General features: G+C 40.6%; 2 protein-coding genes across 3 annotated transcripts; one reads left to right on the plus strand and one right to left on the minus strand.

The window, feature by feature from the left end:
• Nucleotides 1–10,098: 10,098 nt before the first annotated feature.
• Nucleotides 10,099–59,344, minus strand: TRAM1 (translocation associated membrane protein 1). Of its 2 annotated transcripts, XR_008373787.1 has the most exons (12): nt 58,961–59,344; nt 46,849–46,912; nt 44,527–44,648; nt 44,286–44,402; nt 42,038–42,096; nt 39,151–39,235; nt 19,332–19,402; nt 19,120–19,224; nt 18,010–18,153; nt 17,511–17,671; nt 15,123–15,293; nt 10,099–11,657 (listed from the first exon to the last, which is right to left on the minus strand). XR_008373787.1 is itself a non-coding variant. In XM_053558713.1 (11 exons), the coding sequence occupies exons 1-11, from the start codon at nt 59,081–59,083 to the stop codon at nt 11,584–11,586; spliced, it is 1,125 nt and encodes a 374-aa protein (XP_053414688.1). In that variant the 5' UTR covers nt 59,084–59,344; the 3' UTR covers nt 10,099–11,583. The 2 variants fall into 2 exon arrangements, 1 of the variants encoding a protein (XP_053414688.1); XM_053558713.1 differs by lacking the exon at nt 15,123–15,293.
• LOC128563454 (cytochrome c oxidase subunit NDUFA4-like) lies at nt 40,194–40,666 on the plus strand. The gene has a single exon (XM_053558714.1). The coding sequence runs from the start codon at nt 40,246–40,248 to the stop codon at nt 40,492–40,494; it is 249 nt and encodes an 82-aa protein (XP_053414689.1). The 5' UTR covers nt 40,194–40,245; the 3' UTR covers nt 40,495–40,666.
• Nucleotides 59,345–72,089: the final 12,745 nt, after the last annotated feature.

The raw sequence follows: 72,089 nt of genomic DNA on the forward strand, positions 1-72,089 counted from the left end.
TTTCTACACATTAACAATGAACTATGTGAAAAAAAAAATCAAAAGAACAATTCCATTTACCATAGGTCCAAAAAAGTAAATAAATATAATCTTCACAGTAAGTTTAAACAAAGAGGTGAAAGACCTGTACACTAAAAACTACAAAACATTGACAAAAAAAAAAATTGAAAAAGATACAAATAAATGAAAAGATTTCCCACATTCACAGATTGGAAGAATTAATATATTTATTTATTTATTTTTTGGAGACAGAGTCTCACTTTATCGTCCTCAGTAGGGTGCTGTAGCGTCACTGCTCACAGCAACCTCCAACTCCTACACTTAGGAAATTCTCTTGCCTCAGCCTCCCAAGTAGGTAGAACAACATTCACCCGCCACAATGCCCGCCTATTTTTTTGTTGTTGCAGTTTGGCCAGGGCTGGGTTTGAACCTGCCACCCTCAGTACATGGGGCCAGTGCCTTACCCACTGAGCTGCAAGCGCTGTCTGAATTAATATTTTTAAATATCTGTACTCCCCAAAGCTATCTACGGATTCAGTGTAATTAATCCCTATGAAATTCCAATGTCATTTTTCATAGAAATAGAAATAACAATCTTATATTCATGTGGAACCACAAAAAGCTCTGAACAGCCAAGGCAATCATGAGCAAGAACAAAGCTGGAGAAATCATACTACTAGATTTCAAACTACTAAATCAAACTACACTACAAAGTTATAGCAATTAAAACAGCACAGTATGGCAAAAAAAAAAAAAGGAGGAGAAGGAGGACGAGGAAGAGGAGGAGGAGGAGGAGGAGGAGAAGAAGAAGAAGGAACACATGGAATAGAACAGAGAGCCCAGAAAGGAATCCTGGTTTACTGAGTCAATCATTTTTGTTTTGTGTGTGTGTGTGTTGTGTCTTTTTTGTTGTTGTTGTTGGAGATTCATTGAGAGTAAAAGAAACCAGGTTACACTGATTGCATTTGTTAGGTAAAGTCCCTCTTACAATCATGTCTTGCCCCCCAAAGGTGTGGCACACACCAAGACCCCACCCCCCTCGCTCCTTCCCTCTCTCTGCTCTTCCTTTCCCCACCCCTCCCTCCTTTTTTCTCTCTCTGCTCTCCCCTTCTTCCAAACCCACCATGTCATTAATTGTCCTCCTATCAAAACTGAGTACATAGGATTCATGCTTCTCCATTCTTGTGATGCTTTACTAACAATAATGTCTTCCACTTCCATCCAGGTTAATACGAAGGATGTAAAGTCTCCATTTTTTTTAATGGCTGAATAGTATTCCATGGTATACATATACCATAGCTTGTTAATCCATTCCTGGGTTGGTGGGCATTTAGGCTGTTTCCACATTTTGGCGATTGTAAATGGAGCTGCAATAGACAGTCTAGTACAAGTGTCCTTATGATAAAAGGATTTTTTTCCTTCTGGGTAGATGTCCAGTAATGGGATTGCAGGATCAAATGGGAGGTCTAGCTTGAGTGCTTTGAGGTTTCTCCATACTTCCTTCCAAAAAGATTGTTTGCAATCCCACCAGCAGTGTAAAAGTGTTCCCTTCTGTCCACATCTGCAGTTTTGAGATTTTGTGATGTGGGCCATTCTCGCTGGAGTTAGATGGTATCTCAGGGTGATTTTGATTTGCATTTCTCTAATAATTAGGGATGATGAGCAGTTTTTCATATGTTTGTTAGCCATTCGTCTGTCTTCTTTAGAGAAGGTTCTATTCATGTCTCTTGCCCATTGATACATGAGATTGTTGGCTTTTTTCATGTGGATTAATTTGAGTTCTCTATAGATCCTAGTATCAAGCTTTATCTGATTCAGAATATGCAAATATCCTTTTCCATTGTGTAGGTTGTCGATTTGCTTTGGTTGTTGTCTCCTTAGCTGTACAGAGCTTTTCAGTTTAATTAAGTCCCATTTGTTTATTTTTGTTGTTGCAATTGCCACAGCAGTCTTCTTCATGAAGTCTTTCCTCAGGCCAATGTCTTCCAGTGTTTTTCCTATGCTTTATTTGAGGATTTTTATTGTTTCATGCCTTAAATTTAAATCCTTTATCCATCTTGAATCAATTTTTTGTGAGTGGAGTAAGGTGTGGGTCCAATTTCAGTCTTTTACATGTGGATATCCAGTTCTCCTAGCATCATTTATTGAATAGGGAGTCTTTCACCCAAGGTATGTTCTTGTTTGGTTTGTTGAAAATTAGGTGGTTGTGGGCGGCGCCTGTGGCTCAGGGAGTAGGGCGCCGGCCCCATATGCCGAGGGTGGCGGGTTCAAACCCAGCCCCAGCCAAACTGCAACAAAAAAATAGCCGGGCGTTGTGGCGGGCGCCTGTGGTCCTAGCTGCTCGGGAGGCTGAGGCAAGAGAATCGCTTAAGCCCAAGAGTTAGAGGTTGCTGTGAGTGGTGTGATGCCATGGCACTCTACCGAGGGCAGTAAAGTGAGACTCTGTCTCTACAAAAAAGAAAAAAAAAGAAAGAAAATTAGGTGGTTGTAAGATCTTAGTTTTATTTCCTGATTTTCTATTCCATTCCAAATGTCTATGTCTCTATTTTTGTGCCAGTACCATGCTGTCTTGACCACTATGGCTTTGTGGTACAGCCTAAAATCTGGTGTGCTGATCCCCCAGCTTTGTTTTTATGACTAAGAACTGCCTTAGCTATACAGGGTTTCTTCCTGGTTCCATACAAAATGCAGAATCATTTTTTTCAAATCTTGAAAGTATGATATTGGTATTTTAATAGGGATGGCATTGAAAAGGTAGATTGCTTTGGGAAGTATAGAAATTTTAACAAGTGGGCGGTGCCTGTGGCTCAAGGAGTAGGGCGCCGGTCCCATATGCCAGAGGTGGTGGGTTCAAACCTAGCCCCGGCCAAAAGAAAAAAAAAAAAAAAAAGAATAAAAATAAGAAATTTTAACAAGTTGATTCTTCCCAGCCATGAGCATGATATGTTCTTCCATTTGTTAATATTCCCTGCTATTTCATTTCTTAGGATTACATAATTTTCTTTATAGAGGCCCTTCACCTCCTTTGTTAGGTATATTCCTAGGTATTTCATTTTCTTTGAAGCTGTGGTGAAGGGAGTTGTGTCCTTAATTAGCTTCTCATCTTGACTGTTATTGGTGTATACAAAGGCTACTGACTTGTGGACGTTGATTTTATATCCTGAAACATTACTGTATTTTTTGATGACTTCTAGGAGTCTTGTGGTTGAGTCTTTGGGGTTCTCTAAGTATAAGATCATGTCGTCAGCAAAGAGGGAGAGTTTGACCTCCTCTGCTCTGATTTGGATGCCCTTTATTTCCTTGTCTTGCCTAATTGTATTGGCTAGAACTTCCAGCACTATGTTGAATAGTAAAGGTGACAGAGGACAACCTTGTCTGGTTCCAGTTCTAAAAGGAAAAGCTTTCAGTTTTACTCCATTCAGTAAAATATTAGCTGTGGGTTTGTCATAGATAGCTTCAATCAGTTTCAGAAATGTACCACTATGCCTCTATTCTTCAGTGTTTTAATTAGAAAAGGATGTTGGATTTTATCAAATGCTTTTTCTGCATCTATTGAGAGGATCATATGGTCTTTGTTTTTGCTTCCATTAATATGGTGGATAACGTTTATTGACTTGCATATGTTAAACCAGCCTTGCATTCCTGAGATGAAGCCTACTTGATCATGATGAATGACTTTTTTGATGATAAGCTATAATCTATTGGCTAGGATTTTGTTGAGAATTTTTACATCTATATTCATGAGTGAAATTGGTCTGAAATTCTACTTTTTAGTTGAGTTTTTTCCTGGTTTTGGTATCAGGATGATGTTTGCTTCATAGAACGTGTTGGGGGAAGGTTCCTTCCTCCTCAATTTTTTGGAATAATTTCTGCAGTATGGGAATAAGCTCTTTCTTGAAGGTTGGATAGAATTTTGGTGTGAAGCCATCTGGACCAGGGCATTTTTTTGATGGAAGGTTTTTTATTGTTTCTTGAATCTCAGTGCTTAAAATTAGTCTGTTCAGGAGCTCTATTTCTTCCTGGCTAAGTCTAGGGAGAGGGTGTGATTTCAAATATTGATCCATTTCCTTCACATTGTCAAAATTCTGGGCCTAGAGTTTCTGGTAGTATTCAGAAATAATCTCTCGTATCTCTGTGGCATCCGTTGTTATTTCCTCTTTATCATTTCTGATTGAGGTTACTAGAGATTTTACTTTTCTATTTCTAGTTAGCCTGGCCAAAGGTTTGTCTATTTTATTTATTTATTTATTTATTTATTGTAGAGACAGAGTCTCACTTTATGGCCCTTGGTAGAGTGCTGTGGCCTCACACAGCTCACAGCAACCTCCAACTCCCGGGCCTAAGCGATTATCTTGCCTCAGCCTCCCGAGTAGCTGGGACTACAGGCCCCTGCCACAATGCCTGGCTATTTTTTGTTGCAGTTTGGCAGGGGCTGGGTTTGAACCCACCACCCTCCATATATGGTGCCAGCCCCCTACTCACGGAGCAACAGGCGCTGCCCTGTTCATCTTATTTTGTGAGAGTCCATTGCTTAGTTTTATCTTTTGCAACAGTGTGGAAGTTAGGTTCTGTCCTTTAATTGCTGAGTTGTTACTTTGCTGTTGATCCACTGTGATGGTCAGTGTGTAGAACAGGTTGAAGTATTTCCTGTAGAGCTGGTCTTGTTGTGACAAATTTCCTCAGTGTTTGTATATCCGTAAATGATTTGATTTCTCTGTCAGTTTTAAAGCTTAGCCTAGCAGGGTATAGAATTCTGGGCTGGAAATTGTTCTGTTTAAGTAGATTAAAGGGAAATGACATTGTCTTCTTGCTTGGAAAGTTTCATTAAAGAAGTCTGCACCACCATCACCCTGATGGATTTGCCCCTGTAGGTCAACTGGCGCTTACTCCTGGCAGCTTAAAGAATCTTTTCTTTTGTCTGGACTTTGGGACAGGTTTATCACAATGTGTCTTGGAGAAGCTCGGTTAGAGTTGAGGTGACCTGGCATCCGATATCCCTCTGAAAGGAGTGCATCAAAATCTTTTGTGATATTTGGGAAATTTTATTTATAATATTGTCTAGTATAGCTTCCATTCCCCTGGGGCATTCTTCTTCCCCTTCTGGGATTCCTATAACTCGTATGTTTGAACACATCATAAAGTCCCATAATTCTGTGAGTGATCGTTCTGCTTTCTCTCTCTTCTTTTCTGCCTCTTTAATTATCTGAGTTATCTCAAGAGCTTTGTCCTCTACCTCTGAGATTCTTTCTTCTGCCTGGTCTAATCTGTTGTTGATACTTTCTATTGCATCTTTGAATTCCCTAATTGACTGCTTCAGTTCCTTCAGCTCTGCTACATTCTTTCTATATTCTTCATATCATTCATCTCTTATTTGATTTTGTTTTTGGATTACCTTTTGGTTATTTTCCACTTTATCAGCAGTTTCCTTCATTGTTTTCATCATCTGTATTCTAAATTCCCTTTCTGTCTTTTTTTTTTTTTTTGCCAAGGCTGGGTTTGAACCCACCAACTCCAGTATATGGGGCCAGTGCCCTATTCCTTTGAGGCATAGGCACCGCCCCCATTTCTGTCATTTCCAATATTTCTTTATAGGTGGAATCCTCTTCAGTAGCTACTTCACAGTCCTTTGGGGGGGGTTGTTTTGGACTGGTTCTTCATGTTGCCAGGAGTTTTCTGCTGATTCTTACTCATGAGTGATTTCTTTTATCTGTATCTTTGTCCTAATTTTCCTTTCACTTCCTCTTGATCTTTAAGTTGCCATGCCTCTGCACTAGGGTTTCAATGAGTCCTTTTGGTACAGGACTAGAAGGATGAGAAGACTGAAGAGCAAGAAGGGAAAAAAGAAATACAAAAATGAAAAAAGAGATAGGAGAAGGGGTGAGTAAAAGGGAATATTGACAAAAAGAAGATAGGCACAGAAAGAGGGAGACAGGAGCAATATAGATGTACATTAGGGTACTCTGACCCAACCTTAAAACCCGCAACCACTGGGAGTGCCAGGTTGGATGGTTCCCTTGAGGTCAGCAGCTCTTTGCCAGCCTCTTTGGACACAGTACCCTACCTCCACCAAGTAGAGAGGAAAAGCAAAAGTGCTATAAATCAAACCAAAACAAGGAAACAGGAAACTTTATGGGATAAAATTTGGGGAAAAACCAAATGGGGTAGAAACACTAGCAAGAATGACGTTCTAATTGTTGAAAAAGGGAACAATGGAAAATTACATTTAAACTAGAAAAACAAAGAAAGAAAAGAAAGAGGAAAAACAAGGAAAAGAAAAATCTATAGGGAAAATGTTGAAATTAAAAAAACAAAAAACAAAACCAAAACAAAGCAGTTTATATATCTTGCTGGATAGTGTCTGGACAACGGGTGATCTCCTGGGGTATGAGATGTTAATCACAATGTTGATATGGCTGTGAGACGGAGACTGCAGGCCTCTGCTGATTTCTCAAACCCCTCAGGGTGGAGAGACTAAATCTCTCCTCAGCCCACTTAAAAGTTACTGTAAACTGCTAACCTTGGCTAAGCAGAAGCTTTCCCAGGAAAGCACTTGTTGCTGGGATCACTTCTGAAGGGGTTATCCACTAACCCAGTGCGCCAAAACCAGTCTCTATGCCTCTGAGGGCCAAGGCTGTAAGGCATCTCAGTCCCCGCCTTTAGGCTGCTTCAGTCACTAGATTACTCATTCCCGCCTGATCCTTGCTCTGTGACCCTGAGGGCGGAGCTTGCTGGGGCAGTTCTCCCACAATGGCTCAGCGCAGTCCACAGCTGAACACTAGTAGCTCCGTCTGGCTCAGCGGCTCAGTCTGGGGCCGTAGACAATGCTTAAAGTCCTCCGCACTCTTGCCCAAGTTCTCCCAAGGTAGTTCAACTGAGTGCCAAGTCCAAAGAAACCAAAACAGTTCACAGGTAAGGTCTTTCCAGTTTGCAATCTCACTGCTGCTGGAGAGATTAGACTGAACAAACACACACAAACATTTGCCAGTTCTCCACTGCTTTGTCCTCCTCATGGGGTCCAGAAGTCTCATGCTGACTCCTTATGTCCCCAAAGGGATGTTTCTGGGCAGATCTCACTAGCCAGAGATGCCTGATGTCTTCTCTCCCCAGACTCACTATGCCCAGTTGCAAGGAAGCTGTTACTCAGCAGCAATCTTGCTCCTCCTCCCCCCACCCACCCTTTTTTTAAGAGACAGGGACTCACTGATATCCAGGCTGGGGTGAAGTATCATAGCTCACTGTAGCTTTGAACTCCTGGACTCAAGTGATCCTCCTGCTTCATCCTTCTGAGTAGACAGGACTACAGGCATGTGCCACCACACCTGGCTATTTTTAAAACTTATTTTTGTAGAGACAGTGGGAAGTGGTATCTCACTATGCTGCCCAGGCTGGTTTTATTTATTATTATTATTATTATTATTTATTATTTTTTTGCAGTTTTTGGCTGGGGCCAGGTTTTAAACCACCACCTCCGGTATATGGGGCTGGCACCCTACTCCTTTGAGCCACAGGCACCACCCTGCCCAGGCTGGTTTTGAAGGCCCGGCCTCAAGAAATCCTCCTGCCTCAGTTTCTCAAAGTACTGGAATTACAGGTGTGAGCTACCAAGTAGCTTTTGACAAAGGTGCCAAGAATATGCAATTGGAAGGGCATTGTTTCTTCAATAAATGGTGCTGGGAAAACTGGGTATCAACATGTAGAAGAATGAAACTGGATCCTCATCTCATACCATATAAGAAAATACACTCAAAATAGATTAAAGATTTAAATGTAAGACCAAAACCTGTAAAACATAAGGGAAAAACTGAAAGCACAATGAGACATAATCTTGCACCTGTCAGAATGGCTATTGCAGAACAGAAAAGGTAACAAATGTTGGTAATATAAAGAAAAGGGAACTGTTCATAGGAATGTAAATTAGTACAGCCATCATGGAAAACTGCTGGAGGAGTCTCCAAAAACTAGGAGAATTACCATATGATCCAGCAATCCTACTTCTGTGTATTTACCCAAAATATTTGAAATCAGTTTTCTGAAGAGAGAACTGCCCTCCCATGCTCACTGCTGCACTACTCACAATAGCCCAGTTATGGAATCACTCCAAGTGTCCAGTGGCAGATGAATGGATAAAGAAAATGTGGCATATGTACACCATGGAGTACTATTCAGCCTTAGAAAGGACATTTTTCTGTCATATATGTGACAACCTGAATGTATTGGAAATACATTTCAGTAAGTGAAATCAGATAGGTACAAAAAAACAAATCCTGGCTCCATACCCGTAGGTCAGTGGCTAGGGTGCCAGCCACATACATTGGGGTTGGAGGGTTTGAACCCAGCCCGGGTCTGCTCAACGACAACTGCAACAACAAAAAAAACAGCTGGGCGCTGTGGTGGGCACCTATAGTACCAGCTACTTGGGAGGCTGAGACAAGACAATCGCTGAAGCCCAAGAGTTTGAGGTTGCTCTGAGCTCTGACGCCACAGCACTCTACTGAGGACAACATAGCTCAAAAAAAACAAAAGAAAGAAAAAGAAAAACAAATCCTGTACGTAGTCACTCATATGTGGAATCTAAAACAGTTGACAATCAGAATAGTTGTTACATAGGCTGAGAGGATAGGAGGGATGGGGAGATGGTGGTCAAAGGTCCAAAATACCTGACAGAGGAATTTTTTTTTAAGTTATATTGTACAGCATGGTGTATATAGTCAATACAAATACTACATTTTATAGCCGGGCGTTGTGGCGGGCGCCTGTAGTCCCAGCTACTCGGGAGGCTGAGGCAGGAGAATCGCCTAAGCCCAGGAGTTAGAGGTTGCTGTGAGCTGTGTGACACCACGGCACTCTACCGAGGGCCATAAAGTGAAACTCTGTCTCTACAAAAAAAAAAAAAAAAATACATTTTAAAACTAAGTAAATTTCTTTTTTTTTGTAGAGACAGAGTCTCACCCCATCACGCTTGGTAGTACCGTGGCATCACACAGCTCACAGCAACCTGCAACTCCTGGGCTTAAGCGATTCTCTTGCCTCAGCCTCCTGAGTAGCTGGTACTACAGGTGCCCAGCACAACACCTGGCTATTTTTTTGTTGTTTGGCCAGGGCCAGGTTTGAACCCGCCACCCTTGGTATAGGGATGGGGCCAGTGCCCTACCCACTGAGACACAGTCACCGCCCAATCTAAGTAAATTTCAAGAATTCTCATCACAAAAAAATGTTAAGTATTCAACATGATAGATATATTAACTAGCTTGATTCTATTATCCCGTGTTGTATTCATAAATCCCAGAAACTTATGTTAAGTTTCAATTCACATTAATTAAATGCTGGCAAGAAGGTATTTTTCAGAGGAAAGACTATCCCAGAATAGGAAGCAACTATGTCACTTGGAAAGTCTAAAATAGCAGCTGTCTTGGTCAAGGTCCTACATGCTTCCATCGGGCTTCAAAGTTAAACTTGAGTCCATGTGATAGTGGGATCAGTAGATTCTGTAGGATCTGGAAGCCAGTAAAGAAAGACTTTTTGGTTAGGATTACAGACGTGGCTCATGTCTGTAATCCTAGCACACTGGGAGGCTGGAGCTAGAGGACTGCTTGAGGTCAGGAATTTGAGACCAGCCTGAGAAAATCCCTCCCCACCCCACCCCCAAAATAGGAAAACTAGCCCAGCTTTGTAGGAATTGGCTGTTGTCCCAGCTACTCAGGAGATGGAAGCTGAAGGCTCACTGAGCCTAAGAGTTTGAGATTACAACGAGCTATGATGATGCCACTGCTCTCTAGCCTGGGCAACAGAGCAAGTCCCTGTCTGGGGAAAAAAAAAATAGAAGAAAAAAACCCCAAACTTCCCTCAGGATATTTGTGAGCAAGGTCTTCAGTTTGCAATTTATAATTTACAGTGTTACTTGTGTGTATATTTGTATCTTGTGAATTTTTTTTTTTTTTTGCGATTTTGGCTGGGGCCGGACTTGAACCCACCCCTGGTATATGGGGCCAGCACCCTACTCCTTGAGCCACAGGCACCGCCCTAAACATAGTACATTTTAATGAAGTTAAATACTCAATAGCATAATAGCTAACAAGAAGAAAACATCCAGGATGCAGCTTGTTAAAGTAAAAATTTTTATTTTGATTGATTTCTCAATATATAGTTCAAGATGCCAGTTTTTAATGGCAAAAATTTGGTTCCACTGAAAACTTCATAATGCTACGGAGAACTACTACTTTTTTTCAGGAAGTAGGGAAACAGCTGGAAATAAAAAGCACAACTTTCTAGCAGCATGGAAACTAAAACTGCAGACCTGACAGGTCTACAACTTTAACACTAAAAATGGCACAACCATTAGCTGATGACAGAACTGAGAAATGGGGAACAAGATGTGAACACCAACAAGAAGCAATATAGACTGTAAAGACAGGGAACAACCAAATGTAGCTATAAGGATTTTAAAGGCTAATTATAGAAAAGGGAACCAAATATTTTACTCAAATGCTTTTTAGAGCCTTTCTGTAAAGATACAAATATATATATATATTTATCCAAAAATATGTTTTGTACAGATAAATGTTTCTCAATTAAAGATGGGACCAAAGCTATAGTTATAACATAAAGCACACTGTCTTTTGTAAGACTATTTATCCACCTGAATTTTCAATTTTTTTAAAGTTAGTGCATTAAATATTTTCCAAATATATAATTACCTGACATTCTTGTTATAAATCAAGTAGGCATTATTTTTTAAAAGGGTTTCCAGGTTAAGCAATATTTTTCTAAGATGCTGTGCATATCAAACTTATGACAAGCCCCATTAAGAATCATTATTAATAAACATATCAAAAGGGGTATGTGAGATTTTCCTCTTCGTAGTAAATATTTTCTAATTTCCAGTTTACAAGTGTTGAAAATGCACAAGAAAGATTTTTATTTCACGTGTACTTTTATGTTAATTAGATATTTCCTCAATATATATGTCAATAAATCTCCCTGTTGTAACCATTAGTATTTTCTCTTTTAAATGGGATATAACACTAACAACTGCTACTTATAAAATAAAGCACACAATTATTTTCGTAATCTTACAAATCTTTTTTTCCAGGTGTAAAGGCTACAAAAATTCCTAAAAATTAGAGAACACTGAAAAGATAGTAAAGTTTGACATCCAACTTTATATTATTTCCATTTTACCCTGAAAGATAACTTAAAAAAATATGACCTTGTTGGAACAGGCTACCTTGCTAACATTATAAAAAACTGATGCAAGCAAGAAACTGTATCACTGATATATGGGATTTCTGTAAATAGTTTCTTCTTCAAATCATTACAAAAATGTTCAAAGATAAAAAAGAAAATAAACGATGGTGGTGGTCCCTAAACTATTTTGAAGGCAAGTAGCTCAGTCTAAGCTAAAATATTTTTTCAGTCATAGTAATCATCCTCCCCTCAAATGCCCTTTTAAAAAAATTTATGAAACAGTACAATAGGAAGAATCAAAGAGCACAAACTGTATTTTCAAGAACGGAAAAATCTCTAATGCCGAAAGACACAGTAAAAAGCAGATTTCTTTGGGGACATTAATCAGTTTATAATCCACTATGAAGATTTCTCTTTTCTATTACGCGGAGAGTCTGCTCCATTTGATGTTACTGTTCCATTTACACCATTTTCTGAAAAAGAAAACAACCAGTGTTACTCTTTTGTAAGTAAATGCAAGTAATATAATCTTTATACATAAAGGCTCCTTCAGAAAAGAAAATTTAAAATATAACATATATACTGGTGAAACATATTTACTAACTAATATCTGACCCAATGAGAAAACTTGGTAATGTGTTCAGCACAACAAACTGAAAGCAGCAAATTAAAAATAAAAGTAACTTCTATTGAAAGTAGAAAAAAGTGACAGAATAGAAGACTATTTAAAAAGTTACAGGAATTTAAAAATACTCAAGAGGCCAGGCACCACAGCTCACACCTCTACTCTTAACACTTCGGGATGTCAGGGTAGGAGAATTGCTTGAGGTCAAAGGAGTTGGAGACAAGCCTGAGCAACATAGTAAGACCTTGTCTCTACAAAAAAAAGAAAAAATTTTTAGTCATGTGTGGTTGTGTGTCCTTGTAGTCCTAGCTACTCGGGAGACTGAGGCAGGCCCACCTGTGCCCAGTGAGCTGATGATGCCACTGCACTCCAGCCTGAGCAACAGAGTGAGTGCCTATCTCCACCCCCTCAAAAGAAAACATCAAACCTCAAGAGCAGTCATTTGGTAGAAATACACTTTTCACATTTGACAGCAAAGTTCTTGGGGACATTTCTTTAGAACATACAGAAAAGTTGGTACTTAGGGTAACTCTTAAGTTTCAGAATGTACCATGGTTTTCTTCTTCAAGATAGGATGGAGAAACTGATGTCAGACTAACTCTCCCTCAAAATATAACAGTTGGATATAAAAATGGATGTTTGGAGGCTCTGGAAAATAATCAAGGCAGCTAGGACTTGTGTGTCCTGGAAAAAAAGGAAATGAACCGAGGTGAGTCTGCATTAACTGCTATTTTTCCTGGACCATGTGTAGGTTCGATGGAGCTGATGTAGAGAGTACAAGACAGTAACAACATACAGCTGAGATTAGGAAGACCAAGCAGCCAAGATTCCAGGCAAAGTTCTGGAGAAAAGAGAACTGCAGAGGAAAAAACCCTAACATTCTATATGAAGTTCTTCCTCAAGGCATTTCCAATATGAAACTGAGCATCGTACTAAAGCAACTCCTAAGGAACTGGAAAGTTAAACAGACAACTGGAAAACTCACACTGATAGGGAGACAAATTTTGATTTCAGGTTTTATCAGGGAAAGAAAGCCCTTACAAACACCTACTATGTTAATATCCTAGGAATGGGGGCAAACTGAAAATATATCAGTTTTAGTGAGATAGAGTGAGCTACCCATATTCAATTGAGAGACTATAAATTTTTATATAAAGCACATAGGAATCAATTAAAAATCACCAGGCATGCCAGACAATAAGACTGAATGACTGAGAATCAGGAGGAAAAAAAAAATCAGAAATAGAACATCAGGTGACGCAGATCTGAAGTTATTAGAAAGGGATATTAAAAGAACAAACACTCAAGAAAAGATGCAGGATTTCACCAGAGACTGAAACCATTAACCTTAGAACTAGAGGCTGAGGCAAGAGAATTGCTTGAGAGCTGGAGGTTGCTGTGAACTGTGACACCATAGCACTCTACCAAGGGCGACAAAGTGAGACTCTGTCTCAAAAAAAAAAACAAAACCAAAACAAAACCGAATGCTAGAAAAACCAACTCAGCAACAGGGACGTACAGCAGCGCATCAGTGCTGCCAGTGTAGGTGGCTCCTACTCCTTCCTTACCTGTTTTATTATAATCTTATTGCACCTAAATTATAAATTAAGCCTTATTATAGACAGGCATGTATAGGAAAAACATATATATGGTCATGTGTTGCCTAACGACAGGGATATATTCTAAGAAATGTCAGGCAATTTTGCTGTGCAGACGTGATGTACTTATACAAACTCAAACGGCACAGCCTACTACACACTTAGGCTGCGTGCATGGCCTACGGATCGTAGGCTAGAAAACTGTATAGCATGTTACTGGACTAAATATTGCACATTAATGTAATAGAAAGGTATTTAATCTATCTGAACAGAAAATGTACAGTAAAAACAGCTTACTATAATCTCAAGGGACCTCTGTTGTACACATGGCCTGCCTGTTACCATCTGGTGCATGACTGTATAGACTTTGGTACTACCTACAGTCTCAGGCATTCACTGGGTTTCTTAGCTAAGGGAGGGACTACTTGTGTTATCACCAACTTGGATGCATGCCAAGAATGCAGGATCAATTTTAATATCTGAAAATCAATGTAATTCACTACATTAGGAGAATGGGGAAAAACTACATGACTATCTTAAAATTCTATATCCAGTCATGACAAAAACAAAGTACAGAAGAGAACTAAATAAAGAGCATTTATAAAACATTATTAATGATGAAATATTAGAAGCTCTCCTCCTTATATGAGGAAGAAGATAAGGACGTCTATACTCTTTTCCTCTATTCAGTATTACAGTTTGGTCATAGCTTGTATAATACATCAAGGGAAAGGAAAGGTATTAATATTTGCAGATGTTATGACTGTATTTTAGTGTAAACTTTAAAATAAGTGAATTAGGAAGGTTTCAAAGGACGGTATCTTAAAGAAAACAAATAGCATTTCTTTATAACAAATAATTAAAACTGCTTGTAAAAAAGAGCTTGTATATTAGATTAAAAAATAAGATCTCTGAAAATAAATTAAATGAAAAATGTATGAGATCCCCATATTGAAACCTAGAAAACATTTCTTTAAGAATGCTTCTAAAGGGCGGCGCCTATGGCTCAGTCGGTAAGGTGCTGGCCCCATGTACCGAGGGTGGCGGGTTCAAACCCGGCCCCGGCCAAAACTGCAACCAAAAAATAGCTGGGCGTTGTGGCGGGCGCCTGTAGTCCCAGCTACTCGGGAGGCTGAGGCAAGAGAATTGCTTAAGCCCAGGAGTTGGAGGTTGCTGTGAGCTGTGTGAGGCCACGGTACTCTACCGAGGGCCATGGGGTGAGACTCTGTCTCTACAAAAAAAAAAGAATGCTTCTAAAAAACAAAAAAAGACTATTTCTCAAATCATCCTATGAGGCCACAATTACCCCAAAAGCAAAACTAGGCAAAGATGTTGCAAGAAAAGTATACACAATTTCCTGTATAAATATAGATATAAAAATACTCAACAAAATATTAGCAAACCAATTCTAGCAAGAGATAAAAAGGATTATATATCATGAACAAGTAAGATTTATCTCAGGAAGGTATCATTGGTTCAGCATCTGAAAATCAGTTAATGCAATCTGTAATATCAACAGAAAAAAGGACAAAAACCATAAGAACATCTCAATAGAGGTGAGAATAAAAAGCAATTGACAAAATCCAATAACCTTTCATAATAAAAACATAAACATACTAGGAATAGAGTGGAATTTCCTCAAGCTGTTAAAAACCATTCATGAAAATCCCATAGCTAACATCGTACTTATGGTAAAAGACTGGATGGATGCTTACCCCCTAAGATCAGGAACAAGACAAGGATGTCTGCTCTCGCCATTTCTATTCAACATTGTTGTGGAGGTTCTAGCCAGGGCAATTTGGCAAGAAAATGCAATAGAAAGCATCCAGATTGGACAGGAAGAAGTAAAAACTATCTTTATTTATAGACGACATGATCCTTGTATACTGAAAATCCAAAGGAATTCACAAAAAAAACCTATTAGAATAAATAAGTTTAGCAAGGTTGCAGGATACAAGATCAATATACAAAAACCAACTATATTTCTACACACCAGTAATGAATCTGAAAATGCAAAGAAGAAAACAATTCTATTTTACAATAGCATAAAAAAGAATTAAATATTTAGGAACAAATTTAATGAGAGATGTGTAAGACATATATATTGATAACTACAAAACTTAGCTGAAAGGAACTGAAGACCCAAATAAATATACATTCATATTCATATTCCCCAAAGCAACCTACAGATTAAAAGTAATCAGTATTAAAACCCCAGCTGGCTTTTCTGCAGAAATTGACAAGCTGATTCTAAAAGTCACGTGGAAACTCAAGAGACCCAGAAAAACCAAAACATGAAAAAGAACAAAATTGAGGAATTTATGTATTTCCTGATTTCAAAACTTACTACATCCTGATTTCAAAACTTACTACAGAAACTATAGTAATCAAGACAAATGGTACTGGCAAATGAATAGACATACTAATAAAAGCAACAAAATTCAGAGTCCAGAAATAAACTTTTATTTTCTGATTTTTGACAAGAGTATCAAGACAATTCAATAGAGATAAGAGTAATTTTTTCAACAAATGGCACAGGGACAACTGAATATCAACATGCAAAACTACGAGTGTAAAGTGGTGTAGCCTTCTTGGAAAAGAGTTTAGTAGTTCCCCCTAAAATGTTAAACAGACAATCACCATATGACCCAGCAATTCTACTCTTCAGAATAAAGCCAAGAGGATAAAAATAGGTATTCAAACAAAAACTTTACATGAATGTTCAATTACCATTCATAATAGCCAGAAAAGTGGAAACAACCCAAATATTCATCAACTGATGAGCGGATAAACATAATACAATATACATCCATACAATGGAATATTATTTGGCCATAAAAAGGAATGAAGAGTTGGTACCTGCTATTAACATGAACAAACCTAAAAAACATCATGCCAAGAGAAGGAAGCCAGTCCCCCCCAAAACACAGAAAATAGATTTTAGTTTAATTAGTTGCCAGGGGCAGGGAGAAGGGAAAAACCATGAGTGACTAATGAGCCTAGGGCTTCTTCTTGGGGAGGGAGGGGGTAATAAAAATGTCCTGGAATTAGTGGTTTACACAACTTTGTAAATACACAGTACTTAAAAATGATTGAAACGTATACTTTAAAGGGTGAACTTTATGGTATATAAATTATATCCTATTAAAGACGTTATTAAAAATATTAATGAGAGCCGGGCACAGTGGCTCATGCCTATAATCATAGCACCCTGGGAGGCCAAGGTGGGTGAACTGCCTGAGCTTACGAGTTCAAGACCAGTCTGAGCCAGAGTAAGACCTAGTTTCTAAAAATAGCTGGGCGTTGTGGCGGGCATCTGTAATCCCAGCTACTGTGGAGGCTGAGGCAAGAGAATAACTTGAGCCCAAGAGTTTGAGGCTGCTGTGAACTGTGACACCATGGCACTCTATTGGGGGCAACAATGTGAGACTCTCAACAACAAAAAAAAATTACTGAGAGAAGTTAAAGATAATGTTTAAATAAAATCACTGCTTATAATAAGAAGCAAACCAGAGTTGATTTATCTTAAAAACTGTAACTTCCTGTTTTGCAGTTCCAAGTACAATACCACCTACAAACTGAAAAAATTAACTGCAATGTCAATGCATTTTCCAATTTTTGCCAAGCCAGAGGAGAAAAGAAGTTAAATGCAGGTGGCTCAAAGACAAAAGCTCAAGCAATCAGAAGTTATTAAAAAAAGCTGCTCCACTTAGGATTAATAGACAGATGGGAAGAAGTTATTCAGGTTTTTAAAATGTGAAAAAGATGCTTGAAAACAAACTATCACACTTTAGTCAGTCACTAAAGCTGCCCAAATTATACACTGGTCTATAGTAGCTCTATGTAACCAAGACTGAAAAACCTGAGAGAGAGAAATTTAGTACATAGCTTTTAGGGGGAGCGACTGACTCCCCTCACCCAGGGTATCACCAACTGTGGAATGGGGTAAGATTACTTTGCTCTAATTGTGCTAAAAAGTAGAAAATTTTCTTTATAGCATCTGAGAAGAAATAAATAAGAAATAAGAAATAAAGAAATAAGATCGATAATTAAAAATAATTTTTTTTATCCCATGGCTTTTTCATTGCTTAGTTAATACAAACCTGTTCCTTTCCTAGAAGACCTGCTTTTGGTCACTATTGGTTTCTTCTTTATAGCTGGTGCCTGGAAAGTAGAATGTTCCCTCCATCTACGAAGCTGAAAATTAATGAACTTCCACATCATGAACGCTTGGGTAATGCAAATTGATGCCAGAACAGCGATTCTGAGAAATATTAATAAACAAAAAATTAGTGTATGAAAATAATGCTATTGAATAAAATATTTATTTTATCTTACTTTGATAGTATTTAGTGCTAAAAGTCCCATTCTATTGACAGGATTATGTTAATAATCACTCCATGAACAAACTGTCCTAGAAGTTAAATAAATGCTTTAGTACTTCAATGTGACATATAAAACTGCAACAAGTATGAAATAAAACAAATGAGTATTTTCCCCAACTCCATACCCAGCCCTTTATTTTATAGATTCATATTATAGTGGTCTGATAATACATATGATACAGCTGTACAAAGCGAAAAAAATGTTAAATAACTCTACCTAACAGCCAACACATTGAAGTTTCCAGTACTGAAATCCAGCTTCTGATTCTCTGCTCTCGCAAGGCCAAAACCAACAGTGAGGACTGAAAGAATTAAAGTCAGAAGTCTTCCCAAAACAAAAAGAACTGCCCACAGAGAAAATCTGTAAGAAAAATGTCTTAAGTCACAGTCATAAAATCTCAAAAGTAAGAAAAGATCCTATTAGAAATTAGATTCCTATTATGTAAATACATATTAAAACAGCACTTATTATTCTGCAAAAAAGGATTTTAGAGTCAAATGTTTGGGACATGCTTAAAATACATACTTGACCACACCCTACACATATCAGCCTATTTAAGATTCTAAGAAATCCAGTAGAGGAATCTGTTTAATTTCTTGTTTAGTTCAACTCTTTTTTGTGTGTAAGTAGTATTCATAACCTTCAGAACAACTGATACAAAGAACAATTTTGAAAAAAATGGACAAAACAAAGCTGTGCTATAAAGAACAGGATACCCAATTCTATCTAAGAGTTGCAGTTTCACTTTTTTCAAAGACTTTTTTAGACTTTTCACAAGTTATACCTTTCCAAGTCAGTTTTCAATTTAATTTTCCCAACAAAATCTTTTAATATCTTTAAGCTATATTATCTATTTCTTTTCTTCAGAAAGTTCACTTCTTTATCACTCTTCCAAAAGAAAAACATGCAACAAGATAGAAATTATAAAAGAAAAGTGAACCCAAAAAGCCTTCAAAATTTTAAATTCCAATAGAATCTCTCTTCAGCTGAGAAAGACTCAGTTTTAGGGAGTAAAGTAATATACCAACCCTGAATTGCAAAATAGTTTCATTTTATTTAAACTTGCTACCAACTGCTTAAAAAGTAACTTAACGGCCAAGAGCATGGATCTTGGCAATTTAGGCACTGACCTTAACTTTTTTGTTTTTTTTTTTAAGAGATGAGGTCTTAATAGGTTGCCGAGGCTGGCCTTGAACTCCTGGGCTCAGGCAATCTTCCCACCCCAGTCTCCCAAGTAGGTGGGCTACAGGTGCACACCATGGCATTTAGCAGGGCACTGACTTTGAATACCCATTACACAAGAAATACAATGGCTAAAAAGCTTACCCTTTCTGATACTTTTCATCACTAAAATAAAACAGGCGGGAAATATGGAAAAGAAATTCAACAAAATAATGCAGCACCAGAAGAACAAGTCCTAGATGATTCAAGCTGTTAAGAGAACAAATTTAAAATCAAAATATTAATCATCAATTAAGATAGATCAACATACTATTATGTCAAGCCCACTTACACACCCAAGAAAAATCCCAACTCACTTTAAAAGGTAAGCTCCAGCAATGTGAAAGAGGTAAAGACCAATGTAGACAAGCTGACGAGGAATATCTTCCTGCAAAGAGAAAAACAAGTCATAAATTAAAACACATTGAAAGCATTTCTGTGCTTTGAGAGCAGTGTGCTAGAGTAAAAAAAAATAAAAAAAAAAAAGAACCTCTTTACCCCAGCCCCAACCTTTCACTTCCACTTAGTTATATGGTTTTAGCAAGTCAAAACCTCTTGGTTCACTAGCTAACCTCTCTTGGCTTCAGCTATCTCATCTGTAAAAATGTGAATACTTGAAATTGCTTCAATCAGATGAACTCAGAATCCCTTTTCATGCAAAAATCTATGATTCTTTTTATAACATGTATCGAATGACACAATATTAATAACCATAGTTACATGTTGACGATTTGATGTCTAATATTAAATTGCTATGTTTAGAGTTGAAATGCTTTTGTTTACCTAAACTAGATTCATATTTTTTAGTTCATGTTTATTCACTTCGTTGTCAGGTATAGTCATTAAAACTGAAGTTTAAAACTTTACCCTCTCATTTATGATACCACTTCAGTACATACTCTTTCCCCTCAATAACTCTGCAAACCAAAGTAGCTAGATTTTACTTTTGCTTCTTTTTTTCTCTCAACTGACCTGATTATTTGAAAGTGTTTATGAAAAATATAAATCAGGGTGGCGCCTGTGGCTCCGTCGGTAAGGCGCCGGCCCCATATACCAAGGGTGGTGGGTTCAAACCCGGCCCCAGCCAAACTGCAACCAAAAAATAGCCGGGCGTTGTGGCGGGTGCCTGTAGTCCCAGCTACTCGGGAGGCTGAGGCAAGAGAATTGATTAAGCCCAGGAGTTGGAGGTTGCTGAGAGCTGTGTGAGGCCACGGCACTCTACCGAGGGCCATAAAGTGAGACTCTGTCTCTACAAAAAAAAAAAAAAAAAGAAAAATATAAATCAAGACCTACTAGTGGATCCATGAAATAGTTTCCTTTTTTTCTTAAAGTTTTTTGTTTTTGTTTGCATTTTGAGACAGAATCACACTCTGTCACCCTGTGTGTCATCACAGCTCACTGCAACCTCAAACTCCTGGGTTCAAATGACCCTCCTGAGTAGCTGGGACTACAGTCATATGCTACCATGCCCGGCTAATTTTTCTATTTTCGGTCGAAATGGGATCTTGCTCTTCTCTGGCTAGTCTTGCACTCCTGACCTCAAGCAACCCTCCTGACTTGGCCTCCCAGTGTGCTAAGATTACGGGCAGGAGCCACCATGTGCAGCTGGATCATGTAATCTATTTAGGGCCACACCAACATCTTTTGAATATGAAATAAAATAAAATAGAAGATGCTTGCATGTATAAGAAATCTGTATTATGAAATAAATTTTATTCCAGATTTTACACATACATGAGTGTGCACACAGACACACACACACAATTATGATATAAAATCTTGTTTTCCGCCTTGGGTTGCAGTAAAAAATGTTCACAAAACACTGATAACAATAAGCTCAATAAATGTCTGTTGACTGATGAAACATCTACACCCCCCATTTCTTTATTCTTTTGAAAGAGTCTCACTTCATGGTCCTTGATACAGTGCCATGGCATCATAGGTCACAGCAACTTCAAACTCTTGGGCTAAAGTGATCCTCCTCCCTCGGTTTTTCATTTTTAGTAGAGACAGGGGTGGGGGGGGGGTCTCACTCTTGCTCAGGCTGGTCTTGAACTCCTGAGCTCAAGCAAGCCAACTGCCTCAGCCTCCCAGAATGAAAACTGGATTACAAATGTGAGCCACTGTGCCTGGCCTTGCACCCCATTTCTACTCTTTCTGGTTTTGATAGTTTTCTTCCTATGCATATATACAAGGCTTATGATGAAAATGGTGGGTTGATGCTGGTAGACTGAACTGTATTCCTCTGGAACCTCTCTGAAACTTACCTCTTGCATTTACTACAGTTGCACAGAGGTCTCTTTTAGACCTCTAGTTCTCCACTTATATTTTACTACCTCACATTTTCTAAGAAAGTAGAGATTTTGTAAGTCCAGCTCTGAAACTAAAAACTCTTCTCTGGTAAGAATGGTACAAAGATCAAGTATTAGGCAGAACATAAGACAGTCTGAATATATATATAATATTATACTTTGGGAGTCTTGTGAAAATTCCTAAGACATGATACCAAGTTTACAGTGGTTCTTTTAACTGTTGATAGAAATATCTGTGAAAATAAACAGTCTTAAGATCCTTTCCATGTAATTTTTAAACTTCCAATTGGAAATATTTACAATTTTTGAATATTTCTCCTTTTAAAAGTAAAGAGAAAAGCTGTCAAGGTAACATGCTAAAGTTCAACCACAAAGAAATGTCTCTGTTAGAATACTTTCCTAACAGCTCACTTGTAGGATTATCAGTGCAATCTGACATACTTTGGATACAGAAGTGCCACTACACACACACACACATACACACCCATACCAGTGTCTCCCAAATTACTGTCTTTATTTCTGATGCTGTACAAAAATTTTAGCTGGTACACAACAAAACACTTATTTAACTGTAATTTTTGTTTTTGGTGACAGAGCCTCAAGCTGTCGCCCTGGGTAGAGTGCCATGGAGTCACAGCTCAAACTCTTGGGCTAAAGCGATTCTCTTGCCTCAGCGTCCCAAGTAGCTGGGACTACAGGCACCTGCCACAATGCCCAGCTATTTTTTTAAAAAATAGTGAGGTTGTCATTGTTGTTTAGCAGGCCTGGGCCAGTTGAACCCGCCAGACTTGGTGTACATGGCTGGCACCGTAACCACTGTGCTACGGGCGCCAAGCCTATTTAACTGTATTTTTAAATAAAATATTTTAAGTTAGGTACCTTATACCTTATAATGTACTTCAATATTTAAAATGTCTCAAGCACCTAAGGCACCAGCCACATACACCTGAGCTGGCAGGTTCGAATCCAGCCCAGGCCGGCCACACAACAAAATGAGGGAGCAAGATGGCAGCCAAGTAACAGCTTCCCGGCAACTGGGCACGGTAACTCTGGGGAGATAAGACTACAGGCATCTCTGGCTGGTGGAATCTGCCCATAATCATCCCTTTGAGGATACAGGGAGTCAGCAAGGGACTTCTGGACCCCAAGAGGAGGACAAAAACAGTGGAAAACCAGCAAGTGTTTGATCGACCTAATTCCACTGGCAGCCGTGAGTATAAGCAGCAGTGAGACTGCAAACCGGAAAGGCCTTACCTGTGAACTGTTTCTGTGTTTGTGGACTTGGCACTCAGTTGAACTACCTTGAGGAGAGCTTGAGCAGGAGTGCGGAGAACTTTGGGCGTTGTCTAGGGACCCAGACTGAGCTGCTGAGCTGGCCAGAGCTAATAGTGTTCGGCTGTGGGCCTCAGGGAGCCATTGTGAGAGAAATGCCCCAGCAAGCTCCGCCCTCAGGGTCACAGAGCAAGGATCAGGTGGGAGCTAGTAACCTAGTGACTGAGCAGCCTAAAGGCGGGGACTGAGCTGTCCTACAGCTTTAACCCCCAGGGGCAGAGTGAGACCGGTTTTGGCACACTGGAGCCTCGGGCTGTTGCCCTGGGTAGAGTGCCGTGGCATCACAGCTCATAGGAACCTCAAACTCCTGGGCTTAGCGCTGTCTGGACCTCCATAAGAGCTGTGCTGCAACCCACGCCCGCCGGCCGGGCCCCCGCAGGCCCTGACCAGGAACTGCGGGAGCCAGCAACCCAGAGGCAATGGTGAAAAACAATCATGAGGCGAAACCAACAGAAAAACTCTGGCAATATGAATAATCAGAGTAGATCAACTCCCCCAAGGATCAATGGGGCAGACACAGAACAAGATCCCATGCACAAACAAATAGCTGAGATGACAGATATCGAATTCAGAATCTGGATACCAAATAAGATCGAATTAGAATTCCAACCAGTAACCCAAAAGATAGCTCAAGAATTCAACGAATTCAAAGACCAAATGACCAAAGATTTTGACACATTGAGAAAAGAAGTTGCAGCCCTCAAAGATCTGAGAAACACAGTAGAATCCCTCAGTAACAGAATAGACCAAGCAGAAGAAAGGATTTCTGACATTGAAGACAAAGCTTTCCAATGCTCCCAAACTCTCGAAGAGGAAGAGAAATGGAGGGCAAAAACAGATCACTCTCTCAGACAGCTCTGGGATAATTCGAAGAAAACCAATATTCGTCTTATAGGGATCCCCGAAAGTATCAAAGTGGCTTAACAAGGCACAGAGTCTCTTCTCCATGAGATTATGAAGGAGAACTTTCTAGACATGCCAAGAGATTCTGAAATTCAGATAGCAGACAGTTTCAGAACTCTAGTACGACTCAACCGAAATAAGACACATCCCCAGACATATCATAATCAATTTCACTAAAGAAAATATGAAGGAGAAAATTCTGAAAGCAGCCAGACGAAAGAAAACCATCACCTAAAAGGGCAAGAATATTAGAATAACTGCAGATCTCTGAGCTGAAAGGATGAAGAGGATGTTCATCGACTTTTAATCTCCTAAAACAAAATAACTTTCAACCCAGGATCCTATACCCAGCTAAACTGAGTTTCATTTATGACGGAGAAATTAAATACTTCAATGACATTCACATGTTGAAGAAATTGGCCATAACTAAACCAGCTCTCCAGGATATTCTCAGACCTATCCTTGATAAAGACCAGCATAATCCTCAACCACAAAAGTAAACCCATCCAGAAACATGTAATCAAATTCCAACTTCCACAGTCGCAAAAGGATTAAAAATGTCCACCCGACTCTCGAAAGGCTTATCAATATTCTTTTTATTTTTTGTTATTAGTTTATTTTTAGGATTTCACCAATTGTCTGTGGATCATTCTTTTCTTTTTTTCTCTCATTATTATTATTATTTTTTGTTGTTGGGGATTCATTCAGGGTATGATAAGCCAGGTTACACGATTGCATTTGTTAGGTAAAGACCCTTTTGCAATGCTTATCAATATTCTTAATTCATGTGAATGGTTTAAATTGTCCTCTAACGAGGCGCCAGTTGGCTGACTGGATACAAAAACTCAAGGCAGATATCTGCTGCATTAAAGAATTGCACCTTACATTAAAAGTCAAATATAGACGCAAAGTGAAGGGATGGTCATCTATACTTCAGGCAAATGGAAAGCAGAAAAAAGCAGGCGTTGCAATCCTATTCGCAGACGCAATCGGCTTTAAACCAACCAAAATAAGGAAGGATATGGATGGACACTTCATATTTGTTAAAGGTAATACTCAACATGATGAGATGTCAATTATTAATATTTATGCACCAAACCAGAAAGCACCTCAATTTATAAGAGAAACTCTAACAGACATGAGCAATTTGATTTCCTCCAGTTCCATAGTAGTTGGAGATTTTAACACCCCTTTAGCAGTGCTGGATAGATCCTCCAAAAAGAAGCTAAGCAAAAAAATTTTAGATTTAAACTTAACCACTCAAAGTCTGGACTTAACAAACATCTACAGAACATTTCATCCCAACAAAACTGAATACACATTCTTTTCATCAGCCCACGGAACATACTCCAAAATCGACCACAAATCCTAGGCCACAAATCTAACCTCAGCAAATTTTAAAAAATAGAATTATTCCTTGCATCTTCTCAGACCATCATGGAATAAAAGTTGAACTCAATAACAACAGGAACCTGCATACTCATACAAAAACATGGAAGCTAAACAACCTTATGCTGAAGAATAGATGGGTTATAGACAAGATTAAGAAGGAAATCACCAAATTTTTGGAAGAAAACAATAATCAAGACGTGAATTACCAGAACCTCTGGGATACTGCAAAGGCAGTCCTAAGAGGGAAATTTATAGCACTGCAAGCCTTCCTCAAGAAAATGGCAAGAGAGGAAGTTAATGGGACATCTCAAGCAACTGGAGAAGGAAGAACACTCCAACCCCAAACCCAGCAGAAGAAAAGAAATAACCAAAATCAGACCAGAATTAAATAAAATTAAAAACAAAAGAATTATACAACAGATCAATAAATCCAAAAGTTGGTTTTTTGAAAAGATCAATAAAATAGATAAACCTTTGGCCACCCTAACCAGGAAAAAAAACAGTAAACTCTAATTTCATCAATCAGAAATGGTAATGATGAAATAACAACAGACCCCTCAGAAATTCAAAAACTCCTCAACGAATAGTACAAGAAACTCTACTCTCAGAAATATGAAAATCTGAAAGAAATCGACCAATACCTGGAAGTACGCCACCTACCAAGACTTAGTCAGAATGAAGTGGAAATGTTGAACAGGCCTATATCAAGTTCTAAAATAGCATCAACTATACAAAATCTCCCTAAAAAGAAAAGCCCAGGACCAGATGGCTTTACGTTAGAATTCTACCAAACCTTTAAAGAAGAGCTAGTACCTATATTACTAAACTTCTTCCAAAATATAGAAAAAGAAGGAATATTACCCAACACATTCTACGAAGCAAATATCACCTTGATCCCCAAACCAGGGAAAGACCCAACAAGAAAAGAAAATTATAGACCAATGTCACTAATGAATATTGATGCTAAAATACTCAATAAGATCCTAACAAACAGAATCCAACAACACATCAAAAAAATTATACACCACAACCAAGTGGGATTTATCCCAGGCTCTCAAGGCTGGTTCAACAATATACATAAATCTATAAATGTAATTCAGCACATGAACAAACTAAAAAATAAGGACCATATGATTCTTTCAATTGATGCAGAAAAAGCTTTTGATAATATCCAGTATCCCTTCATGACAAGAACACTTAAGAAAATTGGTATAAAAGGAACGTACATTTCTTAAACTAATAGAGGCCATCTACAGAAGCCCACAGCCAATATCGTATTGAATGGAGTTAAATTGAAATCATTTCCGCTTGGATCAGGACCCAGGCATGGTTGCCCATTGTCTCCATTGCTCTTTAACATTGTTATAGAAGTTTTAGCCATTGCAATTAAGGAAGAAAAGGTGATCAAGGGTATTCACATAGGGTCAGAAGAGATCAAACTTTCACTCTTCACAGATGATATGATCGTATATCTGGAAAACACTAGGGATTCTACTACAAAACTTTTAGAAGTGATCAAGGAATACAGCAATGTCTCAGGCTACAAAATCAACACCCATAAATCTGTAGCCTTTATATATACCAACAATAACCAAGCTGAAAAAAGTCAAGGACTCTATTCCTTTCACAGTAGTGCCAAAGAAGATGAAATATTTAGGAGTATACCTAACAAAGGACGTGAAAGATCTCTACAAAGAGAACTATGAAACTTTAAGACAAGAAACAGCTGAAGATGTTAACAAATGGAAAAACATACCATGCTCATGGCTGGGAAGAATCAAAATTGTTAAAATGTCTATACTACCCAAAGCAATCTATCATTTTAATGCAATTCCTATTAAAGCTCCATTGTCATATTTTAAAGATTTGAAAAATAATACTTCATTTTATATGGAATCAGAAAAAACCTCGAATAGCCAAAACATTACAGAGTAATAAAAACAAAGCAGGAGGAATCACGTTACCAGACCTGAGACTGTACTATAAATTGACAGTGATCAAAACAGCGAGGTATTGGCACAAAAACAGAAAAGGAGATGTCTGGAACAGAATGGAGAACCAAGAGATGACTCCAGCTACTTGCCGTTATTTGATCTTTGACAAGCCGATTAAAAACATTCAGTGGGGAAAGTATTCCCTATTTAACAAATGGTACTGGGTGAACTGGCTGGCAACCTGTAGAAGATTGAAAATGGACCCACACCTTTCACCATTAACTAAGATAGACTCTCACTGGATAAAAGATTTAAACTTAAGACATGAAATTATAAAAATACTTGAAGAAAGTGCAGGGATAACTCTTGAAGGAGAGTGAATATTTTATGTGGAGGACTCCCCAGGCAATTGAAGCAGTATCAAAAATACACTACTGGGACTTGATCAAACTAAAAAGCTTCTGCACAGCCAAGAACATAGTAAGTAAAGCAAGCAGACAGCCCTCAGAATGGGAGAAAATATTTGCAGGTTATACCTCAATAAAGGTCTAATAACCAGAATCCACAGAGAACTCAAACGTATTAGCAAGAAAAGAACAAGTGATCCCATCTCAGAGTGGGCAAGGGATTTGAAGAGAAACTTCTCTAAAGAAGACAGACGCAGGATCTACAAACACATGAAAAAAAGCTCATCAGAGCCACTCGTGCCTTGGAGCTGCAGCCCGGCAACTCGCAACAGGAAGATCTTTCAAGCCACCATTCATTAGAAGTTTCAACAGCATACCCAACCAGGAACTTCTGCTAAGGACACATGCAGGCTGGAATCATCTCTATCACTCCAACAGGAGAGCTACCAATTCACAAGGTGCCTCAAAGTGTTGAACAGAGAAGAGCTAATCCAATGTCATAGTGATCATCTGTGAAATCAGTAGCTTTTCCATTCTGAGTGAAGTAAAGAAGAAAGAGGCATCCAATAAAGCTCAAACTGGAATCCTAGTGAGAATGGAAGAAAGAGCCAAGCCTGAGGAGCAAAAAAAACCTGTGGTTGCTATGTTACAGTTTTGAGATAAGGTGCTTCAGCAGAAGACCCAAGTCCACAGGCACAAGAACTTAAAGAGCAAGAGGAAGTGAAAGGAAAATTAGGGCAAGGAATCAGATAAAAGAAATCACTCATGAGGAAGAATCAGCAGAAAACTCCAGGCAACATGAAGAACCAGTCTAGAACAACCCTGCCAAGGGACCATGAGGTAGCTACTGCAGATGATTCCACCAGTATAGAAATGTTAGGAATGACAGAAAGGGAATTTAGAATACACATGTTGAAAACAATGAAAGAAATGATGGAAACAATGAAGGAAATTGCTAATAAAGTGGAAAATAACCAAAAGGAAATCCAAAAACAGAATCAAATAAGAGATGAACGATATGAAGAATATAAAAAGGATATAGCAGACCTGAAGGAACTGAAACAGTCAATTAGGGAACTTAAAGATGCAATGGAAAGTATCAGCAACAGGTTAGACCATGCAGAAGAAAGAATTTCAGAGGTAGAAGACAAAGTTCTTGAGATAACTCAGACAGTAAAAGAGGCAGAAAAGAAGAGAGAGAAAGCAGAACGTTCACTGTCAGAATTATGGGACTTTATGAAGCGTTCCAACATACGAGTTATAGGAATTCCAGAAGGGGAAGAAGAATGCCCCAGAGGAATGGAAGCCATACTAGAGAATATTATAAAAGAAAATTTCCCAAACATCACCAAGGAGTCTGACACACTGCTTTCAGAGGGATATCGGACCCCGGGTCGCCTCAACTCTAACCGAGGTTCTCCAAGACACATTGTGATGAACCTGTCCAAAGTCAAGACAAAAGAAAAGATTCTGCAAGCTGCCAGGAGTAAGCGCCAGTTGACCTACAGGGGCAAATCCATCAGAGTTACCGCAGACTTCTCTAATGAAACTTTCCAAGCAAGAAGACAATGGTCATCTACCTTTAATCTACTTAAACAGAACAATTTTCAGCCCAGAATTCTGTACCCTGCTAAGCTAAGCTTCAAAATTGATGGAGAAATCAAATCATTTACGGATATACAAACATTGAGGAAATTCGCCACAACAAGACCAGCTCTACAGGAAATACTTCAACCTGTTCTGCACACTGACCACCACAATGGATCAGCAGCAAAGTAAGAACTCAGAAATCAAAGGACAGAACCTAACCTCCACACTGATGCAAAAGATAAAACCAAGCAATGGACTCTCACCAAATAAGACGAATAGAATACTACCACACTTATCAATTATCTCAATAAATGTTAATGGCTTGAATGCCCCACTGAAGAGACATAGATTGGCTGACTGGATTAAAAAACACAAGCCTTCCATTTGCTGTCTGCAAGAAACACACCTGGCTTCAAAAGACAAATTAAAGCTCCGAGTCAAGGGTTGGAAGACAATTTTTCAGGCAAATGGAATTCAGAAGAAAAGAGGAGTTGCAATCTTATTTTCAGATACATGTGGATTTAAAGCAACTAAAGTCAAAAAAGACAAAGATGGTCACTTTATATTGGTCAAGGGAAAACTACAACAAGAAGACATTTCAATTCTAAATATTTATGCACCCAATTTAAATGCTCCCAGATTCTTGAAGCAGACCTTACTCAGTCTGAGCAATATGATATCTGATAATACCATCATAACAGGGGACTTTAACACACCTCTTACAGAGCTGGACAGATCCTCTAAACAGAAATTAAACAAAGATGTAAGAGATTTAAATGAGACCCTAGAACAACTATGCTTGATAGACGCATATAGAACACTCCACCCCAAAGATAAAGAATATACATTCTTCTCATCACCCCATGGAACATTCTCCAAAATTGATCATATCCTGGGACACAAAACAAATATCAACAGAATCAAAAGAATTGAAATTTTACCTTGTATCTTCTCTGACCATAAGGCACTAAAGGTGGAACTCAACTCTAACAAAAATGCTCGACCCCACCCAAAGGCATGGAAATTAAACAATCTTCTGTTGAATAACAGATGGGTGAAGGAAGAAATAAAACAGGAAATCATTAACTTCCTTGAGCATAACAACAATGAAGACACAAGCTACCAAAACCTGTGGGATACTGCAAAAGCAGTTTTGAGAGGAAAATTCATCGCTTTAGATGCCTACATTCGAAAAACAGAAAGAGAGCACATCAACAATCTCACAAGAGATCTTATGGAATTGGAAAAAGAAGAACAATCTAAGCCTAAACTCAGTAGAAGAAAAGAAATATCCAAAATCAAATCAGAGATCAATGAAATTGAAAACAAAAGAATCATTCAGAAAATTAATGAAACAAGGAGTTGGTTTTTTGAAAAAATAAATAAAATAGATAAACCATTGGCCAGACTAACTAGAAATAGAAAAGTAAAATCTCTAATAACCTCAATGAGAAACAATAAAGGGGAAATAACAACTGATCCCACAGAGATACAAGAGATCATCTCTGAATACTACCAGAAACTCTATGCCCAGAAATTTGACAATGTGAAGGAAATGGATCAATATTTGGAATGACACCCTCTCCCTAGACTTAGCCAGGATGAAATAGAGCTCCTGAACAGACTAATTTCAAGCACTGAGATCAAAGAAACAATAAAAAAGCTTCCAACTAAAAAATGCTCTGGTCCAGATGGCTTCCACTCCAGAATTCTATCAAACCTTCAAGGAAGAGCTTATTCCTGTACTGCAGAAATTATTCCAAAAAATTGAGGAAGAAGGAATCTTCCCCAACACATTCTATGAAGCAAACATCACCCTGATACCAAAACCAGGAAAAGACCCAAACAAAAAGGAGAATTTCAGACCAATCTCACTCATGAATATAGACGGAAAAATTCTCAACAAAATCCTAGCCAACAGATTACAGCTTATCATCAAAAAAGTCATTCATCATGACCAAGTAGGCTTCATCCCAGGGATGCAAGGCTGGTTTAACATATGCAAGTCCATAAACGTTATCCACCATATTAACAGAGGCAAAAATAAAGACCACATGATCATCTCAATACATGCAGAAAAAGCATTTGATAAAATCCAGCATCCTTTTCTAATTAGAACACTGAAGAGTATAGGCATAGGTGGCACATTTCTAAAACTGATTGAAGCTATCTATGACAAACCCACAGCCAGTATTTTACTGAATGGAGTAAAACTGAAAGCTTTTCCTCTTAGAACTGGAACCAGACAAGGTTGTCCTCTGTCACCTTTACTATTCAACATAGTGCTGGAAGTTCTAGCCAATACAATTAGGCAAGACAAGGAAATAAAGGGAATCCAAATGGGAGCAGAGGAGGTCAAACTCTCCCTCTTTGCTGATGACATGATCTTATACTTAGAGAACCCTAAAGACTCAACCACAAGACTCCTAGAAGTCATCAAAAAATACAGTAATGTTTCAGGATATAAAATCAATGTCCACAAGTCAGTAGCCTTTGTATACACCAATAACAGTCAAGATGAGAAGCTAATTAAGGACACAACTCCCTTCACCATAGTTTCAAAGAAAATGAAATACCTAGGAATATACCTAACGAAGGAGGTGAAGGACCTGTATAAAGAAAACTATGAAATCCTCAGAAAGGAAATAGCAGAGGATATTAACAAATGGAAGAACATACCATGCTCATGGATTGGAAGAATCAACATTGTTAAAATGTCTATACTTCCCAAAGCTATCTACCTATTCAATGCCATTCCTATCAAAGTACCTACATCGTACTTTCAAGATTTGGAAAAAATGATTCTGCGTTTTGTATGGAACCGGAAAAAACCCCGTATAGCTAAGGCAGTTCTTAGTAACAAAAATAAAGCTGGGGGCATCAGCATACCAGATTTTAGTCTGTACTACAAAGCCATAGTGCTCAAGACAGCATGGTACTGGCACAAAAACAGACACATAGACACTTGGAATCGAATTGAACACCAAGAAATGAAATTAACATCTTACAACCACCTAATCTTTGATAAACCAAACAAGAACTTACCTTGGGGGAAAGACTCCCTATTCAATAAATGGTGTTGGGAGAACTGGATGTCTACATGTAAAAGACTGAAACTGGACCCACACCTTTCCCCACTCACAAAAATTGATTCAAGATGGATAAAGGACTTAAATTTAAGGCATGAAACAATAAAAATCCTCAAAGAAAGCATAGGAAAAACACTGGAAGATATTGGCCTGGGGGAAGACTTCATGAAGAAGACTGCCATGACAATTGCAACAATAACAAAAATAAACAAATGGGACTTCATTAAACTGAAAAGCTTCTGTACAGCTAAGGACACAATAACCAAAGCAAAGAGACAACCTACACAATGGGAAAGGATATTTGCATATTTTCAATCAGACAAAAGCTTGATAACCAGGATCTATAGAGAACTCAAATTAATCCACATGAAAAAAGCCAACAATCCCTTATATCAATGGGCAAGAGACATGAATAGAACTTTCTCTAAAGACGACAGACGAATGGCTAACAAACACATGAAAAAATGTTCATCATCTCTATATATTAGAGAAATGCAAATCAAAACAACCCTGAGATATCATCTAACCCCAGTGAGAATGGCCCACATCACAAAATCTCAAAACTGCCGATGCTGGCGTGGATGTGGAGAGAAGGGAACACTTTTACACTGCTGGTGGGACTGCAAACTAGTACAACCTTTCTGGAAGGAAGTATGGAGAAACCTCAAAGCACTCAACCTAGACCTCCCATTCGATCCTGCAATCCCATTACTGGGCATCTACCCAGAAGGAAAAAAATCCTTTTATCATAAGGACACTTGTACTAGACTGTTTATTGCAGCTCAATTTACCATTGCCAAAATGTGGAAACAGCCTAAATGCCCACCAACCCAGGAATGGATTAACAAGCTGTGGTATATGTATACCATGGAATACTATTCAGCTATTAAAAAAAATGGAGACTTTACATCCTTCGTATTAACCTGGATGGACGTGGAAGACATTATTCTTAGTAAAGCATCACAAAAATGGAGAAGCATGAATCCTATGTACTCAATCTTGATATGAGGACAATTAATGACAATTAAGTTTATGGGGGGGGAGAAGAAAGAGGGATGGAGGGAGGAGGGTTTGGCCTTAGTGTGTGTCACACTTTATGGGGGCAAGACATGATTGCAAGAGGGACTTTACCTAACAATTGCAATCAGTGTAACTGGCTTATTGTACCCTCAATGAATCCCCAACAATAAAAAAAAAAAAAAAAAGAAAAAAGCTCATCATCCTTAATCATCAGAGAAATGCAAATCAAAACTACTTTGAGATATCACCTAACCCCAGTAAGAGTAGTCCGCATAACAAAACCCCAAAACCAGAGATGTTGGCGTGGATGTGGAGAAAAGGGCACACTTCTACACTGCTGGTGGGAATGCCCACTAATACGTTCCTTCTGGAAGAATACTTAAGAGACCTAAAAGTAGACCTGCCATTCGATCCTATAATTCCTCTACTAGGTTTATACCCAGAAGACCAAAAATCACAATATAACAAAGACATCTGTACCAGAATGTTTATTGCAGCCCAATTCATAATTGCTAAGTCATGGAAGAAGCCCAAGTGCCCATCAACCCAGAATGGACTAGCAAATTGTGGTACATGTATACCATGGAATATTATGCAGCCTTAAAAAAAGATGGAGACTTTACCTCTTTCACGTTTACATGGATGGAGCTGGAACATATTCTTCTTAGCAAAGTATCTCAGGAATGGAAGAAAAAGTATCCAATGTACTCAGCCCTACTATGAAGCTAAATTATAGCTTTCACATGAAGGCTATAACCCAACTACAGCACAAGACTATGGGGAAAGGGCCAAGTAAGGGGAAGGGAGGGGGGAGGTTAGGGTGAAGGGAGGGTGGGGCCACACCTACAGTGCATCTTAGAATGGGTACAGGCAAAACTTAGTAAATGTAGAATACAAATATCTACATACAATAACTAAGAAAATGCCATAAAGGCTACGTTGAACAGTTTGATGAGAATATTTCAGAATGTATATGAAACCAGCACATTGTACCCCTTGATTGCACTCATGTACACAGCTATGGTTTAACAATAAAAAAAAAAAAAAAAAGTCAGCATTTCAGGTGGTTCCCATAGCTCATAACTCAGTGGGTAGGGTGCTGGCCACATACACCGAGGCTGGCGGGTTCAAACCCAGCTCAGGCCAGCTGAAACAACAAAATAAATAAATAAATAAATAAATAAATAAATAAATAAAAATAAAATGTCATAGCAGGGCGTTGTGGCGGGCACCTGTAGTCCCAGCTGCTCGGGCAAGAGAATCGGGTAAGCCCAAGAGTTAGAGGTTGCGGTGAGCCGTGTGATGCCACGGCACTCTACCCGAGGGCGGTACAGTGAGACTCTGTCTCTACAAAAAAAACTAAATAAATAAAAAAATAAAACGTCATGAGTATTACTGCAAAGAATAAGGATATGGTCAAAAGTATTGATTAGTAGTATGTGAATATGGTAAAATAGGACGGTGGCATGTAAATGACCAGGTGTGGGAAATACTGGCATATACCTCCAGATGAGTCAACCAATGGTCCCAATGTGGGAGAAGAAAACATACCAAGGAAACTCAATATTTTTGAGGAAAGCTTTTTAGTTTTAAAAATGCTAATTAAACTCATTTTATTACATAAAAACTTGTATAAGTCAATGTAAAAAAACTAATTTGCTGGAAAAACACTTTATAGTCCAATAATAACTTAAGAGAATTGAAAAACTTAATTTTTAGAAGAAGCCCAAGTTAAGTTTTTCTTTTTCTTTTTTTGTTTTTGAGACAGAGTCTCACTCAGTTGCCCTGAGTAAAGTAACATGGTATATCTCACAGCAAACTCAAACTCTTGGGCTCAAGAGATTCTCTTGTGTCAGCCTCCCTAGTAGCTGGGACTACAGGCAACTGTCACAACACCCACTTAGTTTTTCTAATTTTAGTAGAGATGGGGTCTCATTCTTAAGAGCTCAGGCTGGTCTTGAACTCCTGAGTTCAAGCAATCAACGCAACTCAGCCACTGAGTTCGCCTTATCTTTTGTCTTTTGTGTGAGCCACTGTACTTGGCCTTACCTTTTTTTTTTTTTTGGTAGAGACAGAGTCTTACTTTGTCGCCCTCAGTAGAGTGCCATGGCGTCATACAGCTCACAGCAACCTCCAACTCCTGGCCTTAGGTGAGACTCTTGCCTCAGCCTCCCAAGTAACTGGGACTACAGGAACCCACCACAACGCTCGGCTATTTTTTGTTGTTGTTGTTGCAGTTTGGCCAGGGTCGGGTTTGAATTTGCCACTATCGCGGTGTCGGTTTTTGGGGCCGGAGCCCTACTCCCTGAGCCACAGGTGCCGCCCTTGGCCTTATCTTTTGTCTTTATACCTCAACTCAGTTAGGGACATGATGGCATTTGGCATTAGCTAAGGAAAACCCACAGGGTTTCTTTTCAGATTCAACTTTGCATCTTAGCCCCCCACCCACCTTTTTTTGAGACAGAGTCTCACTATGTGGCCCTGGGTAGAGTGCCGTGGTGTCACAGCTCACAACAATCTCAAACTCTTGAGCTTAAGCAATTCTCTTGCCTCAGCCTCCCAAGTAGCTGGGCCTACAGGCACCCACCACAATACCTGGCTATTTTTAGAGATGGGGTCTTGCTCTGAATTCATGAGCTCAGGGCATGGGCAGTCTACCCACCTTGGCCTCCCAAAGTGCTGGGATTGCAGGCGTAAGCCATCATGCCCAGCATGACTTATATTATTTTCTTTTCTTTTTTTTTTGTAGAGACAGAGTCTCACTTTATGGCCCTCGGTAGAGTGCCGTGGCATCACACGGCTCACAGCAACCTCCAACTCCTGGGCTTACGCGATTCTCCTGCCTCAGCCTCCCAAGTAGCTGGGACTACAGGCGCCCGCCACAACGCCCGGCTATTTTTTTTGTTGTTGCAGTTTGGCCGGGGCTGGGTTTGAACCCGCCACCCTTGGCATATGGGGCCGGCGCCCTACTCACTGAGCCACAGGCACCGCCCTATTTCATGATTTTCTTAAAGCACATATATTTAAATTGGCTAAAAAATGGTCTAAGTCTTTTCGTGGGCAAAATGGAATACTATTTATATTAAAACAAGAATTGCATATGTAATTAAAATTTTCTCCTTGAAAGAAGCTAAACTATTTGTGACTAACAGACCTCTTGAACTACGACTGAGAGTCTTCCTTTCTTTTTTATTTATTTTATAGAGACAGAGTCACTTTATCGTCCTTGGTAGAGTGCCATGGCATCACACAGCTCACAGCAACCTCCAACTCCTGGGCTTAGGCAATTGATTCTCTTGCCTCAGCCTCCAGAGTGGCTGGGACTACAGGCACTCACCTCGACGCCCAACTATTTTTTGTTGTATTTGGCCAGGCCAGGTTTGAACCCACCACCCTCATTATATGGAGCCAGCACCCTACCCACTGAGTCACAGGCACCGCCAAAGTCTTCCTTTCTTTATTTGTCTGTAGGATTGGTTCAAAACACTCTACTAGTTTCTTCCAGTAAAGATTGCTTCCAAAAATAATTTTCATAGAGAAAATTTTAAGAACTGTTTAACACATATGCAGCTGTTACTTTCAAATTATGTTAATCATTTGAAACAGTTACTTTCAACTGTCATATGTAGGTGTTAAAAATAGTTTCAGTTAAGTTCTAAGTTATGCAAATTATCCCATAAAAATTAGATTGCATTTCTGGAGAAATGCCATCTGGCAGGAACTGGTAAGAAAAGAGCTTCAGGAACTAAAATGAACAATTACTCTGAAATATCTCTCTTTGGTTACCACGGTCAGTGAACAAGATAAAGACATGATGGTATTATGTTCTTGAGTATACAAATACCTGAAGAAAGCTTTAAATATTTGAACCACATTACAAAGATTTCAAGAAACTATGATATTCTGAACAGGACTGTCTAACAGACTTACTGCAATGATGAAATGTTCTCTATCTCTTGTCTGAAATGGTAGATACTGGCCACATGTGGCTAATAAGCAGGTGAAATATGGCTAGTGTGATCAGGAAAGTGAACTTCGTCTTTTTTTAAAAGTTAATTGAGATGTGACTAGTGCTACCGTTTTGGATAGTATAGCTCTAGGACATTTGTGACTCATGTTAGGAGCTTACTAAGTATGGAAGGGCTGCTGGAAACTGCAGGCCTGATAATTTTATCTTACACTAGTTCTAAGTCAAAGGTTTAAAAATAAAAGATCTTCACCCTAATCCTTACAATCAACTTAACTGGAAAAACATTCTACTTCATAAAAGAAATCAACATAAAAAGACCTAAAGTGCTTTAGTAAATGGCCACTGATTTGGTGCTGTTCTCTAATCTTAGCAGACAACATCAATGATGACGGATAATAGAACACATAAAACACAAACACAACAGCAGTAGCAAATCAAGTGCCTAAACCATGTATTAACTATTTGCAGCACATATAAAAACAAGTGTTTTTGAGGAGGAAGAGAGAAACTGGTCACTGGACATGCTGTCATACTTCTATTCAGGGAAGGCTTCTCAAAGTAAAGAGATTTAAAAAAAGGTTTCAAATGTAGAAAAACAGAAATATATGTACAAAGGATAAAGAATATAAAGAATCTCCATAAACCCATAACCCAGCCTCAATAGTTATTAACGAATGACCAGACTTGTTTTATCTATACCCGTCACTGCCTTTTACCCAATATTATTATTATTATCTTTCTTTGAGACAGAGTCTCAAGCTGTCGCCCTGGGAGTGCTGTGGTGTCCATAGCAGTTGGAGGTTGCTCATAGGAACCTCTAACTCCTGGGCTTAAGCGATTCTCTTGTCTTAGCCTCCCAAGTAGCTCTGGGACCACAGGCACCCGCCCACAGCACCCGGCTATTTTTTTGGTTACAGCCGTCATTGTTGTTTGGCAGCCCCAGGCTGGATTCAAACCCTCCAGCTCTGGTGTATGTGGCTGGTGCCTTAGCTGCTTGAGCTATTGGCGCTGAGCCATTCCAATATTATTTTGAAGTAAATCCCACATAGCATTTCATAAATAAAATAAAAAGATGTGCTGGGATTATAGAACTAGAGAACATCAGTGTGAATGAAGCATAAAGAGAGAGATGCAGAGCAACCAGGCAAGAGGTGGCCCAGACAGGAGAAACCCTGTTGAGTGCAGGTAGGCAGCTTTATCTGAGTTTAAAGCAGTAAGGAGTTAGTGTAAGTTGCAGAGGAAAAGAGCTAAATTAGGGAAATGAAGTTGACTTTTCCAATACTGTGGAAGCCCAACTTCAGAAGTACTAAGGGTTAACTAGAAAGAGATATTACAGGGCTCCAACAGTTCCATTATTTGCTCAAATAAAATAAATAAATATCTTTCCCACACTGCTAAAAAAGGAACATTCCACCCATTTCTGTAAAGGCTACGCTGGTAAATATTTAACTATATTTTACTTTTTGTTCAATACTGAATTTTTTTTTGGGGGGGAGGTCTTACATAAAGAACTGTTAGTTATAGAGTAATCTGACCAATCCCTTTTGCCTCACTTATGAAAAACAATAAGATAAGACTAATACCACATTTTATTTTAAAAATTTAAAAATTTAAATATTTTTGAGACAGAGTCTCACTCGGCTAGAGTGCAGTGGCATTATCAGAGTCCACTGACCTTGGAGTCCTGGGTTCAACCAGTTCTGCTGCGTTAGCATCCTGAGTAAGTGGGGACTACAGGCGGACACCACCATGCCTGAGTAATTTTTTTTTAAAGCAGAGACAGGGTCTTTCTCTTGCCCAGGCTAGTCTCTAACTCCTTGAGCTCAAGCAATCCTCTAGACTCAGCCGCCTAGAGAGGTAGGATTACAAGCATGAACCACTGCCCCCCACCTAATATTACATTTTAAAAATCAAATTTTAATTTACATTTCCAGTAATGTAATTGTAAAATGAGCAACCAGCATGTCAAATGTAAAAGAATCTCCTCTATGTTAAAATACTTATTTTTTTAAAGACATACTTAAGGATTTTAGTCTTTATGTAAAGGTAGGGGGGATGGTGGAAGAAGGACCAAAAGAGCTGAAGTGAGAAGGAAGCAAAGACATGAGGAAATACTTAATTTTACAAAGACTTTCCAAAAAAGAAAAAAATGACAAAAACTTTTAAAACTACAAAACCCCAGCTTACTTTTTTGGTTTTCTGGAAGTAGAGTTCAGGAAAAGCATGAAGCCAGTAAGCCAACTGTGATATGTAGAAAAACTTCATTTGAAATCTGCACAACAGAACAAAGTGAAGAGTATTTTACTTATTTGATTATATCAATTTTTACCTTTTTCTATTGCATCTGAATATCTTTATGTGTTGTCAGAATGTGCTCTTTATTTTCCTTTGAATTTCTGTCTTACACCGTGAGTTACTGAATTTCAGAAACTAGGTAATAAAACGGTATATTTCAACCTTGAAAAAAAAAAGAATTATCTTTTAAAGCATCGTTTTTTAAGGAATAAAGTAAACAAGTCCTGGAAATCCAAATATGCTAAGTAGCTACATGTGTCGTATCACTCCATACAATATTCTGCATACCTTGAAACCACTCTTCAACAACTGCTTTCCCCTTCTCCCTAGGATATTCCCACTATCAGTCAATTCTAGATTAAACAATATTATCCGCAGAAGGCTGTTAACAAGCAAACTAGCTGAAGGAGCCAGAGCTCCTGTCTAATAGTTAATTAACCCTGACTAGCATGTCATGGCAGCTCCTGAAAACATAAGAAACATAATCAACCCACAGTCCTAGGTGGTTTCATCAAAACAGGAATAGGAAATAGGAAAGGCAAAAAGATCATGCGAAAAGTAACAAAGCACAGATTAATAATCACTCCAAAGTGGGATAATCCCCATTTCAAATATCCTCTTGATTTTTTTTCTTCTTAGGGAAATGGTACCTCTCTCTGGTTGGAACATGGAGACAGCCCTAAATAAATGGAGGCAGAGCCAAGATTAAGGCATAGAAGGGTTCTCAAGGAGATATAATCAGTTTTCTCTTTACATTACATCCCTCTAGCCTTTCTGCATCTTTATTCTCCCTTTCCCACCTTCTCTAGAAGGGAATACAGTCCCACATAAATATGATGTTTGTAAAAGTTCACTGAACTAATAAAATTTTTAAAATTCAGAGTATGGACTTTGGACGTCTGCATAGCCCCAGTGCAGACTTAGTCTAGGTCGCAGTCCACAGGTTTATTTTTCTTTCCCTGTAGACTAAAGGCCGCTGCCGCAAACATGCTTTGCCAGATCCTCGGTCAGGCCAAGAAGCATCCGAGCCTGATTCCCCTCTTCGTATTTATTGGAGCTGGAGGTACTGGAGCAGCACTGTATGTCTTGTGTCTGGCATTGTTCAATCCAGATGTTAGTTGGGACAGAAAGAATAATCCAGAACCATGGAACAAACTGGGTCCCACTGATCAATACAAGTTCTACTCAGTGAATGTGGATTATAGCAAACTGAAGAAAGAAGGTCCAGACTTCTAAATCAAATGTTTCACAATAAAGCTGCTTAGAATGAAGGTCTTCCAGAAGCCATCCGCACAATTTTCCACTTAACCAGGAAATATTTTTCCTCTAAATGCATGAAATCATGTTGATGTATTGTGTTGAAGATTACACTGATTAATAAATATCCGAAACTTGAAAAAAAAAAAAATAAATAAAAATAAAAAATAAAATTCAGAGTATGGTTCAGTAGAGAGGGTAATATTGTTGGACTTAAAACAAAGATATTCATGTTCATGATATTTCAGGGAACTTCTTTCCTTCGTAGAGAGGGTAATATTGTTGGACTTAAAACAAAGATATTCATGTTCATGATATTTCAGGGAACTTCTTTCCTTCGTATCTTTTTCTCCAATTCTCTCATCACAATGTATTTACTAAGCACTGCTCAGTTGACAAGCACTTGGCACAACAATGGATATAAAATAGATAGTTCCTACTGCTGCCAGACACACACAGTTTTGATAGGTCCATATGGGCACAAGACAAGACTTACATAAAGGAGACAATTATAGAACAATCAAAACAATATACAGATACTTCATAAAACATAAACCAAAACGATGCAAGGAAAATTAACATGGAATAGTGGTCCCAGAGCTAGGCTGAAGATCTTTATAACCACTGAGCACTATACCTGGGCAGCACTGTATAGAAACCTGGGGGCTAGAGAGATAAAGAGGAACAATCCCTAACCTCCAGCAGCTTATAGAAGAGGATGAGAAAGGAAGCAGTGAAAGAAATGGGGTGGGGAGATCAAAGAAAAGGTGCAAAAGTATGGAGAAGATGGAGTTGTGAGGAGAAAAGGTAAGAGAAAAGAAAGGAAAAAGTATTACCACTGTTAAAATCAGCTGTCTCAAGCTAAGAAAGAAGTTGAAAAGATTATAAAGGCAGTTTCTGAGTTACAAATATCCAACTGACAACTTACACTTAGGAATGGAGGCTGTTACAGGTAAGAGGTAAATGTACCTATACCAACTCACATACAAAGTCAGCCTAACAACAGAACTACAGAACCTATCTCATATGTAACCTGTGGACTGCCTGTATACATAAAAAAAAGTACACAGGAATTTTTTTATTTATTTGAGACAGAGTCTCATATTGTTGCCCTCGGTAGAGTGCTGTGGTATCACTGTAGCTCACAGCAACCTCAAACCCTTAGGCTCAAGCCATCCTCTTCCTTCAGCCTCCTGAGTAGTTGGGACTCCAGGAGCCTGCCACATCACCCAGCTAGTTTTTCTATTTTTAATAGAGACAGGGTCTTGCGCCTGCTCAGGACCAAGAACTCCTGAGCTCAAGCAATCCATCTGTCTCGGCCTCCCAGAGAGCTAGGATTACAGACGTGATCCACCATAACTGCCTAGAAATTTCCTTCTATGGCAGTAGGACTGTCAAAGATACAGTTTTACCTTTTTTATGAATTTGTCTAAGATCTTAAAAAAATAACAAGAAGAAATTCTGGTTAATATTGACATGATTTTAGTGCTTAACAAAAAAAGGCCTGCTAGAAATAACTTACGTCATCAGGTTATGGGGATAAGCCCTCCACAAGATAGTTGGGTCTGAGATGTAGTTTTCCTAAGAAAGAAGACATAAAAATTAACTTAGGAGTACAATGCAAACTTCTTGGAAAATAAGACAATATTTTCACTTCTTAAACATTTACAGTTCTCCATATCAGGTTCCAAAGAGCCCACTAAAGTCAAACTCTATATAATTGTTTTGGTTATTCTCAACTTAATTTGAATTACTTACTTTAGCAAAGTGAAAATCAATGTTATGAATGAGATACAGAATCAAGTAACACATAATTACTGGCCTTCAAAAACCTTTCAATCCAGTAGAATAAAAAAATACACAAACATAAAACAACGAATAAACAGTAATGGTACATTAACAGAGGTACAACAGCTGTGAAAGAGATGAATTTCATTTTAGATCAGATAATAGATTTCAGGAAAAGATGCAGCACCTCACAGAAGATAAAGGATCACAGCATTGCCAAATTTTATGGATTTATGCCCATAAAATACTACCTGAATCTTTTTCTTAGATAACTAGATCTATTCAGTGAGAATTACTACATAGTAAAAAAACAAATTAAATAAAATCTAAAGTGACTAAAATAAAATCTATTAAAATATTCTATAAGAATATTTTTGCACAGAAGTGTAACTCTCTGTTTTTTTTTTTTTTTTTGTAGAGACAGAGTCTCACTTTATGACCCTCAGTAGAGTGCTGTGGCCTCACACAGCTCACAGCAACCTCCAACTCCTGGGCTTAAGCGATTCTCTTGCCTCAGCCTCCCGAGTAGCTGGGACTACAGGCGCCCGCCCACAACGCCCGGCTAGTAACTCTCTGTTTTTAAAAAAATTTATAAGATTTTAAAGTAAAATTTGCATGTATTTATACAGTATTATTAAAGCAGCATAGTAAAATGAAATGAGCACCAGATTGAAAAGGTGAGTTTTAGTTTATTTTCAACATTAATTGTTGTACCCTAAAAATTCATTGCCTGTCATTCATGCCAGTATCTCTAACATACTTATTAAAAAAAAAACCTGTGTGTCCGACAAACTCAAAAGTACATAAATCATAGAACACCATATAAATTTAAGGGACTATTATTACCAATAACATATATGAGGTACAACAATTAAGTTTGCAAACTCATCCTAGAAAAAGGGCTACTACATACCTGAATATCACTATGGTCACCTTCAAAGTACTGTCTGGGAAGCTATGCATTGATGCCAGTGCCTACTCCACCCACCAAAGCAATTCTGGAACTCTTTTTCTAAATGACTACTAGATTTATGTTGCACAAGGCCTGGCAAGTTCGAAAACTTGCCATCATGCACTTGTGTTGGCAGCACTGTACAAACAGCTCAGTAAGGTTTCATAATCTTGGTATATCAGTGTTTCACAGCTGTGTTCATATGGACTTGTGGTGGTGGAGTTCATTGTTGTGTGTTTTTGTGTGCTGTCAAGAGCTCTGATGGCCATTCCAGAGAAAGAGTTCTAAGAATATTCTGAAGAGTGGGGTAGGTGTTGGCATAGCTTCTCAATGGGAGTACTTCGAAGGTGATGCTATTCAGCAAGGAGATAGGTAAAACTTTTTCCAGGATGAGTTCATCAACTTAATTGTTAGAACTTGTATGCCTGTTTTTGTTTCAGAAAGTCTTTTCTGAAAGGTTTTAATTGCCTTAATGGAAAAATTATACATTTTAAATTACTTAGTTTTTAAAGGAGGAAATGATTGGAAACATTACAATTCATGTAACCTAGTAGAGCATCACTAACATCCTATGCTTTTGCTAATACAGAGATAACAAATCTCTATGAATAAGGCTTTCAGAAACATTAAACACAGTTTAGAAATTCTGGTGTATAAAAAACTAATGAAAGCAGATTCATCACTGAAATTCTTTATTTTTGTAGCGACAGAGTCTCACTTTATGGCCCTCGGTATAGTGCCGTGGCGTCACACAGCTCACAGCAACCTCCAACTCCTGGGCTTAAGTGATCCTCTTGCCTCAGCCTCCCGAGTAGCTGGGTCTGCAGGTGCCTGCCACAACGCCCGGCTATTTTTTTGTAACAGTTCCACCGGGGCCGGGTTTGAACCCTGTACCCTCGGTATATGGGACCGGCACCTTAGCGACTGAGCCACAGGCGCCGCCCCATCACTGAAATTCTTAACTTATCCTATTCATTAGCAGAGTTCCTAATCTCAGATGAGGAAGCGGAACAACACGAGACATACTTACAGAGATTAGAATGAATGTTCCCCAAACACAGGCAAAAAGGTAGAATGCACTAAGCTGACCAGATTCATTAAACTTGCTGTGTTTTGTTTTGGAGAAGTGCATTCGCCTGTTAATTTTCTAAAAATAAAAACAGTCATTAGTAATTAAAAATAAGACTATAAAAATACATTCAATATATGACTATCAGAGTATGGAGAGCTAGTACTTTACAAAGTACAGATTTCTAAGGGTGCATACTTACGTCCAATACATACTCTTGAATTACGGCGTGAATGATTATTGCCACTAGCATGTAGAAGAAAACTGTAGCCAAATCTTTGACACCATAGTGATAAAGAGACGCTGATTCAGCAGCTTGTTCTTCTGAAGGCCAAAAAGGACATACATACATAAAGATTATACATAATCTTATACATAAGATTATAAAACAGCACTAATACAATACAGTTATGAAAACAAAAGAAAATTAACCTGATAAAAAAATTCTATACAAACATAAGTAACTTGCTCCTGGATATCTAGGGTTGTATGGGCAAAGACAATCAAGAGACTATCTAGAAATCTAAAGCTTTAGAAATTACTCACAAAGACTTGACATATGTTAGTTACAGCCATCAAAGACCACAAAACAGGAGCAAGGAGGCTACATTCAACAGACGGGTATTACTCCAGGGGTGTAAGTAGGTTGACAAAGTTGTCCGTAGTACTTAGCTCACATGCCGGTTTTTGTCAAAAGACTTTTGAAATTTTCTACCTCTACTTTCAAAGTAGACACTACATTATGATTCTTTTTTTGTGTGTGTGTGGTTTTTTTTCTCTTTTGGCCTGGGTTTGAACCCGCCACCTCCAGCATATGGGACCGGCGCCCTACTCCTTGAGCTACAGGCGCCGCCCTACATTATGACTCTTATGGAAAAACTGACTTGATCTGTTTTTCTGTCAGAAAACAAACAGAAAAGCAGATTTCCCCTCCAATTATTTCTGACCTGTAAGTTATAGGTAGGACAAACTGGACCTGTAATAATAATCCTTTTAAGCAGCAGATCTATGAGCAGTATCTCTAAGTAGAGATAAAGGCAACTAGTACTTAAATTGTTTTTAATTCTTGCAATTGCTATCATTTTTCAAAATAAGCTTTATCAAATACTTGTGAATTGCTCACACTTCTTGTTCTCAAGCTTTTTATTTATTTATGGGACCATTTAGGCAAAAAAATCTTTATTCTTCTCTGGCAAATTCAAAATTTCAAAACAACACTGTAATTGTGAATAACCTAATATCTAAGTCACTAAATGAAACATTTGCAAAAGTATGTATAACTGAACAAAATCCCAATTCAGTGTTGTATACTATGTAACCTTACATTCTAAATCCTCCCCCTTACTGCCTTAATATGTTACTGTTTTATAAACTACCAAATATCCCATCTATCACTTATGCTAGTTCATATTAATGTCTTCAATTACAATCACTCCCAATAACAACTTGATTTCCACACAGAATAATTTAGAAATGACTTTTTTTTTTTAATGAGACAGTCTCCTGTTCTGTCACCTTGGCTGGAGTGTAATGTTGCAATCACAGCTCACTGCAACCTCAAACTCCTGAGTTCAAACAATCCCCCTGCCTCTGCCTCCCAAGTAGCTGGGACTATAGGCATGTGCCACCATGCCCAGCTAATTTTAATTTTTTTTGTGTGTGTGAGAAACAGGGTCTTGCTATGTTGCTCAGCTTGGCCTCAAACTCCTGGCACCAAGTGATTCTCCTGTCTCAGCCTCCTGATAGCTGGGACTACAGGAGCCCTCCACCATGCCCAGCTAGAAGAAATAACATTTTCTGAAGCAGAAAATAAAAGTGTAAACACTATAATAACTTCTAGAGCTTACCAACATTCTCTCTAATCAAAATAATTGTTAGAAGTAGAGCACAACAAAAGTGAAAATAAACTTAAAAGGACTGTTATTATAGGTCCAAAACATAACTTATAGGTCAGACAAACTGAACCTAAATGTAGTACCTTTAGATGCTCTGACTAAACAATGACACTTTGGCTGGGCGCCCATAGCAGTGGTTATGATGCTGGCCACATACACCGAGGCTGGCAGGTTCGAACCCACCTGGGCCAGATAAACAACAATGACAATTGCAACAAAAATAGCCAGACATTGTGGTGGGTGCCTGCAGTCCCAGCTACTTGGGAGGCTGAGGCAAGAGAATGGCTTGAGCCCAAGAGTTTGAGGTTGCTGTGAGCTATGATGCCACGGCACTCTACCAAGGGTGATAAAATGAGCCTTGATCTCCAAAAATAAATAAATAAATAAAATATATAAAACCCATTCACAAAAATGAATAAAATGTATTAAATCCATAAAACTGATTTTCATATAGCGTACAGGACTAAGTCAACCAAAATCACTAGATCTTGCATTACAAAATCAAAATAATGTTCAGTTGGATTATGGATGAAGTCTGTGATGATTAATGTAGAATCTAGTGTTCATGGAAATGTGCATGTTTGTTCAACTGAACACTTAAACAGAAAATTTTTAAAAAAATTACCTACCTGTTGCAGGGTGAGTAACATTGTACTGAAGAGTAACAAAAATAATAGAAGCTTTTGCTGTTATCTAGAAAGAAAGAAAAAAGAAAGATCAAGTCAATTTGATCTTCCTCAAATAGCAGATCAGGGGCAAAAATATCACAAGCTCTGTCCCCAAACGTAAAAACCAAGGGTGCCCTAATTTCTGTGGCACCTTCACAGACACAACTGATCACCAAGGAGTTAATTTTAATTCACCAGAGTAGTCTTCTGAAGTTTAGGTAAGATTGTGTAATTCATCCCTAACTTTAAGATTTCAAAAGAGACATCCTGCAGTTCTAGTAAAACATCTTTGATAAATAATCATGCTCTATTCTAGGCCTATGCAATGAACACAAAATTCCTACCAAAACCCATTTAAATATAAATTGATAAAAGGAAGCACAGTTAACATGAAAAAAACAGACCAAAGATAGTGTCTGTGATGTATGTATTAATCTCCCCCACACCTACCATAGTTAACATTAAACTGACCTATTGATAAAGTGAAGTGGAACGCTTAACATTTATAGGCACTGAGTACAGGGCTAGACAAGGACGAAACAAAGATGAATGAAATAATCTTCAACGTGAAGCTCAAGCATGTCAGGACAGGTAAACAAACCAGAGTAAGTGCCAACAGCTTATGCTGGGGGTACTCAGGATAAACAATGGACTTTCAAGTTTTCTTCCTGGGCTAGGGAATGAATATGTTCTGGAAAGGCTTCTCAGAGAAGGTGGTGCTGGAGCTGTATCTTGCTGGAAAATAGAAGTTCTCTAGGGTCGCAAGGCAGGACAAGGAGGGCAGCATGGGTAGTAGAAACAGAAATTGTGAAGGTGCTGTAAGCAGTACAGGCCGGTGCAGCTGCACTTCAGGGAGTGGTGGAAGAGACTGGAAACAGAGTGCTAGAAAGGACCTGATTCGTGAAACTAAGGAGTTTAAAATTTATTATAGCAAAACTAGAGAATTTTAAGGAGGGGAAAGTTTATTTTTGCCTTTCAGTCTTTAGAAAGACTGTTGCCTTACTGAAGAGTAACAAAAATGATAGAAGCTTTTGCTGTTATCTAGAAAGAAAGACAAAAAGAAAGATCAAGTCAATTTGATCTTCCTCAAATGCCCTGTTTCCCCGAAAATAAGACAGTGTCTTATTTTAAGGTGTGCTCCCAAAGATGCGCTAGGTCTTATTTTCAGGGGACGTCTTATCTTTCCTGTAAGTAGGTCTTATTTTCAGAGGATGTCTTATTTTTGGGGAAACAGGGTAGCAGATCAGGGGCAAAAATATCACAAGCTATGTCCCCAAACGTAAAAACCAAGGGTGCCCTAATTTCTGTGGCACCTTCACAGACACAGATCATCAGGTAGTTAATTTAATTCACCAGAGTAGTCTTCTGAAGTTTAGATAAGATTGTGTAATTCATCCCTAACTTTCAGTCTTTGGAAAGACTGTTGGCCCAGACAGATGCGATGGTTCTCACCTGTAACCTGGTAGGCCAAGGCGGGTAGACTGTTTGAGCTCAGGAGTTTGAGACCAGCCTGAGCAACAGCAAGATCCCATCTCTAAAACAGCTAGGCTTTGGGAGGCACCTGTGGCTCAAAGGGGTAGGGCGCCAGTCCCCTATGCCGGAGGTGGCGGGTTCAAACCCAGCCCCGGCCAAAAACTGCAAAACAAACAAACAAACAAAAAAGCTGGGCTTTGTGGTGGGCAACTGTGGTCCCAGCTACTCAAGAGTATCTCTTAAGCCCAAGAGTTTGAGGTTGCTGTGAACTATGATACCATGGCACTCTACTGAGGGTGACAAAGTCAGACTCTGTCTCCAAAAATAATATAATTATTATTATTTCTGTTTTACTCATTAGAAAATAAGTTCTAAAACAGCTGGGACCGTCCCCTGTTTCTGCTGGTCACATGGGGTGGCTGGGTGTGGTGGCTCGGGCCTATAATCCTAGCACTCTGGGAGGCCGAGGTGGGTGAATTGCTTGAGCTCATCAAGTTCCAAGACCTGCCTGAGAAAGAGCAACATCCAATCTCAAAAAAAGAAAGAAAGAAAAGAAAGGAAAAGAAAAACAGAACCCAGCATGTGGCCCGATGCATATTAGGTGACTAAACAATATTACTGAATAAATACCAGATAAAATATGAATTGGAGTAAGCAGGCAGCCAAGAGTAAGGCTTCTGCAAGAGACTGCATGAAAGACAGAGAGGTCTGAACCAAGGCAATGGTAGCAGGATGGAGGATGCATTTATGAGGCAAAATAGAGTTCGGTTAAGTAAGAGGAAAGGGTCAGAGATTATTGATGCTTATAGCTGAAATTTGTGCGAGATATACAGGTAGAAAGAGCAGGAAGCAGCAAAAACCTATGTCTAGCACTCAGCAGAGAAAACCTAACTTAGGTAAGAATTTAGGAGTCTCTATTTACAGAACATAAGTTGTATATAAAGAGCGCATAGTATTTGTAGAAATTAGGACAGTATCAGAGCTCTGGTACTGTCCAGAAAAAGCCTAGACTCTAAGTCCCCAAAACTAAGAAGAATTGATAAGACAGAGAATGAAGAGAGCATGGCACCTCAAAGCCACGGAGGAAACATTTCAAAAGTTATGTCAACAAGGTCAGAGTTTCCAAAGAGATGTGGCAGGGAAAGAGTGCAGCATCCTGGACAACTGAAGAAGTCATCAGTGGCCACTGCCTTGAGGAGTCCCATGAAGTGGTGAGAAAGGAAGCTGCGTCGCAGTGGACTAAGGAACACAAGAGGGACAAAGTGGTATCCAGGAGATGCCAGGTCAAGATTCATGTTGTTTTTAAGATAGGAGAGATTGTGTTTGTGTGGGGACAACTAGAAAAGTGCCAGAGAAAAGAAAGACATTAAAGGGCGGCGCCTGTGGCTCAAGGAGTAGGGCGCCGGTCCCATATGCCAGAGGTGGCGGGTTCAAACCCAGCCCCGGCCAAAATAAATAAATAAATAAATACATAAAAATAAAAAAAAAGAAAGACATTAAAAACACAGGCTAGGGCGGCGCCTGTGGCTCGGTGAGCAGGGCGCCAGCCCCATATACCAAGGGTGGCGGGTTCAAACCCGGCCCCGGCCAAACTGCAACAAAAAAATAGCCGGGCGTTGTAGTGGACGCCTGTAGCCCCAGCTACTTGGGAGGGTGAGAAAAGAGAATTGCCTAAGCCCAAGAGCTAGAGGCTGCTGTAAGCTGCGATGCCACAGCACTCTACCGAGGGCAACAAAGTGAGACTCTGTCTCAAAAAAAAAAATAAGAAAAAGAAAAAACCCCACAGGCTAAGGTCTGGTGCAGTGGCTTACACCTGTAACCACAGCACTTTGGGAGGCCAATGTGGAAGAACTGCTTGAGGGCCAGCCAGCCTGGGCAACATAGTGAGACCTCAACTCAACAAAAAATTTCAAAAATAAAAACCACAAGGGCAGCGCCTGTGGCTCAGTCGGTAAGGTGCCGGCCCCATATACCAAGGGTGGTGGGTTCAAACCTGGCCCCGACTGAACTGCAACCAAAAAATAGCTGGGCGTTGTGGCGGGCGCCTGTAGTCCCAGCTACTCGGGAGGCTGAGGCAAGAGAATCACTTAAGCCCAGGAGTTGGAGGTTGCTGTGAGCTGTGTGATGCCACGGCACTCTACCGAGGGCCATGAAGTGAGACTGTCTCTACAAAAAAAAAAAAAAAAAAACACAAGCTAGAAAAAGGATAATAGATGGGAGAATATTAGGGAACAACATTTTAAGGACAGAGTACTAGTATACTCTTGAATACCTTTTCCTCTTGGATTGGAAAAAAGGTAGTAAAGGATGAGACAGATTAAGTTCAAGACAGGACACTGAAGAAATCTACACTTGATAAACTTTTACTGACTACCTCCAGTTGGCCTAATTTTGATAGACTAGACATACACCACATGTACATATCAGTACAGGAGGCCTAGGTCCTCAAGTTGACCACCTTCATATGCTGGCCAGTTTGTCCCTTGAGTAGTCAAACTGAAGAGGTTCTGCTGTAGTTCCTTTAGGGAAAGGGGCTGGCGAGGAAAAGAAAAAAGATCCCTGGATATAATTAATGTCTGAGATCAGAAACCGTGATTTGCAATATTATCAGCACGAGTGTATGACCTTCTCCAGGTACCCTGAGCGATCTGTGGATTGAGAAGCAAGAAAAGCCAAATAGGCTCAGTGCCCATAGCTCAGTGGTTAGGACACTGGCTACATACACCAGGGCTGGCAAGTTCAAACCCAGCCCGGGCCTGCTAAACAACAACTGTTAACTACAACAACAACAACAAGAACAAACAGCCAGGCATTGTGGCGGGCGCCTGTAGTCCCAGCTACTCGGGAGGCTGAGGCAAGAGAATCATTTAAGCCCAAGAGTTTGAGGTTGCCGTGAGCTGTGATTTCACAGCACTCTACTGAAGGCAACATAGTTAGACTTGGTCTCAAAAAAAAAAAAAAAAAAAGAAAGAAAAGAAAAGGCAGATAGCAGAGTAATGCCTGTAGGAAGAAAAGCAGACCAATGAGGGAGCTAACTTAATCAGGAAAAGGAAAGGGGCCCAAGGGAGCATAAAAGCTTGGACTACATAGAGAACTGGCTTATGAATAGTAGAATGAAATGCAGGTTGGGACTCAAGATCCTGAAATCCAGGATCTGGAAATCAGTCAGGCCTGCAGGACAGAATCACTAAAGTGGGTTGCTGAAGTGGGATAGATAAAATCACTTGAGGAGTAAAGGCTAATGACTACTGTGTGAAGATTTGGGTCATTCCTGAGGATTCATTAGAGCAGAATGATGGCATGAGTTTCCAGGATAACACTGATTTTATGTGATTATTTCTGAAAAAGTTGATTGGTTATTAGATAAAATTTGTTTTTTCTATCTCTGTTTAGACTTCATATGTCTTTTTCTCTCTTGCACAATCTCCGCCCTCCACCCGCAGTATCTTTGTTCCTAGTTTTAATACAAGATCATTATCACAGTGAAGAAAACTTTGTTAAATAGATAGATACTTTACAGGCCCAGCAAGGTAGCTCCTATCTATAATGCTAGCACTCTGGGAGGCCAAACTGGGTGGACGGCTTGAATTCAGGAGTTCAAGATCAGCCTGAGCAAGAGTGAAACCTCATCTCTATAATAAATGGAAAAAAATTGGCTAGGTATGCCTGTAGTCCCAGCTACTTGAAAGGCTGAGGAAGGAGAATCATTTGAGCCCAGGAGTTTCAGGTTACAGTGAGCTGTGAGGATATCACTGCACTCTAGCCTGGGAGACAGAGTGAAGTGAGACTGTTTCAAAAAATTAAAAAAAGGGCGGTGCCTGTAGCTCAGTCGGTAGGGCGCCGGCCCCATATACCGAGGGTGGCGAGTTCAAACCCGGCCCCAGACAAACTGCAACAAAAAAATAGCCAGGCATTGTGGTAGGTGCCTGTAGTCCTAGCTACTAAGGAGACTGAGGCAAAAGAATCGCCTAAGCCCAGGAGTTGGAGGTTGCTGTGAGTTGTGTGACACCATGGCACTCAACCGAGGGCGATAAAATGAGACTCGGTCTCTACAAAAAAATAAAAAAAGAAAAAAAAATTATCCAGGTGTTGTGACAGGTGCCTGTGGTTCTAGTTACAAGTGATGCAGGAAGATCACTTGAACCCAAGAGTTTGAGGTTGCTGTGAGTTAGGCTGACATACCTAGCCTGGGCAAAAAGTGAGACTCTGGGGAAAAAAAAAAAAAAAAGGAGAGAGAAGAAGAAAAATCACACCCCCAAAAGCCTTATAGAAAAACTAAACGAGGCCGAGCGTGGTGGCTCACGCCTGTAGTCCCAGTGCTGTGGGAGGCCAAGGCGGGTGGATTGCCTGAGCTCAGAGGTTCGAGACCACTATGAGCAGCAGTGAGCCAGAGTAAGACTCTTTCTCTACTAACATCAAAAACAGCCAGATGTTGTGGTGGGAGTTAGTAATCCCAGCTACTGGGGAAGCAACGGGACAGAGCATCAGAACATTGAACAGAGGAAGAACATTGAAAAAAAGAAGAAAGAAGGGGCGGCACCTGTGGCTCAGTCGGTAAGGCACTGGCCCCATATACTGAGGGTGGCGGGTTCAAACCCGACCCCGGCCGAACTGCAACCAAAAAAAAAAAAAAAATAGCCGGGCGTTGTGGCGGGCGCCTGTAGTCCCAGCTACTTGGGAGGCTGAGGCAAGAGAATCGCTTAAGCCCAGGAGTTGAAGGTTGCTGTGAGCTGTGGGAGGCTACGGCACTCTATCGAGGGCCAGAAAGTGAGACTCTGTCTCTACAAAAAAAAAGAAGAAAGAAAATGAACAACAAAAAAAGAGTACTTCAAATGAAGAAGAATGAACAAGCAAGCTGAAATTAAAAATTTTAAAAAAATTAAAAAAAAGAAAAACTAAACAAGTAATCATGCTCCCATTTCCAGGCCTCCTAAGCCCCACACTTTAGCCAGCATAGCCTTAAACCAATATCACAATTAAGAGTAAGATAAGTTAGTTTGAAAAAAAATTTGCTACAGAAATATAGAATACACTCAACTCAAAAGTAAAAGTAACTGAGTTTGTAACAGTTTTGGACATTTATACTGCTGCTCACCCATTAAAGAAAAAAACGAGACTTATTCAGAGTCATTTTTGAATAGGTTACTGTGAACTCTAATGAATTATCTAAATCTATACTGTACGTAATAATTATCATATCTTTTTTCTTTTTGCAGTTTTTGGCCAGGGCTGGGTTTGAACCCGCCACCTCCGGCACATGGGGTCGGCGCCCTGCCCCTTTGAGCCACAGGCACTGCCCCATTTTTTTTTTTTTTTTTTTTTAAGAGATGGGGTTCCACACTGCTGCCCAATTTGGAGTCCAGTGGCATCATCATAGCTACTGCAACCTCAAACTTCTGCCTCAGCCTCCTGAGCAACTGGGACTACACATGCAAACCACCATGCTCAACTAATTAAAAAACATTTTTTATAGAGATGGAATCATGCTGTGTTGCCCAGGCTGATCTCAAATTCCTGGCCTCAAGGGATCCTCCCGCCTCAGCTTCCCAGAGTGCTGGGATTACAGGCATGAGCCACCATGCATGGCCCATAATATTTTGAGTGGTTACCAAAATATTGGTATGTTTTTGGGATTGGTATGTTTTCGTGTTGTACTGAGATATTAACTATTTTACATTTGTTAAAGGAAGATGTGATTACTACATGGACTAGATCCCTGAAAGGTAAGGACAATTCTTAATATCAAATTCCACTGCTCATCAGCTTATATAAAATTACGTTCCTAAAAATGAGAGACTAGGGCTTGGAGCCTGTAGCTCACTGAGTAGGGTGCTGGTCACATATACCAAAGCCCGGGCCTGCTAAGCAATAATGACAACTGCAGCAACAACAACAACAGAAAAAAAAACAGCTGGGCATTATGGTGGGTGCCTGTAGTCCCAGCTACTCAGAAGGCTGAGGCAGGAGAATCACTTGAGCCCAGCAGTTTGAGGTTGCTGTGAGCTGTGACGACATGGCACATTACCCAGGGCAACATAGTGAGACTCTGTCTCAAAAAAAAAACAGGCTTGGCACCTGTTGGCTCAAGCAGCTAAGGTGCCAGCCACATACACCTGAGCTGGTGGGCTAGAATCCAGCCCAGGTCCGCCAAACAACAATGCCAGCTGCAACCAAAAAAAATAGCTGGGTGTTGTGGTGGGCGACTATAGTCCCAGCTACTTGGGAGGCAGAGGCAGCAGAATCGCTTGAGTCCAGGAGTTGGAGGTTGCTGTGAGCTGTGATGTCACAGCACTCTACCCAGGGTGACAGCTTGAGGCTCTGTCTCAAAAAACAAAACCAAAGAAACAAGAGACTGGGTCAGTGGCTTGTGCCTGAAATTCCAGCAACCTGGGACGATAGCTTGAGGCCAAGAGTTAGAGATTAGCCTGCGCAACATACATAGTAAGATCCTGTCTCTAAAAAAAAGAAAATAAAAAAAAAATTTTTTTTAAGAGACAGAAGGAAAGAAAACATTGGCATTGAACATGGTGATGTACACCTGCAGTCCCAGCTACCTCGGGGCTGAGGCAGGAGGACTGTTTAAGCCCAGGAATTCAAGACTGCAGTTAGCTATGATTGCCCCCCTGCTCTCCAGCCTGGGTGACAGTAAGACCTCATCTCTAAATAAATAAAACACTAGCATAAGACAAATTGTGCATAAAAATAAAATAAATCAGGGATGTAATACATACTTAACAATAAAATCCCTCAATGGACTCTGAAAGACAGAAACAAACAAAAAAAACCCCAAACCTCTAAAACTCTTCCAAGATCACTGTCAACTGTAAATGTCGCCAGAACTTGTACAGCACATCCTATAGATTAGTGAACATCTATCTAGAAAGTAACTCACGGGTGGCACCTGTGGCTCAAGGAGCGCAGGTCCCATATGCTGGAGGTGGCAGGTTCAAACCCAGCCCCGGCCAAAAAAAACCACACACACACACACAAAAAGAAAGTAACTCCCTTCTACCCTGTTTCCCCAAAAATAAGACAGTGTCTTATTTTAAGGTGTGCTCCCAAAGATGTGCCAGGTCTTATTTTCAGGAGACGTCTTATCTTTCCTGTAAGTAGGTCTTATTTTCGGAGGATGTCTTATTTTTGGGGAAACAGGGTAGTAGGAAATGTTTCCTTCATGAACCCCTTATTCTTTATCTTTCTTCCACATTTTCACTTTCAGAAAGCTTTCTAAGTATTCCTACACCTTTTTCTTTGAACAGAGTCTTGCCCCAGGCTAGAGCACCATAGTGTCAGCCTAACTCACAGCAACATCAAACTCCTAGATTCAAGTGATCCTCCTGCCTCAGCCTCCCAAGTAGCTGAGGCCACAGGTGCCTGTCACAACACCCGGCTGATTTTTCTATTTTTAGTAGAGAAGGGGTCTTGTTCTTGTTCAGGCTGGTCTGGAACTCCTGAGCTCAAAGATCTTCCCGCCTTGGCCTCCTAGACTGCTAGGATTGTAAGTATAAGCCACTGCTCCTGGCCAGCATTCTTACATTTTTTCACTGTTGAAATTTTCCTACTTCAAATATGAAGCCATTAACTATACATCTTATTTGTATTATGTGGACAGATATTGACAATAACAAAAAATTGATTTCAAAATTCACAAGTAATTTTTGGTAATATCAAGTTGTCTGGAAACTAAACTCTTGCATTTCCTGCAAACTAATTCTTTATCAGCCTCTTCAGTATACAAAATACATTTAGATGCTAACTCCTGGGCCATTTTCTCATATAAAAAGGATGTTTTGTAACTTTGATGAGTTTCCAAGGAATAATAATTGCTACCATTTATTGCATAGCTCTTATAAGCCAAACACTGAATTAGCTATTCTACATTATAAGTTAATTTAAATCTCAGAATAACCAATAAGCCCCATTTTATAAACTTAAGTTCTGAGATGTCTCAGGTCAGCCAGTCAGCAAGCTGCAGAGCCTTAACTTGAACACGAACCTCTTAGCTCCAGAATCCATGCTTCTGTAAGTGTATCTATACTGCCTCTTAATTTTGGCTAGTAACACAGTATGCTACTTCTTTGTCAACTCTGCCATAAATCCTCTGATATTTCCTCAATATATTTACACATAAGGTTTAAGAATTCTGGGCGGCGCCTGTAGCTCAAGGAGTAGGGCGCTGGTCCCATATGCCTGAGGTGGCGGGTTCAAACCCAGCCCAGGCCAAAAACCACAAAAAAAAAAAAAAGAGTTCTGAGAAAACATCAACTTCCCTATTATTCCAGCACAAATATTGTAATTCCATAATTATGCTAACTATGAGATTCAGCAGCCAAGTATTCTAAAAGTCAAATAGCAAAACTTACCTAATTAGTAATTTCTCATACATAAGATAACATGCTTTCAAATTCCATCTCTTTAACATATGGTAACAAAAATAAACTTGCATACATTTCCTTCTTTTGTATGCCATTTCAACACTTCCTTTTGAACTGACTTTAAAAACTTTAGTATTTTTGTTGTGTTCTTTTAGACTTGTAAATTTTACAGATTTATATAAAGGTGAAAATCCACTTGCTGCTAAAAAGTCATTAATGTGAAGGTGGTGAACTTCCCTATAAATGTAGTAAGAGAACGTGAAATAGTTTACATAAAAACAAAGTAATGCCATTTCTTTTTTTTTTTTTTTGGCAGGGGCCGGGTTTGAACCTGACACCTCTGGTATATGGGGCCGGTGCCCTACTCACTGAGCCACAGGTGCTGCCCCCAGTAATGCCATTTCTAAGTGTCAGAATTTCTGATTTATGTTTTATTTAAAACATTTCAAATATTTCTTGCTGCAGGTCAGAGTTCTCCTAAATTGTTTTAAAGTCAGGAATTCTTACCAGGTGGAGAGGGGTTCTGGCAAATTACACAAAATTATTGAATATATTGCATATACAAAAGTATTACTTTTAAAGCAGAAAGTATACAAAAATATCAAATTCAAAAAATGAGTACAAATATTTAGTATTATATTCCTAGTAATATAATACTTTACTACAATGCTTTGTAAACTGTTAGGTGCCTTCCTTATCATAAAAATCTTTCAACAATCGCTGTTAAGAGTGGTAGTATAGGTGATATTATCTCCTTATACAGAGCAGAACTGACTTTCAGACTTGGGTCACCTAGTAGTAAATGACACAGGCACTGCTTGTGACATATGTTAGTTCCCTTCTACCCACCTTTCAACTATACCTACCTCCTTAGCACTGGCTTCAGACACACCCTATCAAGAATAAAATATCTATTAATAGATGCAGAAAAGCCCATTTGAAGAGAAGCAAAAATAAAATAATAAGCTATCAAATAATAAAATTTTAAAAAACCAAATGGGCTTCATTTAAATTTATTTTCAGGAGTCTAGAAGATTTGAAAAATAAGAATAAAAGAAATGTATTCACCTTTTGGTCACTGACAGTCTGATTGCATTAGTTTTCCCCCAAGATTCTTACTGTTGCTCCTGTTTTTTTATTAAGTACCTCCTCTGTCCCAGGCACTCTTTTATGTGCTGGAAACAGACTGGTACAAAAGCAAATAAAAATTTCTGCCCTTACTTAGGTTACATGCCAGGAGAAAGGAGGAAAGGCAATAAATAAGTAAAAATAATTAGTATATTTGATGAGCCGCAGGGGTTACAGAGGAATAGAAGGAAGAAAAAGAATAGGCGTGTGTATTGGGAAAAAACGTAGGATGTTACACGTTCACCTTGCAAAGTTTATTACCCACGTTCAACAGCTGTTAAGTAAGTCATCAAAATACTAGATATGTGGGAAGATAATTTACACACTCCTGACATTCCCATCCTCTCTTACTTCAATAAACAAAATTAGTCGACTCTCTGGCACTACTGTGCAGAATTTCGATTTATGTTTCTTTAAGGCAAAAACAAGAGTCAGGGCAAAAAGTTCGATAACTGTCTAGTAATAATACCAGTTTAAGAGAAAACAATCGGGTGTGCCTTCAGTGTGCTAGTGCCCAGCGGCCACCGCCCTTCAAGCAGGCAGATGCCCGACTCCGTCTGTTTCTCGCTCACCCCAATCTCGGTCCTACCAGGGACACCCCTGTCACTTGAGGCCTGTGGCCTCGGGGCCGATACGCCCCGGACTCCGGGGACCCGGCCTTCACTTTTCCTTGGCTGCCGGGGCACTCACCACGGCCGAGGCTGGCCGTCACCTCCAAATCCGCCCACCCTCCCAGAGCCAGCTCGGCAGAGCAGGGGCCGCCCCCGCCTGCCCGCCCGCCGGCCCCTCGCCGGCTGCCACGTAACCCTTCGCGGGAACCAGGAACCGCTCTGCGCGGCCGGCGGGAGGGGGCGGCGGCGGGTCGGAGAAGAGGACGACACCACGGTCCCCAGTCCCCTGTGGGCGACTACGAGGCCCACCCGGGCTCCCCGTCCCCAGCCTGGCCACGGGGGAACTGCCACCGGTGTGGGGCAGGGCAGGCCCGCACCTACCCCCGGCCTGGGCCCCCAGAGGTCCAGGACTGAGGGGCCGGGTTGGCAGCACGGGCCCGGGCAGGGGGCGGCAGGGCGGGCGTTTGGGGCGCAGGGAGGACTCACCTCGAACATGAGCCCCAGCAGGAAGACCATCGCCACACAGGAGACGATGTCCGCGTGATTCTGCAGGATGAATTCGTGGCTCAGAACCGGAGGGCTCTTGCTGCTTTTCTTCCGAATCGCCATGGTGGGGCCACCGCCCGTGCCTGCAGGTGCTCCGCCCCGGCTCTGCTCTTCCCAGCTGCTCACCGACTGGCTGCCGCCGCCGCCTCCCCCCGACTGCTCCTCACAGCCCCGCCGCAGCCGCTTACTGGGGCTTCACTTCCCATCCCACGGCCAGTACGCAGCCGCCGGGGCCGCCCGGGAAAAAAAAAAAAAAAAAAGCTAGCCCGCAGCGGGGAGGGGGGAGCATGCGCACCAGGGAGACGGCGCTCGCTCGCGCCGTCGCCGCCCCTGCGAGCCCACAGCGCCACCTGGGGGCCGGAGGCCGCTGGTCCACCCCGGGGAAAGTGCAGCAACCGGAGCGGCGCGCCCCTCTTCGGCTCCAGGCCGGGGGTTGGGAGTCGTTTGAGGCGCGAGCTTCCCGCACTGAGTCGGGCTGAGACCGCTGCGGGACCGCCCCTCGCTCCCGGTTCCCTGGGGCTTAGGTGCCAGTGGCTTCCTCCACACTTAATTGTCACTTCCCTAAACCACAGACACCCGCAAGATAATCTAAAAGTGCGAATACTGTCTGACTGCACGAGGGTACGGCATATTCTCCAGTTTTAGCATCCTCCTTAGAAGTTAAGCAGAGTTAAACACTCTTGAGAACTTTTTTCTACTCTGCAAATTTGGACTAGCTTAAAACAACCAAACTGGCCCTATTGGGGCCCACCCACCTCTTATCCCCATCTCCATCCTCACTTCACACTGAAAATGATAGGATTAGTTTGGGTTTACTTGCTTTGTATTTTTTTAATTAACAACACTTCTTGGTAATTTGGGGAGATAGTCAAAAAGGATTGTGGATTAGACTTGGCCTTATCGTTCATCGTTTTGCCTAAACCAAGAGCCCTTTGTATTTTTTTTCCTGATGAATTGCCTCGCTTTTACCCCTTTGACAAATCTAGAAACCAAATCATCCCAGATTGAGCCCTTTACGCACCCTTCCCTCTCCAGTCTATCACCAAACCCAGGCAATTCTGTTCCTCTTCCCCCAACTCACTGCCACTGTTTCAGGAATAGACTTGCCTCTATTGCAGGTTCACTCTGATGGAACCTTTGGTGGAATTACTCACTGGTTTAAGGACGTGTTTTTGTTTTTGTTTTTGTTTTGTGCTTTTGGCTGGGGCTGGGTTTGAACCTGCCACCTCCAGCATATGGGACCGGTGCCCTACTCCTTGAGCCACAGGCGCCACCCTGGACTTGGGTTTTTGAATCAGAATTCTGTCTCTTATTACTGTATGATCACAGACAAGTTATTTAATCCCTATGAGAGCTGGTTTCCTCATCTATTTATGCGTTCCTTTATTCCAAAAATGCTTATTAGGTGTCTACCATGTGTGAGGCACCAGCGATACAGACATGAATGAAAAATAGGAATTAAGAGAATTAGCATAGTCTTGCATCCTTTCATTCTAGTGAGGGGGGCGGCGGAAGACTCTTTAAACAAGATTTCAAAAGTGACACATATGTTAAATTGAGTTGAATCCTGGAAAAAAATAAATCAAGGGAAATAGGGAAAGTGTGAGGAAGTTGGATTTGCCTGAAGCTCTGAAGGAGGTGGAGGAGCAAGTCTGTGGCTACCATTTATAGAGTGGAGATGGTAGTAGTAAGCACGGTAAGTACCACGTCAACCATTAAATGAGGTGACTCTGGGCTTTATACCTTCAGTAAGCTATTATTATTTCCTTCCTTTCTGGACAATCACTAGTTTCATTTCCCTTCAAGTCACCTTCCAATTTTTATACTGGAATGATGCTTATAACAGGCTGAACAATTTTCAGTGGTTTCCCTTTTCCTTTCTGGAAAGCTACCGTGACTAAATAGTCTTTTATGATTTGGACCCTACCTACCCAAACAGACTGGAGCCCTGCCTGAATAGACCTTGATCTCTTTGTGACTACACAGACTATGCAATTGGCCCTCGAGTTCAGTGGGTTCCACATCAGTGGATTCAACCAATTGCAGGTCGCATAGTATTTGAGAAAAAAAGTTGTGTCTCTACTTGTTGCCGGACCCAGGAGTCCTTCCACCTGTCACCCACGCTACCCACGCCAAACAATGGAGAAGCCTATGAGAGATCAACAATTTCACTTTTATTTACAGAAAAGCCAGCAATTCTGGAAAACAGCAAATAGGCAGGATATCTCCTCAAAGAACTATTGTGCTCTCTTTCCCTTGGTTACATTTTGTTCTCACAAAAAGTACACATCAGCAATGTTATTGTCATCATAGTACGCGTCAAACATTCCCGTGCATAGGTTACAAAGTTACACTATGTCTTCCTATTTTAAAGTGGTTGTATCTTCAAAGCATTTTTGTTCTGGACTAAATTTATAGCTAGACAACACTTCACCAGGTGCACAGAGTGCCCTGGATCCTTGACCAGTACTATGGAGTCCAGTTCCCCAATTTATGACAGTAGGCCTTGGAAGTAAATAAAGAATCTCCAGATGTCAGCACATAGTTAGGCTCATCCAGCCTTGTTGGGCCTGACCAGCAGTGCCCTGCATGAAATAGCCATTCAGGAGAGCAGTGGCTGGTAACATATAGAACATGTGTAGACTTTTTTCCTTGTCATTATTCCCTAAACAATATATTTGCATAATAACTATGCATAGCATTACGTTGCATTAATCTAGAGATGATTTAAAATATGCAGGAGGATTTTGTAGGTTACATGCAAATATTACACCATTTTGTATCAGGACTTGAGCGTGGGCAGCATTTGGTGTCAGCCCCAGTCTTGGAACCAATCCCCCAGAACACTGAGGAATGACTGTATACAGGTAACCTGCTCTCTTCCCATGCTGTCCCCTGCCTTGTGCCTGTGGCTGCTTCTGTCTTGAGTGTTTTCTCTTCTCCCCTCATGTATCTAGCAGACCTTGACTGTTCTTTCAAGTTCGTTTATGTATGACCTCTTTGAAACCTTCGCTGAATTCTGTGACTGACCTAAGTAATCTGTTTCTTATGATTCAATCGTACCTTCTTTTCCTGTACCCTCTGATGGCAGAGAATGGTACTTTTAAAAATAGCTTTATTGAAATATAACTTACATTTGATAGTTCACTCATTTGAAGCCCACAGTTTGATGGTTTTTAGTGTGTTTAAAAAGTTGTGCAAGTGTCACAGTAGCCTAACTTTAGAACATTTTTATCACCCCCAAAGACACATTGTACACATTACCAGTCACTCTCCACTTCTCACAGTCTTGGCAGCTTTGGGCAACCACTGATCTATTTTCAGCCTCTTTCTATTTGCCAATCCTGGACACTTCATGTAAACAGAGTTAACAGCCTTTTGTGATTGAGTTCTTCCACTCCAGACAACATTTTTGAGGTTCATCTATGTTGTAACATGTATCATTACTTCATTTCTTCTTATGGCCAAATAAAATTCCATTGTATGATGGTTGTACATTAGTTGGTGGACATTTTGGTTGTTTCTGCATTTTAGCTATTGTGAGTAATGCTGCTATAAACATTTGTTGTACGAGTTTTTATTTGCACACCTGTTTTCAATTCTGTTGGGTATATACCTAGTAGTGAAATTGCTGATGGTAAGGCAATTTTTTGCTTAACCTTTTGAGGAACTTGAAAACTAATTTCCAAAATGGCTGCACCATTTCACGACCCTTCCAGCAGTGTGTAAGTGTTCCAAATTCTTTACATCCTTGCCAACACTTGGTTTTTTTCTTTTAATGATATCTATCTCAGGGGGTGTGAAGTGGCATCTCATTGTGATTTTGCTTTGTGTTTACTTGAGTACTAGCTATTTCATGTGCTAACTAGCCATTTGTTATTTTTTTACAGAAATGTTTATTCAAATAATGTACCATTTTCTCAGTTAAAGTTAAAAAAAAATTACTGCAGCTCGGTGCCTGTAGCTCAAGTGGCTATGGCTCCAGCCACATACACCAGAGCTGACAAGTTCGAATCCAGCCTGGGCCCGCCGAACAATGACAACTACCACCAAAAAATAGGTGGGCATTGTGGTGGGCCCTTGTAATCCCAGCTACATGGGAGGCTGAGGCAAGAGAATTGCTAAAGCCCAAGAGTTGGAGGTTGCTGTGAGCTGTGATGCCATAGCACTCTACCCAGGGCAACAGCTTGAGATTCAGACTCAAAAAATAAATAAATTATTGAGTTGTGTGCTGGGAGCAGTAGCTTATTTCTACAATCCAAGCAACCCAGGAGATTGAGATGGAAGGATCACTTTAGCCTCAAGAGTTTACAGCTACAGCTACATGCAGTGAGCTATGATCACACTACTGAACTTGAGCCTGGGCAACAAAAAAAGACCTTATCCTCCCCAAAAAGAAAATAATTAGGCCAGGCTCAGAGGCTCACACTTGTAATCCTAGCAACTCTGGGAGGTCAAAGTAGGTGGATTGTCTGAGGTTATGGATTCGGGTTTGAGACCAACCTGAGCAAGAGTGAGGCCCCATTTTTAAAAATAGCTGGGTGTTATGAGAGGCACCTGTAGTCCCAGCTACCTGAGAGGCTGTGGCAAGAGAATGGCTTGAGCCCAAGAGTTTGAGGTTGCTGTGAGCTATGACACTATGGCACTCTACCAAGGGTGACACAGAGAGACTCTGTCTCAAAAAAAAAAAAAAGGCTTGGCGCCTGCGGCTCAAACAGCTAAGGCGCCAGCCACATACACCTGAGCTGGCAGGTTCGAATCCAGCCCGGGCCTGCCAAACAACAATGATGGCTGCAACCAAAAAAATAGCCAAGCGTTGTGACAGGCGCCTGTAGTCCCAGCTACTTGGGAGGTGGAGGCAGGAGAATCGCTTGAGCCCAGGAGTTGGAGGTTGCTGTGAGCTGTGATGCCACCGCACTCTACCCAGGGTGACAGCTTGAGGCTCTGTGTCAAAAAAAAAAAAAGTAAAATAATTAGTTTCTCAACATTAAAAATGTTTTTTAAGGGCGGCGCCTGTGGCTCAGTGAGTAGGGCACCGGCCCCATATACCGAGGGTGGCGGGTTCAAACCCAGCCCTGGCCAAACTGCAACAAAAAAATAGCCGGGCGTTGTGGAAAAAACAAACTAAACAAGAATGAAGTAAAAAGGTCTAAAAATCAAGAAAAATGGGGAAGGGAAAAGCAGAGAGAGGGAAGGAGAGGGGGTGGGGGATGAGTGAGAGTGTGTGACACACCTTTTGGGAGCAAGACACAATTATAAGGGGACATTACCTGATAGATGCAATCAGTATAAACTGGCTCTTTGTGCCCTTGATGAATCCCCAACGATAAAAAAGTAAATAAATAATTTAAAAACAAAATTTATTGAATTACAAACTATATTCTAGATATTAGTACTTGTACGATTTGAAAACCTTTTCTCTCAGTCTGGGGGTTGCCTTTTTGTTTGAAACAGAGTCTTACTTTGTCGCCCTGGGTAAAGTGCCGTGGCATCACAGCTCACAGCAACCTCCAACTCTTGGGTTTAAGCGATTGTCTTGCCTCCACCTCCCAAGTAACTGGGACTACTGGCACCGGCCACAATGTCCAGCTATTTTTTGGTTGTAGTTGTTTTTGCTATTTGGCAGGCCTGGCCTGGGCTCGAACCTGCCACCTTCAGTGTATGTGGCTGGTGCCCCTAGCTGCCGAGCTACAGGCACCCGAGCCACCTTTTTACTTTCTTGATGGTTTTCTTTGAAACACAAAATCTTTAAATTTGATGAAATCCAACTTACCTATTTTCTCTTTAATCACTTGCTCTTGGTGTCTTATCTAAGAAATCGTTGCTCAAACCAATGTCACAAAGATTTACTCCTGTGTTTTCTTCTAAGAGTTTTGTTGTTTTAGCTCTTATAGTTAGACCCGTGATGATTCGATTGTATTTTGTACATCACTTCCTGTTAGCAGTTGTCAAACTGTGTTCTAATTGTTTATAAGTCTGTCTTCAGGGAGGAACTGGGAGTCTTTTCATCTTTGTATCACCTACTACTTGGTCCCATGCTGTAGAATTTTTAGCACTCAATATTTATTGAGTGAATGAAAAGAAAAAAGACTTTGAATGGTCTAGAATAAAACCTTAAGATAGTTTGCCCAAGAAACAAATATAAAAATGAAATATGGCCCTACAAATTTACCCATTGTGAAAATATTTAGGACTTGCAATGTACAAAGCAAACCTTGAATATTAGGAGTATAACTATGAACAAGACAGCCTTAGTCTTTGTTCCTGAAACTCATACCTTAATGGAAGACAGATATTGAACAATTAGCAATGTGATGGGCGTTTTCAAAGGGACAGTAAAAGGTGCAATAGAAATGTTCTAGGTCATTTGGAAATGAATTGTTCCACTAATGTCAGTTTTAAAACTGAAGTTGGCTGTTTCAACCCTTAAAATCTAATTATTTTTTACTCCTTTATGAGAACATACCCACATTGGTTTTCTTTCAGTTGCTTATCATACTTTGGTCAGCTGTAGGACTTGAAATAACCATTGGGTTCGGCAAGATTGAGATTGTGTGCTTGTGTCAATTTGGGTTGTCTAGGAAACAGATGTCAAGATAGAGAAGCGTATGAGATTTATTGGTTTGGGAGAAGTAAAGGAGAGAGGAGTCAGCAGGGAACGCCTTCAGACCACCAGCTAGATCTGATCCCTGTGAAAGGAGGGAAGGGTCAGGCAGGAAGAGCCTCAGCCTGAGGTGCAGTTGGGGAAATCTTGGCCAGCACGCAGGCAGCTTGGACAGCACTCCCTGTCCTGTCATGCATTTCAGGCTCCTGCCCTGCACTCCCTCCACCTTCCACAGAAGGGCCTGGTTTCTGGGTGGCTCCTGTGGCTCAAAGGGGTAGGGTGCCAGCCCTGTATGCCGGAGGTGGTGGGTTCAAACCCAGCCCCAGCCAAAAACTGGAAAAATAAAATAAAATAAAGAAGGGCCTAGTTTCTATCTGGAGGCACTCTCTCCACAACTCTCTTAAGCTCTGGTAACCACTTCTTCCTCTTGACCCTTCAGGCATTATTTTATTTATTTATTTATTTATTATTTTTGAGACAAGAGTCTTACTCTGTTGCCCTGTAGATTGTGGTGGTGTCATAGCTCACAGCAACCTGAAACTTGGGCTCAAGAGATCGTCTTGCCTCAGCCTCCCAAGTACCTGGTACTATAGGCCGCCTGCCACAACGCCCGGCTGGTTTTTCTATTTTTGGTAGAGATGAGTCTTGCTCTTGCTCTTGCTCAGGCTGGTCTCCAACTCCTGAGCTCAAACAATCCACTGCTTCAGCCTCTCAAAGTGCTAGGATTACAGACCTGAGCCACCAAGCCTGGCTCTAGGCACCTCATTGTTTGTTTTTTTTTTTTTTTTGTAGAGACAGAGTCTCACTGTACCGCCCTCAGGTAGAGTGCCGTGGCCTCACACAGCTCACAGCAACCTCCAACTCCTGGGCTTCAGCAATTCTCTTGCCTCAGCCTCCCGAGCAGCTGGGACTACAGGCGCCCACCACAACGCCCGGCTATATTTTGGTTGCAGTTTGGCCGGGGCTGGGTTTGAACCCGCCACCCTCGGCATATGGGGCCGGCGCCCTGCTCACTGAGCCACAGGCGCCGCCCGGCACCTCATTGTTAATAGCCTTAGTGAATAGCCACTACTTGTGGTTCCCTTACATTCTTCCCACTCCTTTGAAGAGTGGGTAGAAATTTCCCCTAGGAAAATTTCTCTAAACCACCCAATCCAGTGTGCTGCTTGCTCCCGCTAGGATCCTGACTGATAAGGAAGTCATCGTGACTTTGAAGAGAGGGTTTTCTTTGCAATGGGAGAAACAAATGGTTTATTGGAGTGGGTTCAAGGGAGAATAGGAAAGGGCAAGATGGAGGCATGACTACAGGCAATTCATTTTGGGGGTTTTCCTGTAAGAGGAGGCAAATAAATGGGTAAGTGACTGAAGACAGGTCTAGGGAAGGGTTTTTCTTTTTTCTTTATTAAGTCATGTATACATAGATCGTGAATACATTTATGCCTTTGTGCGATTCAATGTGTTGATTAATTGTACAAATTGGAGTGCTTACATCCTACTAATTAACATAGCTTTCACCTCATTTACTTAATCACAGTGCTAAGACATTTGTGTTCAATACTTGATAGATTTGACTTGTGCCCTTGCAATATGCTCCATAGGTGTTGCTTTTCTTTTTGACCAGATATATTATGACATGTTTGCATGCAAATGGGACGATCCAGAAAAGTGAGAGATTTCTTCTATAGGAGACACTTGCAGAGGGAAAGTCCATGAGTCAGAGGTGACAGCATTTACTGCACAGCTGAGTACCCACAATGACAAAGATGGGTGTTCACAGTGATACAGGAAGAACGGAGTTTATGGGTAGGCTGATAATGGCAAGATGGCATTTCCTCTTCTTATGGCCTCTATTTTCCCAGTAAACTAGGAAATGAAGTGATTGAGAGTGAGGATAATGTGATAGTGTTTGAGGACTGAGTGGGGTAAAATCATAGAGGGTGACTGTAGTAAGGGGATACAACCGGATAGCAGGATCCACTTCAGATTTGGGAACAAAAAACTTAAAGTGAGACTAATAAGCAGAGTCACAAATTGTCTCCAGTCCCATCTCCCTGCTTGGATATAGGTGTGCAGAAGGCAGAGTCAGGCTTGGCCTGGGTGGTCTGACAGAGGGGCCGGGACAGGAAGGACGTGTGCAGTTGAAAGCAGGGACAATGACATGAAGGCTTCGGGCAGTGTAGTGCCTGTGATGCTGTCACCCTCTACCCTGACAGCCCACTATTTTCTGGGGTGAAAAACAAATATCTGCAGACTATATTACTAAGGCTTCGTTGCCCTTGAGTGCTGGATGGAACAGAAATGGAAGGCAGTGGAAGGTGCTGCCCAAAAGAGGTTTCAGGGAGTTATTTTTTCTCCCTTGATCCCTCTTTGCCTGATGGTGGTTCTGGCAGTGACCGTGCTTGTTAGGTGGCTCTTCTCTCACTGTTGCAGCTCTTGGCATGCTCTGGGACCCCATTCTCTTCCTCGTGGCTGTGGGCTTTTGGTCACAGTGGCTTCCTTGTTTCTGGACACTTCACTATCATCTGTTGGTTCCCTCAACTTGCCTGCTCCTCTGTGCCTAGGCTCTTCATTAGACTCTCTCTAGCTCAACCCTTCTGAATGGGCTGTCTGTTCTGTGTCAGTTTTCTGGCAGAGGCATAGGACAGAGAGAGCGTGCTGAGGCCTCGGAACTGGAGGTGTGTATGGGGTTGAAGAATTGTTGTTGGGGGTGGTTGGCTGAGCAGGAAGTGGTCAGAGAGTGGGAGGTTGGCAAGGATTTCAGAGGCTGCGCCATCACTGGTAATGAGCTGGGCCGAGGCTGGGTGGCTGAAGTAGGTGGAGGAGAGCCTTGGAAGTGGGGAGTGAGGCAGCAGGAGGCTATGGTGTGCTGCACACACTTCACCATGAATGAGGGGGAAGCAGACTGGAAAGGGGCTGGCGCGGGAGCTGGGCACTAACACCTGCTGTGAGTGAGGAAGACTCAGGGGAGCCGGCAGATGACTGTCACGAGGGGGAGTGGGTGCTACTGTTTCAGAGCACAGGTTTCCAGAAAAGCAGGGGTTTTTGAGCAAGGGAGGAGAATTATCTGTCAGCAGCAATGAGGATCGTGAAAGACACCCACTCCACCCCTAGGCTCTGTGGTATGTGGGGTGTGGGAGGGGAGACAGCCGCCTCTTAAGAAGGCTCCGGGGAAGGCAGGTTTCAGTTTTCAGTTAGAGCTGCAGCCAGCTTTCTGAGCAAGAGAGTGAAGAAAATATTCAGGAAGAGGTGAAGGGTAGTGAGGATTTGGTGGCTGGCACACCTGGGGTTCTGGAACATATGGGGGAAGGGCTTGGGGCCTTGTGGGGAGAAGAATGTGTGTGGTGATAATGAATGACATGAGTTGGACTCTGGAGAGGAATAATGTGAAAAGGGTTTTGAAACATGGTGGAATTGGGCAGTGCCTGTGGCTCAGTGGGTAGGGCACCAGTCCCATATACTTGAGAGTGGTGGGTTCAAACCCAGCCCCGGCCAAACTGCAACAACAACAACAACAAAAATAGCCGGGCGTTGTGGCAGGGGCCTGTAGTCCCAGCTACTTGGGAGGCTGAGGCAAGAGAATAGCCTAAGCCCAAGGATTTGGAGGTTGCTGTGAGCTCTGATGCCAACGCACTCTACCAAGGGTTAATAAGTAAGACTCCGTCTCAGAAAAAGAAAGAAAGAAAGAAACATGGTAGAATTAATCCTGATGGCCCTTTAGGGGAAAATAAGGAATTACTTCTCATTTTAGCTTCCTTTTCAGGATTGGCCTCTTAAGAAATTTATGGGGGTGGCTGCCATTAAACCCTCTGAGGGTACATCATGGTGGTAAGGAAAGTGGTATTACCAAGGCACATGGGGCTCTGGAGGCCTCCCTTAAGCTGACTGACTGCTCAGGTGTCCAGCTCTAGAGGCCATGGTGTACCCAGTGGGGTATGGCTACTATGTATACAGTAACCATGTTTCGAGCAAGTGGTATTTTGCAAATGTAGCCTGGACACTGAAAAACTAGGATTTTCAGAATACTTTTCATGACTTAAAAAAAAAAAAAAAAAAAAAGAACAGAATGCAGCTTATTTGAGATTATGTCTACTCAGGAAAATCTGTGGCACAGAGTTACCATAATTATAAGAAATGTAAAAGAACAGAAAGGCGATCTTTGCTTTCACTGAGGTTATGTCTAGGTGGCCCTACAAGACATATGAAAGAATGAAAAACCTGTTCTGAGACCATGTGACAGTGCAAGAAACTGCCTAATGGAAATAAGAACTAAAATGAGACTGTTTGATTTTCACTTCTACGGGACAAATGGATGAAGAATAAAGAAATTAGTATTTGTTGCATGCCTACTGTGTTTTATGTACAGGTATTTTGCTTTTATACATATCGTTTAGTCTTCACATGTACCCTATGAAGTAGGAGTTGTCCTCATTTAAAAGTGGAGAAGCGGGCGGTGCCTGTGGCTCAGTCGGTAAGGCGCCAGCCCCATATACCGAGGGTGGCCAGTTCAAACCCGGCCCTGGCTGAACTGCAACCAAAAAATAGCTGGGCGTTGTGGCGGGCGCCTGTAGTCCCAGCTACTCGGGAGGCTGAGGCAAGAGAATCGCTTAAGCCCAGGAGTTGGAGGTTGCTGTGAGCTGTGTGAGGCCATGGCACTCTACCGAGCGCGATAAAGTGAGACTCTGTCTCTACAAAATAAATAAATAAATAAAAGTGGAGAAGCTGAGGCTGAAAGAGGTTAAATAATTTGCCGAAGGTCACAGGGCCCGGAATCTAGGAATCCTGTTTTTCTGCTAACCCCATTTTTATTTAAGTCTTGGGATCTATCCACTTCAGCCTTCTGAGTAGCTGGGACTACATGCTGTGTCAGCAATCAAACCTGTTCTTGTCTCATGTAAACGTTCCTCCAGGGGTTTCACTTGCCAGAAAGACCCTAAATTTCCAGAAAGCATTGATTTTCAACCTTATCTCTTTCCTAGTCAATTCAAGAGACTGGTTTCTGCCTCAAGGGAAACACAATGTTCATTAAAAAAATATAATAATCCAAAAGCCAGATCATTTAGATAATTTATCTGTTTACATGCTGTTATTATATTACTTACAGTAAGTTTTAAAAGTATAAAATTGGACATGCGGTGACTCATGCCTATAATCCTAGCACTCTGGGAGGCTAAGGTGGGAGGATCCTTTGAGCTCAGAAGTTTGAGACCAGCCTGAACAGGAGTAAGACTCTGGCTCTACCCAAGATAGAAAACAATTAGCCAGGCCTTATGGCAGGCACCTATAGTGCTAGTAGCTACTCAGGAGGCTGAGGCAGGAGAATTGCTTGAGCCCAGGAATTTGAGGTTGCTGTGAGCTTGGATGATGGCACAGCACTCTATTCTGGGCAAGAGAGTGAGACTGTCTTAAAAAAAAAAAAAAGGTATAAAATTGTGCTCATTTTATGAGGAGATTGTATTTCTATGAGGAAGCAAAATCCATTCCATTTATCTTTGGAAATTATGTAATTTTCTTGAGTATAAGTTTTGCTGCTATGTGGAAATGATAAAATGAATTTATAATGCAGTGTTGTTACTAGCAGGTAAGCCTGGCAAGAGATGGCATGTTACACTTGGAGGTGAATCTGGCCATTGAGAGAGCTGGCTGGTAATGGTTATGAAGATTCTGTGGCTTTCCCAGATCACTGCTGGGTCTGTCTCGGGGAGACTGTGATCCTGTGGCCTACACAAGCTTAAGGAGCCCAAGGTAGAGTTTCTCACCTTATTTAACCAAGCATATCAAGGCCTCTGATAATTCTCTGATAAAAGAAATCCATTTCAGTAAGTGGTAAAGTGAAGAAAGTGAAAGAGGAAGTCTAGACAATATTTTCAAGTTTAGCTTTGAGGGGGAGGACAGAACTAAAGCAGGCCACTAAAGAGGAATAAGGGAATCATGGTAGGTTTTGTTTTTATTTTTGAAGACACGACAGTTGAGCATGTTTTATTTATTTATTTTGAGACAGAGCCTCAAGCTGTCGCCCTGGGTAGAGTGATATGGCATCACAGCTCACAGCAACTTCCAACTCCTGGGCTCAAGCGATTCTCCTGCATCCGCCTTCCAAGTAACTGGGACTACAGGGTGCCTGCCACAATGCCCAGCTATTTTTTGGTTGCAGCCGTCATTGTTGTTTGGCAGGCCTGGGCTGTTTTCAAACCTGCCAGCTCAGGTGTATGTGGCTGGTGCCTTAGCCACTGGAGCCACAGGCGCCAAGCTTAGCATGTTTATTTTTATTTACCTATTTTAAAATTTTTATTTATTGTTTGTTTTCTTGAGATAGAGTGTCACTCTGGGTAGAGTGCTGTGGTGTCACAGCAACTTCAAACTCTTGGACTTAGGCAATTCTTTCACCTCAGCCTCCTTAGTAGTGGGGACTACAAGTGCTGGCTATGATGCCCGACCGATTTTTCTTTTTTTGGTAGAGACAGTGTC

Source organism: Nycticebus coucang, chromosome 13 (assembly GCF_027406575.1).
Source record: "Nycticebus coucang isolate mNycCou1 chromosome 13, mNycCou1.pri, whole genome shotgun sequence".
Lineage (NCBI taxonomy): Eukaryota > Metazoa > Chordata > Mammalia > Primates > Lorisidae > Nycticebus > Nycticebus coucang.

Coding starts and splice junctions, on each gene's coding strand:
- LOC128563454 (XM_053558714.1), top strand. CDS start 40,246: ATGCTTTGCCAGATCCTCGGTCAGGCCAAGAAGCATCCGAGCCTGATT.
- TRAM1 (XM_053558713.1), bottom strand. CDS start 59,083: ATGGCGATTCGGAAGAAAAGCAGCAAGAGCCCTCCGGTTCTGAGCCAC. Junction 39,236..42,037: donor TATCCCCATAACCTGATGAC/GTAAGTTATTTC, acceptor TCTGTTGTGCAG/ATTTCAAATGAAGTTTTTCT. Junction 11,658..17,510: donor GTCTTCTAGGAAAGGAACAG/GTTTGTATTAAC, acceptor TTTCTTTTTCAG/AAAATGGTGTAAATGGAACA.